Source organism: Phaenicophaeus curvirostris, chromosome 4 (genome assembly GCF_032191515.1).
Source record: "Phaenicophaeus curvirostris isolate KB17595 chromosome 4, BPBGC_Pcur_1.0, whole genome shotgun sequence".
NCBI classification, from domain to species: domain Eukaryota; kingdom Metazoa; phylum Chordata; class Aves; order Cuculiformes; family Cuculidae; genus Phaenicophaeus; species Phaenicophaeus curvirostris.
In genome coordinates, this window is record NC_091395.1 from 71,424,359 (window position 1) to 71,496,447 (window position 72,089).

The following is a 72,089-nucleotide window of genomic DNA, read 5'->3' on the forward strand; positions in this document are numbered from 1 at the left end:
TGGTTGGTATTACCTCAAGTCTCAGACCTACTCAGAGTCACACCAGAACCTCACAAAGTCAAATGTTTGTACAGAGGCTTTGTGGGGTGAAGGGCCTCTCTTCCTTGTTTGGAAACGACTACACAAATTTTAGTAAATTATCCCTAGTGTAATTTATTTGGCCAGTCCTATTGGTGGAAAGAGACAAATATCTACTGCAATACACCAGAAACTGTGGAAAAAGCTTGCTGTTTAATCTCTTGAAACTTATCTATTTAGTGATGAAAACTAGTCTCTAGTTAGTACAAGAGATTGTAATAATCTCTAATCATCTAATACTATTTTCTGTTTCCCTCAATTTTGCCTGCATTTCTCTAGATGCTAAAATCAAACATTACAGTTTTCCAAGAAAACACCTATCATATAATACACACTGCAAAGAAATTGGTTTTTTTTTCCATTCTGTTTAAATTTATTTTATCTATAAAATCTGTGGTTCAGCACTGCAAAATTCAGACATGTGAGTCCTCCTACAGTCAGCCACCTCTGCTGTCCTATATCCTCAAGGAATCCTAGTACAATCCAGGAAAATTAAATGCATAAGCTATAGAACCAAAGTGACAACAAAAGCATTATGCATTTTTTAAGCCTTTACCCTTCTTCTTTTGGAATAATTGGCCGTCTTGCAGAATGTGAACTCAAATCCAAGTCCCATATGCTTCGTAGAACTATTGCAACCTAACTTCTATCTGCATCATCTTTATTCAGCAAATCTGCACCATATTTTGCTTTGCTGCTCTCCATTATGTTACACTATCTAGCTAAGATGCTAACGGATAGGTGTAAGAGGATGATGGTTGGCAATAAGTGTAATTTTGATTGTCCAATTTGCCAGAATAGATGTGATTTTGTTGAGGCCTTCAACAAAGAAAATTGTAAATAATTTGATACTGTGAAATGATGGGATTCCTGTGATAACGGTTTGAGGTTTATGACAGGCAGGTTTACCTTCAGAAATTGCTATGCGCTCTGTGGTAGAGTTTATAGAAATATGTTATGTCATTTTATTTTATTAACATGGGGAAAAAAAGCTGATCAGTTGTTACTGTCGCCATTGTAAGCATTCTGCTAATAATCAGGGAAGATATACTTACATGCAGGCGTAATGAAATGACTGTACTTATATCAGTTTTTATAAAACTGGGATAATTATTAAAGGACAATTATTGATGTTGCTGGGGATGATCCAAAGTTTGGCAGATTGATGATTCTGAGGATTCTTTCTCAGTCGGCATCACAGTATCTCTGTTTTACTCACAAGTCATAAGCTGCTTACACAATCCAGTTTGCCAAAAGTTACTTAGTCAAGAGAAGTGTCAAAATTATTACTAAGATAAAGACATCTGCTTCTGCATTTGAACAGCAGAGAAAGCAAATGCTGATGTAGTTTTCAAAACAGTGGACATGAAAATTCGGAGGTGCAACAGAAAATAAATATGTTAAACAGAGTATTGGTAAGTATCAAAGGCTTGTTAGAAGGAGAAGTCCCTAAAAAAGAATTCCAGGCTCCCAGAAAAGGCAAAGGATCCACACCTAGTAAGGTGACAGCACTGCTCAGAATAAGAGGTTGGACAAGAGATCTCCAGAGGTGCCACCCAGCTGGTGTTTCTATGATTCTATAAAATAAATTGATCAAATATTGTTCGCAAAACATTTAGGAATAAACATTTATGCTTACCACATAGGTGTACTGAGTCAAAATTATCTCTGAAGACCATAATTTTACATTCTGTATACATCCATGTTTCTCGTTTATCTTCTATTGCGTTTCATAGAAGCACTGAATCATAGAATTATTTGGCTTTGAAAGGACCTTAAAGATCATTCCAACCTCCCTGCCATGGGCAGCAGCACTCAAGGTCCCATCCAACCTGGCCTTGAACACCTCCAGGGATGGGGCATCCACAGCTTCCCTGGGCAACCTGTTCCAGTGTTGTATCACCCTCATTGTGGAGCATTTCTTCTAGTATCTAATCTAAATCTTCTCTCCTCCAATTTTAAGCTTTTTTTTTCAGTGTTCATTGCAAAATATTTAGTCTGTTTAATGCATTTTTTTCCTTTTTTTTCTTCTAGTAATACATTTTATTCATAATTATGGACTATTTTCCAAACAACTGATAGAACAGTTTCTCAGAACACACAACTGATAATATTTTTAGTAAACTGCATTGTAAATTTGAAGAACAGGTTAGGACAGGAATTAAAATGTGATCTGGACAATGTCTTTTCTGTTGACAAAAGAAGTTACATATGATCTTTACATCTTTTACAATAATAGGTCAGATTCTGATTATCTTCTCATTGGCATAATTGTTGAATGCTTCTTTGGAATCTAATTCATATTTATACCAGTGCTTCAGAATTAAAAATCCATTCAAGCATTTCTAGCAATACAGTGCTTTCTGGCACGGTACTTCAAATTGATTTAGTTTGAGAAGTAAAAGAAGCAAATGAGCACTACAGCTTCCTGAAATATAAACCAATATAAATTTATCCTTAATTTGTAGTTAATGTAGAACATAAAGGAGAAAAATTAAAGTTGTCAGCTCTTTGTTGAGTTCACTTTTTCACTCTAATAAGTGATAAATAAAAATCCACTCTGGCACCTATTATTGTTAATGATGGAGGGAACCGAAACAGCAGTAATAATTACAAGAAATTATATAACCCACTATTTGATCAACAGAATTCTTCATTTTCAAAATAGCAGACTATAAACATATATTTAATAATTTCACTTTCTGCAATACTAGTAAAAATACTGACTTAGAAAACAATTGTTCCTACATTTCACATACCCCTGAGTTTTTCTGGGAACCAGAGTGAATAGAACATTTTATTTCAAACAGCATTTCTGGAGATGTGCAAGATTTGTTGTACACAAGAGATACTGGCCTGTGGCCAGAACCAATAACGTCTTATTTCTTGTTTCTTCCACTCAGTACTTCTTCTAAGGTCTTTTTGTGCCCTTGGGTATGTACAACAGAAAATTACTGGTTTTCTCTGCTGTCAGAGTTGGCAATTCTGTCATATGTTTCTTTCTGTGTTTTGGGTCATATTTATAGCCAAGTTATAAAACAATTACTTTACTTTTATGTGAAACACAGTGTTATTGCGGTAACCTCCCAATTTCAAAATTCTTAAATGAGAATGGCTGACTATTTGGTTCCTTCAGCATAAAGACAGAAGTATTGTTAATGAAGAAGACCCATTTGATAGGGTTTGACTTCACAACATTTATAAAACGTTGCTAAAATCTTGTAATATTACTTTTTGTGAGAAGAGTCACAAAAGACCTGAAGTTTCTTACAATAAACTCTGTGGGCTTGCATTTAATATTGTACAGTATTTTTTGTGTTTCATCCTGAGATCCTCCACAAGCACATGAGCAACTCCACGGAAGCTGCTGTCATGTGCAGAGAGCTGCATGGATCTTTTCTCAGAACTCTAAAGCAATGTAACTGTGTTTACATGACCCTGTTTCTGAATTAATAGATGCCATATCTCAGTGAATTAATTAGCTCCATGTTCACCGTGTCCATTAAAATTTAGTGTCTGCTTTTTGAGAGAGATTTGTTGGTGTTAACTCAGGGAATTCTGCACTGAGTTCCTTTGTACAGCATAGGCACATGTTCATGTAATATGTAGAAATCAGACCTATGTCCTCCTCTTTTACTAACCTTGACTTTAAAATAACATTTGTGGTATTACTTATGAAAGAGAAATCCCAAATGTGGGGAGAGCCTGTGAGATAATTAGACAAGTGAAACTATTTTGCTGTTAACTGAAGCATTAGAATAAGATCAGAAAAAACTTTTTCTTCATAATATAAAATCATAAGACAGTGCACGACATAAGGGACCTCTAGTTCAATCTCCTATTCAAAGCAGGGTCAGCTTTGATATTAGATCAGGTTTGATATTAGATCAGGTTTATCCAGTCTTGTCTTAAAGCCTCCAAGGATGGAAATTGCACTGTTTCTTGGGCCAACTTGCCCACTGCTTGACTGCTATGATGGTGAAAACGTTTTTCCTTAAATCCAGTTTGAACGTCTCTTATGACTGTCATCACTTATCCTCCCAATATTCAACACTCTTAAAAGTCTAGCTCCACCTTCTTGAAGAACTTACATGCAATGGAAGGCTGCTATGAGGTTCCCTTGAAAGCCTTCCATTCTCCAGGCTGAACAAAACTCAGTGGCTCTTCACTGAACTGACTCAGTTTTTCCTTATATGGAGGTTGAGAGGATGAAATGGTGGATACAACATTCTCAATGAGGTGTAACGGATGCTGAATGCAATACTGCTAATGCCTGAGGTCTTTATTGTATCTAAGATCTTCTTATGCTCTCAAATGATGTAAACTTTTCTTATCAGCTGTCATTAATCTGTAAAGTCCAAGTTTTTCTTTGTGTTATTAGGTCATACTTATTACCAAGCTAAGGAATTATGTCAGAATGACATAAGTAAACAGGAAAGTTGGACTGATTTTCCTATATAATTTCCATGGGAAAAGGTCAAAAATGTATCTTGGTCCCGAAACTGTTGTCCCACTCTACCGGTGGGACCACAACTCCTTATTGCAGTGATGCTCTTAAGTCTGCGTTGACTTTTCACCAGTATCTGGGGTGGGAAGAAGATACTGTGCTATCATGGTAAATAATGGAGTTTTTACTGAATTACATCTATGCCCAGACTGTCATATCTGGATTGCTTCCCAAAAAAGATTGATTCAGTTTTTACAGTACCTCATTATTCATATGAATTAAAGATGTAACTCAGTAACTGCACAGCTAACATTTAATATATTTAAGACCTTTGAAAAGTTACAAGAGGAATCAACAAAACTGACTGTGAAGCAGGAAATAATAGAAGCCGAGAATGGCCTTGGTAATGACTACTTTAGAAATGCAATTTGGTGGTCTTCTGCAGTGTTGCTGTGGAGATAAAGGACTAACATTTCTACAAGGCAAAGAGATGCTTGTTCATGTGTGTTTCTTGTTGTGTCAAACAGTCAGTCAAATGAAGGAACTGATTTGACTCTAAGCTAACTTAGAAAGATTTGCTATTAGCTGGGTCAGTTCTTCGGCTTGTCTCAGTGTTTTGTCACCTTTTACTGGTATAAAGGAGGTGAAAATAAGAAGCTGGGATGCAGAAAAGGAATGGATTCTGGGATCTTCTTGCAAATTCTTTAGGAAAAGAGAGAAGCTTGTATGCTTGCTATTGTTGCACAGTTTGGATGAAGCTAAGTTTTGGGTAGCTCATTTTTTGGTCAATGTCATAGGGGGCCTTGATTTGGTTAACTAGAGCTGGCCTACATATTAGGCTTTTCAGTACTATAAGTGACTTAAATACAGACATAGAAGAGTGCAGAAGATGACAAAAGATCTTTTTCTTGCTGATCAGTGTCGTAGTCAATAAGACTGGGATTTTTCCTTACCCTTTTCCTTATCTTGACTTGAATTCTCAGTGAACCCCGTGTTAAAAAAACCGAAACAACTGATCCACTAAACCCAACCAACAACAAATCACCCCTGCCACAGACCCAAAATCAAACACCTTTACAAAGGGGATTTCTAAACTCAAAATACAGAGTGAATTTGCAATTCCCTACTAGCGGGTCAAATCTTGATTATAGTAATCATCTAACGAAGTCCATTTGGCTTCAGATTCATCAACAGATAGAGGTGCCTGAATCAGTGCAGTTGCTTACATGAGAGCTAGGTGTCTGATCGATGGATAGCTTATCAGTATGGTTAGTTGTGGCCAGAGAGCTACTGATGAGTTATTCATTTGATCAGATATAGGTGTGGATTAAAGAATGAGCTGAACAGGTGTCTAGATTCTATATGCTGCAGTGACCAGATATCCATTATATATAGTGGCAGTTGACATATCTAGTTCATATGTATATGCTCATTTTAGTTACCTTAATTTTCATACTAAATTTTTATCCCAAAATATAGAGATTAAAGCTTCATTCACTGCAGTTTTACCATCCAATACTGGGAATGCTTTATTCTTCTATTTAAATACTTTATTTTATAAATCTTCCAAACCAACACCACAATTTCTCCATGATAAAATATTCTGCTGCTTCCCACTTTGGTACTGAATTTTACAACTTAGAGCTCAGAGGATTTTGATTGAATGTAAACCTTTTGGCATTGCTGAGTGTCCATAATCATATGTGTGTATCCATGGTAACTACAGGAGAGAAAGTATGGGTATATAATCCTTCTTAAGTAATACAATGTTATGTTTTTCTTTGTAGACAATGAGATGAGAGCTAGTTATAAGCATATTAAACAGCCTGTGAATATGAAAGTTGCACGTGTACTCCTTACCAGAAGAATGGAAATAATTTTAGTAAAATTATAATGTGTGATAAGTCTTCAGGAATATAAGTACAAAATGCCTGGAGCTTCTTTTTTGAATAAAGGTGGGCAAACTGACTTCAGATCAATGATTTTTGTTAAATTTACTTTCTATAGTATTACAGTTTAATAGAAAAGTCATAACTCATCATGCCAATCTTGCTGCTTACCAGAGAAAAAGCTAAATGTTTGACTAATCAAAACTGAATTTACACCCTTTTAATATGCTATAATCCTATGTGATAGCCTGGACATGTTCACATAAATGTTTTCATATGGTGTAAATTATTCAAGAAACTGCATGATATTGACTGTACTGCTATATTTTTAAGTAGCACTTTTCCTCCTATTTTTCTTCTTTTATTAATTATTTTTGGTTAGCAAAACTACAAAAGAATTAGATACAGTTATGACCATTATTTAAAACCCAAAGATGTCTAGACTCCTTTTTGGTTTTATATTTCCTATATATTCCTATTCCATCCTGTGCATCTTGGTAAGGCCTGCAGGAACTGTTGGGCTGTTATCTTATTGACAAGAAACAGCAGAAGTTGCACACTTCTGTGAGTTAAACACAAGGAACATTTTGGCACTGATGCTTAAGTAAAACAAGATTTGTATGCCAACTCCTTCTGGCACTTGAGGTCTATAGAAGTAGGCATGTGGATAGAAAACAGGTGCACCCTGAAGAGACACAAATTTGAAAAACAGAAGATGTTTTACTGTAAAAAAGAAAGAAAAAATAATGTCAGATTTTATATATGGGCAAAATGTTTCTGATTTTTTTTTCCGGTTTTACATGAGTTTTCAGCTGCTTTCAAACAGGAAATACAAACTGAAGAAGGAATGTGAGCATAGGTTCTGATCCCACAGTAGTTTTTTTCTTCAACTGCTGGACCACAGAAATGTGGTATCTGTCAATTCCCAGCCATGAAAGTAATCCACTGAGTGGAAATATGACAGGATTTTTTCTGGTTTGTTTTTTTTTTTCTCCTTCCCATCTATGAGATACATTTGGTTTTTTGATGTCCATCAGAATGTCAGACAGTGATTGTGTTTAGCTCAATTTCTATTTAAAGAAAGACTGGTAGTCCTCAAGTATTTTTTGACAACATTACTTGGTATTTTTTTCTCTGTTTTCCCCTCTTTCAGCCATGGGGGCCAGGAGGGTGGGGAGGAGAAAAGAGGATTTTATATATATATATATATATAAAAAATACAATTAAATAAAGATACAGTTGCTGTATTTTGTCCATCAATTTCATTATGAATCCAACAAATATGAGAATGAGGCTGTACATCCTGAAGATTTTAGTCCTTCCTGAGAAGTCTGTCATAGCAGAGTCCAGTGTAGTAATGATAAGGAAATAAAACTCCATTTTGGACCAGGATCAGAGAATAATAAGGACTATGATCCAGTTCCCCTGTAAATATTTGCAGGCTTAGAGGAAAAAATCTCTCTGTTTTTTCAAGCTGAAATGTTTCAAAGTATCTGATTCCCACACTGCTAAGGTAGGACGATAAAAGACCTAGAATCAGTTTCATTGCCTTAACTGCATATCTGATTTTGAAGAGTATGATACCCTCAAGACATGCGAATAATGGAGTTCCAGAATTATTACACGGAATTGTAGAAATGGAAAGCTTCTTGGGTGCTCAGTTTAAAGCATCACGTGCTTCTATTCCAAGGAAAGAATCAGCTATAACGTTTGTGATTTTTGATATTTGTTTGTCTACTCTGCACTTAGAAACCTCAAATGACTTCCCAAGTTAATGATTTCCAATGATTCAGTTTCTTTTATCATTTAGTAAGGTTTTCTTACAATAGCTGTGCCAAATTATGCAGGCTGCATGGATATCCAGTCCTTTTCCTGGATACATTCTTAACATGTAGTTATGGAATCAGAATGATCTAGTCTGGTGATGTGCATTTTGGCAGTAATTTTTCTTCAAAATGAGAAGGCTACTCTGATATATTAAGCAATTCTGTACTGGATCCAGAGCTGATTGCTTTGTTCTCATTTTAAATGTTGTTCTGGGAGTGTCAACAGTAGGTTTCAATATGTGCAGTTCAGTAACCGTGATGATAAACAACAAAAACTACTGAAGTTTAAAGCTACTTAGCAATAAATAAGTAAGCCTTAAGTAATTTCAACAGTGCTCCAATCTTTCGGGACTTTCATGTCGTTCTTCTAGAAGACTGCATGGAAAGATCACCCAATTCTGCTGCAAGCAGCCTCAGTTCTCTAAGGAAACTGCGAATATGGAAATTTGTGCATAGGAGGGAGTCAGCTGAATGTAATTCAAACATCATTCTTCAACAAACACTCAAAGAGCTGGTATAAAAGTGTCCTTGAAGTCTCTTTACTCTTATTCTTAGAGGAGTCTGGCTCCTGGAAAATAAATAAATTATGGAAAACATTGCATTAACATAGGATGGAGGAAGGGGCCTTGGAAATAAGGGGCATGTCCGTGTCTAGATGGCTTAACCTCCTGCAGAATTCCCCCAGTCTATCCAGATATACAGGAATTGTGGTTATGGGTGCTGAATCCATCTATGCTGAAACTTCTAATAGGTTCTATTTTGCCAGGAGAATAATCAATGGAAATTCCATTCAGGAATCCCAGTTGATTCATCACTTGACTTTTCTTGTTGATTTATCATGGGGTGGGGGAGAGAAGAGAGGGATAAGTTTCCAGTTAAAGTGCCACAAAGCTCAAACTGGTTGTTTGGTAACCCCCTCCTGGTGGACATTAGCATGGCACTTAAGCTATAGACCTGTGGTGGCCTGGCAGTTTAATCTGAACAATAACTATTTTTATGTTCCCATATGCTGTACCATATGAGATCTGTGGAAGTACTTAAGGGGCATTCTTCACAATTTCAAAAGAAGACTCTAGGAAAGGCTTTCTTCATGGTTCACTATAAACTGTGACTTTAACTTCCTTAGCCACAATAGCATCTGTTAACCTTACAGGCATGGCACAAAGCCCTTTTTCCCTTTATCTGGAAGATGGTAGGGAAAATCATTTAAAATAAATATTAAACATAATTTCTTAATTGGGAAACTCTATCATGCATAATTTTTCACAGATGATTTAAATAATTTTAGTGATGTAAGTATGTGTACTGTGCTACAGAGGAAGGATGATTTAACTGTAAAAATAAGATTTTTATTTGGGATTTTCACTCTGGAGACAGCTAAGAAAAATCTCAGAGCTTCCCAAAACCACTCTTTCCAGAGAAACCACAATGTTACAGAGCCCTTTCATCATCCAGCATACGGTACTGTAGAGCACAAAAATATACACTGTACTACTTTAAATTAATTCATGTTTGCAGGAGACAGTCTGTGTGAGTATGTGCAATTACGAAATGTAACTTTTTTCCTCTTGACTTTTTTAGCTGCCTCACCCCTTTTATTTGAACACATACATATGGTGTGTGAGAGTGAGCAAGCTCTCAGTAAATGTTTGGAAAGAGCATCTGTCAGACAATAAAACTTACAAGAAAACATGCTTCTCATTTAAAAGTGTATTCACTAGAACCGATCCAGCATTGGAATCAGTTCATTTGTATAGCTTGGAGGCATTAATAAAAGCAGAGAACTGTAAAGGCACCAGAAAATTCGAATTGTTACTAGGAATCCAAGGTATTTTTTAAAGGATTTTGTCTATTCGGAGTCACAGACTTCTGACAGGATCTTAAACCAGTTGACAGAGAGCAAACCTCTGACAGACTGTCCAAAAAGATTGAAAACGAGAAGATGGCATGCTTTATATAAACCTGGAAAGTCTAATGATTACAATAATTGTTGGACCAAAGGGACCCTCTTCAGGCATAAATAGCAAGACTCCTACTGTCTTCTCTTGCAGACCAACTCAGCTGCCAGCAAAAGCAGGTGCTCTCCACATACCAGTGCTCCAGAGGAAATATTTAGTAAGTATTCACAGCTCTTTTTGCAAATTAATGTATTATTAGCATTTTAGTTGCATTTGCATAGTTTTCTCAAAGGAAAGAAGCATTTAAAAATATGTTTTTAAGTCTGTTATTTTAAACAGTTGCTGGGGTTCAACAGTCTGATGCAATTACCTTATAAGTTTAAAACCAAAATTTGCACAACCTATGACAGTAACTTTTAAAAATATCAGTTTTTAACAACTGAGCAGCTTAAACAATCAGAAGCAATTAGAATGTATTTTTAAATGCACAGTTATGACAGCAAAGTAATTTATATAAATATGAAGTGTATTTGACTTTAAATGTTATGCCATAAAACAGCCTTTGTAGAACACAAATTTTAAATAAATCATTTCTTTTGGCAAAATAACCTGCAATTTAATCTTTAGAAGAATAAATATACCACTAATGTTTTCCACAGAAATAGTTGCTACTCTAATTAATTCAACATGTGACTGTAATAAGATTTCAAACAAAAATCAGAAACAGATTTTCTCAGAGGTTGTACTATGGACTTTTTCATTAGAAACACTTGTCCCAGGTAGAGTTACAGATTTGTAGTATATAGCATGGAAATATCAAATCCGAAAGCATTATGATATGTTTTTAGAAGCATGACAGTTTTCAACGTTCCAGACATAAGCTTTCTCTTTGGTTATAGCTTACAGTATGTTATATTTTATTAGGTAACTGTTATTTAATGTTGAGTTTAGTGACTAATATGCCTCATTTTTTTCTTTTTCTGTGGAAGGGAATGGAAAACCTGATGTTTGTCTACCACTCTTGTAAAGTTATCTGGACATTACTTGTAACAATACTAGGTTATGCCAGCAGCTTGCCTGTCGGTGATGATTCTATTTGCACAGCAGAGGAACTTGCTAAGTACAGCATAATCTTCACAGGGAAATGGAGTCAGACTGCTTTCCCTAAGCAATATCCACTTTACAGGCCCCCAGCACAGTGGTCATCACTTTTAGGTAAGTGAAGTATGTACAGTTTTAAGAACAGATAAAACTCCTGAGTGCTGTGATAGTTTTTCTTCTTAATAGTCAATTTTGAGATAACTAATGAAAAAGGAAAAAACCAGCCAAAGTTATTTAGAATGAAATTCAGAAATTGAAGTATACGCAATGCTTTCAAAAATCTACAGCTGTTTTCAATTGACTTCTGTTTTCAGTTGGCTGCAGCTGACATAAACAGTGATAAGCCAAATGTTTTAGTGCTCACTCATTTTTATACACATTTTTTTAACCTCAGAAATAAAACAGAGAAATTGAAGAAATAAGGACAATCTAACCCAGACTTTTATGTCATGCCATGTATTCACTCAAATAGGTGTTACTCATAGTTCTGACTACAGCATGTGGAAAAAAAATGAATATGCCAGCAATGGTGTACGTGATTTTGCTGAAAAGGGTGAAGCATGGGTATTAATGAAAGAAATAGAAGAAGCTGGAGAGAAAATTCAAAGTGTACATGGAATCTTCTCTGCTCCTGCCATTTCCAGTGGAACAGGGCAAACCTCCACTGAATTAGAAGTGCATCCAAGACATCCTTTAGTAAGTAAATGTACATATTACTTTTAAATGTTTATTTTATATCACTAGCACCCAAAATTAAATATTTGAGTTCTCACTTGTAGGAACTATATAATGAACAGTTACTTAAGAATATGTCACATTGCAGAGAGCACTGCACAGATTCTATAAAGTAGAAGAGCATGGTGATATTTCCTTCAAAAATTTTAAGTTAAAATTACAATAAACTGGACTGTATCATTTCAAAATAAGTGATGAAATCCCAATGGGTCATTTTGTTTCATTAGGTTTCATTCGTTGTACGAATTGTTCCAAGCCCCGACTGGTTTGTAGGTGTTGACAGCCTGAATCTATGTGAAGGAGACCACTGGGTGGAAGAAGTATCAGTAGATCTATTTCCATATGATGCTGGAACTGACAGTGGTTTCACATTTTCCTCCCCAAACTTTGCCACTATTCCACAGGACACAGTTACAGAGGTGGGTGTATCTACATAGTTTAACATGTCACTATATGTTTTCAGTCCCCCTTTTGAAAGGTAACTCTTACGACTACACAACAGACTCTTGTGAAACTTATTTCAGTATTTGAGAGTGCTGATGCTTTCTATATGGGGATTTATTACATAGCTGATAACCCTACTGCTTTTGTTTATTTTCTGTATCTTTCAACTATATTAGGTAAATGAAGATGATTCATGAATATCTGGCACACATTTGAAGTATTTTCTGTATAAAGTTGACTGGATGATTTTTAACAATTGTGAAAACACCAATAAAACACAAACATTCATAAAAGTCCTAGCATTAATAAATATGTATCTAAGTAGGAAAATTCTTAGTAGTGAATACTGATGTGCTGAGAAGCTTTCAGTAAAAAGCATTGCTGAAACCTGAAGCTGTCACATTTGAGGGAAGGGAGTTAAGGGAAAGCAGAGGCCTTTGCTTCTGCAGTGATCCCGCTTACAATCTGTTTTGCTCTCTCAATACTCTATATGCCATCTACTTTACTTTTTTTATTTAAGAGTGGTGGGGAACAGAGGATTTTGATTCAGAAGGTTTGAATGCTGTAAGCATTCAGTTGACACATTCTTTCAGGTCAGTTTTTCTAGAGCCTGTTGCTGTGCTATTGACTAATGGGAAAAGGGGCAAAGAAGCTGGAAAACAATACATTTGGCCTCCTATATCAACATTACAGAGTACCTAATATTATCATTTAATACTTTTGTATTCTTTCTTGTGATAGCATCTACTATTCCCTCTGTGTTTTCAGTACCTCCCACCACAGTCCCCTATCCTAAGGTTGGCACAACTCATTGTACTCAGTCTTGAAGTACCATAAAAATTCTGGGATTACCAGTAGTAGTTGTGTAAACTGAGGTTCATAGAAATTGGTTATGTGCATTTTACTAGTCAAAAATATTAGCATTATGTGTAAACATGATTTTACACTATCTTACTAGTATGACATAGTTTCTTTAAGGTCCCCATTTTTATTTTGCAGATTACTTCTTCCTCTCCAAGTCATCCAGCAAACTCATTCTATTACCCCAAACTCAAAATTTTGCCTCCTATCGCTCAAGTTACAATGGTGAAATTAAGGAAAAGCCAGCTGGGTCTTCCTGTACCTTATCTTAATGTTCAAGCTAAAAGCAATGAAATAATAGACACTGTCTCAGGTAAGTGATTAGTACTTTGATATGCTCAGTTCTGTTAAATCCATTCACTGAGAAAAAATATGGAAATCTGACAAGTGATGTGAATGAAATAGGTGTTCAGGCAGAATATTCTCCTGTCTGCATAGGAATGGTTTGCAGACTCACACATGGGAAATAAAACAAGCCGGTTGACATAAAAGAGAACCCCTGAAAGTCTGAGGAAAGGATTGCATTTTTGAGCTGTTGTTCAAAGGTTTTGTTCACATGTACAGTAAGAGCTACTCAGGCCTTAATATCAGCATAGATCAGTGAATTTTATGAGAAATAAACAGCACTTGATCAGGGTCAGAGTTCCCAAACTCTTTGGAGTTTTGGATTAAATGTTCATCCTTACGATTTTACATGATGATGCAGCAAAAGAACTATTATTGTTGCCTCTTCTGGGTCAGAGGGCTTGATAGTTATTGATAAAATTGATGTAACTCAGTTGATTTGGACATATAATGGAAGCATACATCCTGACAAGAAAGTAATGTTCTCTTTCTTTTTTCTTTACTTTAAAAATATGAGCCAATAACTTTGTTTAGGTAGGTAGACGTGCAAACTACTTACTCAAGGAGTAGAAAATCACACTTAAGGGTAATTTTCAAATCTCCAAATTAACAAATACATAAGCAACATAATATTTGCTCTAAGGCAAAGATAGCAATGGGACAGTGTTCAGTGAGATTTTATCTTTCCACTTTTCTGGTGGATTTTTACAAAATGTAAAAGGAAGGGCTAAGAATAAGATGACTGACATCCTAATCTAAATACTATTTGAGATACAACAGTGGGCTAAATCCTCAATGTATTCCTAGAAGAGCTGCCATGTTCCAAGAGCTTCTCCAGAAAATCTGAAGATTGCACGACTCTAGCTCTGTACTGAAGTTACCTCACAGTTACTGAAATAATACTCATTGCCTACAAGCTATTAACTTGATTTATACTTTAATAAATGTATTTCTCTGTCAACTTATACTGTTTTAATGTATTCCTATTAGTAAACAAGACATATTCAAAGTGAATATTTCATATCTCATTGTCAGTCATATGCCTTTCCCACAACATATGACAGGAAAACTTGGCTCTCTTTAGGATATAAGTGTAAACCAATAAATTTAAAGTATGATATTTCTATAATATTTTTTAATAATTTATCCCCACTTTACTGTGTGTTAGCCAGTAAGTCAATCTATCTAAATACATGTTTTAGAATTAAAAGGGCAGATCTAATTACCAGAGATCAAATTGTTACCTCATTTCCTCTAGAAACATGGGAATGAGTGATCACAGTAGAAGTGGTGAGTTCCACTGTAAACCAGACACTTACACCGGAGGTCAGGCATTTAGTATGGCACGTAAAGCTTATTTTGTGCACAGCTATTTTACCCACAAATCCTGTCATACACAGTTATCATGCAATTTCCTGTGACAAGCAATATTTTGTTTTCCTAAATAGTAGTCACCCATATTTTTATGAGTGATATTTGCAATCAAAGTACATTGAAATCCCTTTTTGTGTTAAAGAGCTTCTAGTGACAGATTATCTTTGTAAGCAAAAGGAACTGTAGTGCGCATACCAAACAATAACAAGATGATTTAATGATGAAAAAGTAAGACCATTCTTTATTTCTGAAGCAATCTGAAACAAAAGTTAAACAGAATATGATATGAACAACTATAGAGACAATATCTACCTGCAAAGAAATATAAATATGTGTAAATAAACCAGAGAAAAGCTTTGATCCTGTTGGTTTTAGTGAGCCACAGAAAGGCAAATAGGTTATAAAGCTGACAGTGTGTGTTCTGTAATGCAATCTTTCATATACAATTATTTTAAGCATAGTTTTCTTTGATAGGAATTCTATATTTTCAGTTCAGTAGATAGTATACTGTACTGCTGTTAAAACACCTAAGAAAGCTTCTAAACTGCCATAATAATAATATTAGTGTCAGTGAGCTTAGGAGCTTAAAACAGATAATTTTATTTACAAGGCAACATATGGACTTTACTAGCATCAAATATTATTTTGTATAAGAAAGATCACTATTTGATTATCATTCCTTAATCCTTTGCCAACTACGTATTTGCCTTAAGCGCAAATTTATGTAAAGTTAACTTTTTATTGTTTATCTTGCAGAAACACCACTGGACTGTGAGGTTTCACAATGGTCTTCCTGGGGTCTCTGTAGAGGTGTATGCAGAAAAACAGGGACCAAGATCAGAACTCGTTTTGTACTTCTTCAGCCTGCCAATAATGGAATGCCTTGTCCAAATCTGGATGAAGAAACAGGATGTGAACCAGAGAATTGTGTCTGAAGTAAAGAAAAGATAATAATCTAGATAATTTAAAAGTAGGATAATTTTAACTGAATCTAAATTACATGTCAGTCAACTTTTCTTATAATTTGGGTATGCTGCACTGTTTTGCTGAAAATGTATATTAGACTGTCTTTGAAAGCTGTTGTTTAATATTAAGATTTTAGGGGTTTAAGTACCTAAGGTTTAGTATGACAACAGTACTTGATCATTTACAGACCAAAAAAAACCCCAAATAAATCCTTGCTATAAATACACTGTAAGTTCTTTGGTACCCTCTAGTGGCAGAAAATAAGACATTTGGAAAGATTATACTTCACGCATGTAGAAATCTTTCAATCACAGAATCTAACCTAATAGCGTTCTTAAATACTGTAATTTGTTGATCTGCAGCTATTTATAACTGGAAATTAATTTTTTCTCTAAATTATGTTTATATAATTTATTGGCATTTTTGTTATCTTTCTAAACATGTTAATGTGCATTTCTTCAGAAACTACTTATATAAATCATAATGACTAGATGTTTGCAGTGTGGTTAAGAAAATAGTATAACTGAGTAAACTTGTCTTGAGACTTATCAATAACTGAAAATGTCTTTTTCTTTCTTTTTTCTTGAAAGTGAGAAGAATATTTGTCATGAGGACACTCAGCCAATAAAATTACTAGAAATATTCAGAAGTGTGGATACTAGTAGGAAACTTCTGAAGTTAATTAAGTGTTAGCTGAGATTTAAAAACTGTTTAGTTGTTTATGTGTGTTCCTCATGAGACAAGTCTCTCAAAGTTAACAGAGTTGACCATACATAAATTATATCGTTGTCTTTATAAATGCAGTAAATGTGTCCATGTGTCTTTAAATATTTTCTTCTATTTGTGTCATCACAAACATTTTACAGAGAAAACTTAACAATGTTTTAATATGTTCTAAAACTGAGGTACACAGAGCTATAACAAAACACAATATGTCAGAAACTCTTCCTGACTGCAAGTTTTAATGCTCAAAGAACCACTATGAGTGTTACATATGGCGTATAAAGAATTGCGGCTACCAACTATGAAAAGAATTTTTGAATAACACCGTTCAATAGATGTTTACAGTCATCCACAAAACCTTTACAGCACACTGCAATTTTACAGATACTTAGTGCAGATACTGAACAGGAGAGCTGATTTGAGAAGGTTCTTTTTGGAATATGCCAACTATCAGAAAATTTATTATGTACTTAAAGGAGCACATTGTATTCTCTAGGGCTGAAACATTTAAAAGGTTCTCTATATCTTTTTTTTCAGGTCATAAGTCTTGCAAAGACCTACAGAAATTTGAAACTTAATCACACTAGACTAAGTTGGTCCTGCAAATGCTGATAAACATGCAGTTGTTAGAGACAAGTGTAGGAATTTCTACATCTTGCATTCTTCATTTTCCCACTTTTGCTTATTTTTCAAAATTGTTTCACTTACTCTTTTTGTTATACCAATTTATTTCAGGTTCTCCTGTTTCCTTTCTATAACAGAAATAGTGTTATTACACTATCAGTTTGATAGTTTGTTATTTAGTTAATTTTGACACCTTCTGATTTTTTCTTTCTTCTTTTTATATTAATATTCACTCATTCTGTGCTTTCTTTTCTGTTAAGCTTATTTACTGTATAGTTACACAATTGCCACCATCTCAGAAAACATAAGTGTATATTGAAGTATACATTTGAATATTTTCTGAGGAAGGGAATTAATTACAAATTGATTGATCAAAGAGTGATAAACTAAACTCGATAAAAGTTTTGGGCAGAAAGCAGATGCCTGTATAAGTTATGGGTGAAGGAAAATAAATCCACAAACCACAATGTGTCCTTGGAGGAACCTTCCTGGAAGTTCTCTAAACTCTAGAATTTTGCTTCTTTGCATGTTCAGAACAACTAAAGTGCTAGGTCCAGTAAAAGAGTTATCTGCATTTGTAATTGTATACCTGAGCTGAATCTAGGATTTTAATCCTACAAGATGTGATTTGATAGTACAACAGTCCCCACGTTGACTTACACTCCTAAGGCCAAAAGTTTCCCAGAGGACACTGAAGGAGAAGTGATGAGAAGGGGAGTGGAGTAGAAAGGGAAATGAAAATGTAAAAGGTCAATACACTTCAGGAAATTCAAGTTAATGATAAATAAATTTCCTGTTTTCGAGTGTTTACTGCAGGTTCCTTCAAGAAGGATTTTCCTATCCAGCCAGTTACCTGGATAGGAAAGTTAGACTTTGCAAACACCAGGGATGGAGACATTTATCGGCAGATCTGTGGATACAGTGAGCTCTAGAAAAGTACATTCTAATGATGGAGCACATTTTTCATAATGTATCTTTATTAAATTGATAAATGACGTACACAATACCTGCGTGGATATGGCTAAGCCTTTGTGGCTTTTACTTTCAGCACAGTCTTGGATTTGTCTTAAAAAATTTGGGACAGCAAAGAAACACATAGATGTTCTTTCTTCCTTTTCCCTTACATCCAGTGTTAGCAATGGCTGGCAGCCAAGATGTAGTGGTCCTAAATACATGAGATTTAGGTAAGGAAATAAGTAAATTAATTTATGGGTTAAATTAATCTCAGAAAACACTTTGTGAGGAAACTTGGAAGTGATTTATAAAGAAAACCTTTTTAGGAAAAATGTTTTGTCGGAAGAGTCATCTTTGATGCCTTGGCAGATACTCTCACAGAATGGAAGACCCAGCTAAAGATAAATGTATCAGCAATAGAGTCACCATAGACTTGAACTGTGATCCTTCAAAATCCATGAACATCAAACTCAACTCTTATAGTGCCATAGGGTGCCTCATTACTGAGAACAATTTGTCCAGTACCTTAAGGAATTTAAGGACAGTCAGCTGTGAACACATGAAGGATCTTCCTATTATCTGCTAGTAGGTAGGGATGTCAGCTGAAGCTGTATACATAGTTATGCTTTTCTATGGTCTGTGGTTTTTCTGGAGACATCCAACACAACACCTTGGTGGTTAATGACTAGGAAAAAATACAGGGTATTTCTGCAGGTAAGTCAGGATATAGGAAGGATTGATGTGATCTATGAATCAAACTGAACAGAACTGAAAAGCCCTCTATGGTACCACAGCACAAATGTCAGTTGTGTGAACTCTAGGTGGACTAAAGGAGAGGGTAGACGTTTTATTCTACCTAATACTCCAAAATGCCTGGTATGGATGCCCAGAGTGTGTGTGAAATAAACTTACTAACTGTGGTTTGAGTTTGAGGCCCTGCTCCATTTTGCTAAGTAACTTTAACTGACCAAATCTTGTCCACTGAGAATTATGAAATGTTGCAGGCACTTGTCAAAATGGCACAAAGTCTACTGTTAGAGATTATTTTGAGGAGGGACAGTCTTGGATTCATTGAAAAATAGCTCTAATATCCTGACATATCTAATATACCAATCAAGACCTCCCTGTGGTGGAAGGGTAAGAACACAATTATATGATGAGATTCTGTATAATTTAAATTATTTCTGATGGATAAATGCTGAAGTAGTAGCAGAGTCCTAATATCACCCATAGGACTCCTAAGGATTCAGTGGCCATAAAATGCAATTTGTATCCCTACCATATACTTTGACCATGTGGAGTCAAAGAAAAAGAAATAATATTTAAGGAATCAAGGCTCCTCACCTTTATCGGTATAGGGAAGTTGTATTCTTCTAGAGGTGAACTAATACTTGTGATAGAGCTTCTGTGAAGATACTTCATGCTGTGGGAGGGAATGAACCCTTGATGAAATGATGGTGTGAGCCTGTGTCAGTGTTAGACAAAGGCATCTTTCATTGAGATAACTTTATAGACAGCATGTACAGTGAAGGGCAATAAACCAGAGCATGTGAAATAATCCTCTAAGAGCTACCATTCTGAAATTTTAGATGTTTATGTTACAGATATTGAGGATGAGTTGCTGTCTGTCCTTCTTCCTTAATGCTGGTGTAATACACGGTTTTGTGTTATGATGAGGCTAATTCTACAGCCACCAATGCTAGCAGATGCATCTCCTGCTAAAGCGAGTTCACAGAAAGGCTGCTCAGAAATAGTTAGGAAGACCAGCATAGTTTCATTTACTAATAAATAGGTGTCACCAAGTAACACTAAATATCTCATTTAGACACCCTGTCAGAAAACTGAAAGAAGAAATCAGAGGAGGTGTTGAATGGGAATGGAAAAGGGCTAGCCATGGCTCTTCAGTGCGGGCAGTGTTGAGAGTGTAACTTTTGTAGATGAGCATTTGACAGCTACACAAAACCTAAACATAAAATAAAATCCAACTGCCACCTTTTCAAGCAAAATAAATGCTCATAAAATTCTAGACAAGGAGATGGCAATTTCTCTGTCTACAGCACTGCATACCACCTGTATGGCATGTGTGTGTGCAGTAGAGGTAGTTTATATCCCATACCCTGAAGTCCAGATGAATTCAGAAGTGAACTAAGAGATTTATCAAAGGAACATTCAAGGACATGACTGAACGATTTTATCTGCAAATGCCAAGTGCTGCGGAGGAGCATGGCAGGGTTGGAGAGGTGTTGATAGCAAGCTTCTGAACAGGGAAATGAGCTCAAAGGTGGTTCCTCCCTACTGGAGGTGATTCAATAGGTGTGTCTTCCCTGCTGCAAAATGACCACATAACCTCTCACATTGAGGCCAACCTTTCAGACACACAGGCATGTTAGTGGATAGGACAAAGAACACATGAATGGTAGAAAACCGAGCAGTTTATGGAAAAACATAGCTGGTGTGGTGCTTACCATAACCTGTGAAACTGATCTCAAGTACCTGAGAGGTTCTTTCCAGTTTCATGTTCTTCCATGTGTACAAAATAAAATTTTAATCTGGGCCCTGGGAAAAAAGAAAGATTTTACAAGCTATCTTTTTCATGTTATCTCATTCTGCAGAACATAATGTAGTTATTTATAAATGTATAACCACCAGCTGCCTTTTCTCACAGTTTTTTTTTTCTCCCTCAAAAAATACACTGATAAGCAGCAAATGAGGAACAACCACAGGACTACATACAGTTGTAAATAGTTACCTTCAAAAGCAGTACAACTGGGAAACATAAAAACCATGAAAAGCCAATTAATAGGATTTCTCATGAACTTCTGGGCTTCCTTTTCACTTGCTTTATATTTTCATAGTGGAGAAAGAGAAGAGAAATGCATAATTGAAGACGTTCCCAGTGACACACTGGTAATCGGTAGGTACCTGTCAATGCTATACAATGATCTAACCTATGCAATATTAAAGACAGCCTGTAATGTAACAGGGAAATCTGTAATTGGTAAATATAGTAAAACCATGGTGACAAGAAAGAGGGCACACTGAAAATAACTCCCCACAGTAGTCACTAGTCATAATGTCCTCACATAATGTGTCTATGCATCACACAAGGAAATGTAGGCTTCCAGAGTGCTTAACTGACTAGACAAAGACTGTCTAGAGCTGTGGAATTGCTGCTTCAATGTGTGCCTCAGTACATTCTGACTGACTTATGCATTCATACCAGAACACCTATAACATGGTTTTCCCCATATGAGTGGGAAAGTTACTTTTTTGATTAATGCTGTTCTGAAAAGAGGTAATTCAAGATCTACCAAAGTTTCATTTCACCTGGCTTCTCAGAAGCACATTAAATTCATCTACAGGACTGTAAATACGAGATTGAAAGGGGATGATAAAAACTAATATATACTCAGATTTTTTATAAATAATGTGAGCAATATGAAAGACAATCATGAAAATGTAACTCAAATACAGCACATTGATGCTTTTGGAGGTCTCAGCATGCCTTCTATATGCTGATCTTGCTAGAGCATTAGCAGCAATCAGAAACTCTTACTTGTTAATCAACCATTTTTGTACTATTCTAGAACATTTTCTATTGTAGTAAAATTTTATTGCATTTCACACTGTTATAAAGTGTCCCCTAAGCAATTTGAATCATAAGCACATGAAATACATATATAATTTTATTGCATATTGTTTGTCTTTATATTTTTGCTGGAAAAGCTATAAAGATGTTTAATATCAAGCTATGTTTTATTTAACAGATTTTTATCTGTGTTTGTATTAGGGAATTACAAAGTACAACGTTGGGATATGCATAGACAAGAATTTCTTGAATCTGCTCCTGGTTTGGGAATGTTTGTAACTGTCACAACTCCTGATGCTGAGGTAAATGTGCTTACAAATGTTTCTATAGGATTTATGAGTTGACTTTTTGGCACTGGCAGGCAGCACTACCTAAAAGACCTAGATGATTTTGGGGAAAACATAAGACTGCAGTCTACCAGCTGGTTCAGTATTTTCATGCTGAGAGATATAAGCATATTGTGACTGCTAACAAAGTAAATAGAAATGACAAAGTTTGATAATTATTTGTGTGGACAATTTTTGCATTACTATCAGATTTGAAAGACCTCGTCAGTAACAGTAAGTGACAACTGAGAAAACAGGTTAGATTTAAAAACAATGAAAATTCATTAATGAAGTAAAACTGTACAGAATGCACATGAGTGGCAGAAAGGAAGGCCGATGATAAACTAAACTGCAAAAGTCAGGATTACCATGAGGCTGCATATAGACATCATATATAGCAAGTGCCTGGTCGCCATGAAGTCCTGAGCTTTTCAACAATGAGCAATTTATCCCTGTGCCTAGACAAGTTTGCAAATTTTAAATGCTCTAGAGAACATTGGGTTTTGCACATTGCAGAAATCTATAGCATTTTAGTTTTCATTACAAGTTAAATGTTTTTTTTCTCTAAATCTGTTCTGAAATTGAGATAATTGTAATGATTTTAAGAGGTTAATTGATTACTTCTTACATACAATTCACAGTACTGTTATTTGATTTTTTAATTGATATTTATAATGTACACATCCAACATATACAATAACCAATTTTCAGGTACTATTGTCAAAACTGTATGGGCCACAAGGAACATTTTCTTTTACATCCTATCTCTCTGGGGAGCATGCGATCTGTTTACAGTCTAATTCCACAAGATTTGTGGCAATTGCAGGAAGTAAACTGGTAAGTGTATTTCTTAAATATTCTTTGTTGTAGTATCAGCATTTGTATACAAACAGCAGAGTTTACAAACTAGCTTAGAAGTTGATGTGACTTCTAGCAGATAATTCACCATTTCCTAACTATTAAAGAAGACAAACCTACAATTATGAAGATGAAGAGATAAATAGACTGTTCTGATATTTAAGAAGTCCAGTTAAAGAGACAAGACTACAAATTGTGGAGTGATTTAATGTTGGTACAGTGCTTTGAATGAAAGATTCTGATCCATGAGAAGACAACTAATTGGTTAAAAAAGATAGATACTGGACACCTAAAGAAAATGTAACATTTTAATTTTTGAAAGATATTCAAAATAAGACTACATTAACATATTTGATGTTGTCTACTACCAACAAAGTTGGTCTTAATGTAAATTTTTTGGGGAAAAAAAAAGACACCAGAGGTGGTATCATGTCTTTATCTACTTCAGTAAACAATTTCATGAACAAGGTTTTGAAAATTTTATCTATAAGCCTCTCCTCAAAAGGCTGTTGAACAGGTGAGAAGAATGACTCTCTGAGGGTACTTTTTTTTCCCAGTTGACTGCCAAATAGTTGCATAACCGTCTAGAGAGAATATGTAAAGTAAGGTAGGCCAAATTTCATCCTAGATGTATGCCTTGGGGACGTGTAGTAAAGTACAGAACTGAAAATTGTTATCAATACTGAAGTGGGACTATTGCACCGGAATAAGAAGGTGTCCTTATTATGGATTGATTTATGGATACAAGTGGAAATTTAATAATAAACATTGTAAAAGCACTCAGGTTGTAATAATAAAAAAAATTGTGGAGCTCATTAAACAGAGAGTATAAAGGGGATAAAGCATTGGCTGGTCATAGCTACACACCATGAATGGAATTCAGAGGATGCACTAAGAGATTTTTATCTGATATAGATGGAAAGAAATTAATATAATTTTACATGTTGCATGCACTATGTGTAGTTCTTGTCATCTTATTTAAAAGAAGTGAATACATGCAGGGAAAGAAAACTTTAATAGCACAAATATTAAGTAGGATGGTTTGTTTAGCTGAAGAACATAGAAGTAAAAAAGGAAAATACTGCTCTTTAAAATCATATTCGCAGGAATGAAGATCACAAAAGGAAAAACATTTTTCAGTTAAATTAAATCTTTATGCAGTCTTCTGTAAGAACCAGATGCAGTGGTGGTCATCTGAACTGCCTCAAACACAATTCAATAAATTAATGGACAAAGGCTACCATAAGGTTGTGAGACAGATTTCTGGATGCTCATTTGGTTAAGTCTTCGGGAGTTGAAGGGAGATATGCTCTTCATTTGTGGCTGATATTTGAATAGACCAAATTTCTATCATGGTAATACCACACTGTAGATTTTCGGAAAATTATCTGTTTGACTAAACCTCTTCTTTTCTGTTAGGTATAAATTGGCTTCTAGGAGAACTTCTCACTGTTAGTTTTAGTAAAATTTTCATTCATACCAAAACAAGATGCATAATAGTTCAAGATACATTCTTTTCCTTTTTTTCTGTCGGTCTATTTTTTGGTGATTTGGGGCAATTTTGCTGTAGATCATACAATAACTTCTAGGATATTGGGAGATCTTACATGCCAGATAAACCAAATGTGAAGAAAGAAAAGAAAAAGATTATGTTATGGATGGTTATGCTTAAATACCTATGATAAACTGCATATAATGATTCAGCTGGTCTCCTTCCAGTCTTACATTCATTACCGTTAGTGGAGGAAACCTAGAAGTGTATCTATAGAGACCTTACTCCAGTAGTACTGAATAATATGATTTCTGCAATATTCAGAAGGAATGTGAAATACAATAAGCAGTCCTAATGTTGCTCATTTTTTTAATTAGCTTGGACAATGAACAGAAAGTATTTTCATGATGGTTTCTTCAATGCCAGCATAAAATGATGCCCAAATAGTATTGAATATTTAAAATTTGTATAATTAATTTAAAAATACATTTAAGAAACACTTTAAATATCCTATGTGATTCTAATTTTAGGACTGATTTCTGCAAGCAAATAAAAATATTTTCCTGTAAATGTCTTAAAGGGAAATTATCCATTGTTTCTTTTTTTCCTAAGGAATTTCAAAAACACAGAAGACACAGTATTGAGAATATTTTTTCTGTTTGCAGCGTATCCATTTGGACATTAGAGTTGGAGAACACTTTTTGGATGAATCTGTTGTTCAAGCCCAGGACAAAGTGAATGAAGTTAAAATTAAACTTGAACATCTAATTGAGCAAATTCATCACATATCAAGAGAACAAAACTATGAAAGAGTATGTATGTGCCCTAATGAAGATTAAGAATATTGTACATAGGCTTATTGATTTATAAAGTATTATGAGGTTTATTATTTAATTGCAGTGTTCTAATTATTTTTAACTAACTAATAGTTATCTAAACTATTTTTAACCAACTCATAAAAATCTATTGGTATTTAGACAACATAGCCTACTTTACCTTGCAAAATATTTTTAGACTGTAATATAAAAGCTAATGAATCACTGTGAACTCATGCTTATAGCAACAGGTGTTATTTTAAAGCATGAATTTCCAAATATAATTTTCTTGGTAAGAGCCAGTAACAGTAGCTGAGCAGAGCAGGTGGCAGGTATCGTTGCTGGTGATGTTGCCAGCTGTTGTTTCTATGCTGGTCTGTGTGCATAAAATTTATTGGAGTAGGTGAGGAAATTACTAAGTGCATACTTATATATCTCTGTGCAGTGAGAATTAAAGCACTCTCTCAAACAAATGAACACCATCATCCTCACTTTTCTGTATGTATGCAGGCAGTTAGACCGTGTTCGAAATACATCAACTAGTCACCTAAAAAAAGGAAGTTGATGGCAAAAAGGTTCTTTACTGCAATATGAAAGTGACTGCAAACCTAAAAAAGCTTAAGCCTGTACTATGGGAATTTATTTAGTACAATATATATTTTGTGAGCAAGGGAAAGCTCTGTTTGCCTTTCTGCTTCAGGGTACATTGCATCTGTTTCTCAGTTTCGATTTGTAAAGATGGATAAGAACTAACTTTTGTTTTTATCAACATGAAAAAATGTTTGCTCACTGCCATGCAGAAGAGGAATGTTGTCTAGTTACCCAGAGAGCAGCATGAAACGTAAGGATGCAAAAAAGTTAATTAGGCTTTTCCTTCTTTTCTTAAGGAGCGTGAAGAAAAATTTCGGAAAACAAGTGAAGAAACCAACAGCAATATTTTGTGGTGGGCTGTTACACAGACATTAATGCTCATCTCTATTGGAATCTGGCAAATCAAATCTCTCCGAGATTTCTTTATATCTAAGAAGCTTGTTTAAGCCTAAAGTAAATGCACAGTTTTGAAAATTGCACAGCATGTAACATTTGCATATAATTCTCGAGCTTCTCTCATCTTCTACTCTGGTTCTTACTCTAACTGGTTTCTCCATCTATACCACAGCCTCTAGCATCCCCTTAAAATCTTCCTTCTTGAAACTCATCATTTATCCATTTCTTTTCCTCTGCAGATGTAAAGCTAAGTCTAGAAGAAGGGCTCAATGACTAGGGCAACATTCAAGTTCAACTCAGGATTGTGACATCTAACACGGAAAACCAAAAGTAGTTTCCTCATTTTTATGAAGTTCTCTAAGCACCACAAAACTGCTTGCTCACGCCCCTCCTGCCCTCAGTGTGATAGGGGAGAAAATGGGAAGGGTAAAATTGAGAAAACTCATGGTCTGAGATAAATATATTATGATCTGAGTATAACATATTATTATTACATTAATATTAATATATCATTATTACATTAATATATCAATGAATTATTACACATTATCAACACTATTTTCAGTACAAATCCAAAATGTAGCCCCATACAAGCTATTATGAAGATATTGAACTCTATCTTAGCTTAGTAATCTTATTCTGTACTAGTATGAGCTCTTAAGGGTTACAGACTGAGTAGGACGCTAAGCTGTCAGCAGAGAAACCACTGTATCTCCATGCGGTGCTTGATTTGGTGAGAGTCTATCGAATTCAGTCTTGGTATGTATAACACCTAGCTTTTCCTCAAATGTAATTGTGCCTGTTTTCTTTTCAAGTGTTCAAAGTTTTAAGCAACAGTGGATCCTACCTTTAACATTAGGATTGGTGGTTGCAGCAATTACCATGTAAGAGAGAAACACACAATCTGTAATTACGTTTTGCTCACAGATAATCCCTAAACATTAGGCTATAGAACTGAGATCTGACCTTTCCCACAGCTGTTTATGTAAATTAGAGTCTTTATGAAGCACACTGAAGCAAACAACATTACAGGTTTCTTGGTGAGCACTGGATTTATACCTATATATTTTATTTTAAGTTATTCTGACACTAAGATCTTCCATCTATTTCCCTGTTGGAGAATTATTTTTATTTTAATTATTCATCAACCATAACATGACCGCCTAAGGAACTTACTGGTTTTTGACTTAACCATGTATTTCCATTTCACTGATTGCAACTTTCTTGAGTATATTTTTATGCCATAATTTAGTTAGTTTATATACAACTAGCAAAGTAGCTACAATATAATTTAATTACAAATCAATAGCTGTGGTTAAAACTTCTGATAGTTAGCCTGATAAAACAGCAGTAGTGTAAAGAGGAACTGGAGGCAGTTACAGCATGACTCATCTCTGCCCTTGGTTAACAGGTAAAGGGAAATTCTCGCAGAAGTTTCTAGCGGGCATTGTGATAGCAGAATATCATGGTTTGGCTTCCTCTTGTCTTTCCAGATGCCTTGCTAGCCTAAAAGGCAGTAAAAGCTGAAATACCTGTAGGCAATGTACTTTTTTTTAAAGCCACTGCTTTCTTTCTTTTCTCTATTTTCTAATCTTTTATTTTCATTAGCAAGGAAATTACATTGCCCTTTAAATTCACTTACCTTTGCATTAAAAGAATAAAAATACAGATGTGAGTATGTAAGAAGCCATGAAGTTGATAAAAATTAGAGGCAAGAAGCAATGCCCTATGAATCAAATAAATCAAAATAAAATATCATAAAGCAACTCACTGACTTTTGTCCTAAATTTACAAATTCTGAGACTTTAAAACTGTTACATGAAACGTCCAGTAAATAAGTGTTATTAAATTCACTATTAAAGAGCACTCATTTGCAACATGTCTTGTAATAACATCTTTGGTGGTGGGAAAGAAGGAAAGATGTTTTACATCCATATGGTATATGAATTCCTTGAATAAAGTCTAATAAAGGGTTAATATAAGGTTGGGGTTCAGACTTTAGCCAGTATTTAGTGTAAGGCTCCTCCTCAATGGCAAATTTATCTCACTTAGAATACACTTAAGCTTTTAAACCAAAAGGGCAGGCACCATGTCAGGATTTATAAAGGAGCTAATTATGCTCCTCGATATTAATTAGGTCTATACTCAAACCAACACCAAGTCTTGGGGCATTGACTATAGCTTGAGAGTGCTTCATACTTTACCTGCAGTAGTAGTAATATAATAATAATAATAAAATAATAACAATAATGACAATAATAATATAAGTTAAAGATTATGATGGTGATGATGATGATGATGATGATGATGATAATAATGATGTAAATTAAAGATTATGATGGTGGTGATGATGATGGGAAGCCTGATCTAATGGAATGTGTCCCAGCCCATGACAGGGGTGTTGGAACTAGATGATCTTTGATGTCCCTTCCAACCCAAACTATTCTATGATTCTATAATGATTCTATAATAATAATGATGATGATGATGATGATAACATCATCTTTGTTTTGATGAAACGTTTTCTGTTCCCTTCACGATTTTGAATTAGCTCTATAAAGCAGAGTCTCAAATCATTGCTCTTTTGGGAAGCACTTTAGGGACAAGTAGTCTTTACAGAGATAAAAGTCAGAGGTCTGTGGCTCTGTGGCTCTGTCATATTCACAGGTACAGCCTGCAGAGCAAGGAGTTATCTCCTAAAAGTTTCAGCAGGGGGAATTAGCAAGCTCTGGGTGTTATTTCTGTGTTAAAAATGAAAATAAAAATTACTTGGTTTGCACTTCATTCGCCACTGAAACAAGCAACAACAACCCTGTGCCAGTAAATGAGTAACCTCCCCAGATTCCTGCACTTGAAGACAGAAAACCCCACACTGATTTGCCCACAGGGAGATCGGGGCTAGTGGCCAGTTCAGCTGCCCACGTGTGGGGAAGGGAGGGAGGGATCTCTCAGGGAGGATCCCCTGCGTGGGCAGCGCTTTGGTGGCTAAAGGCTTGAAAAAACCCATTTTTGGGGGTGTCTGGGTCAAACCCTCCTTCCCCTGGTGGGGGAGGGGTGCGGCTGCCCAGGCCTCGTGCAGGCGGAACATGGCGGAGGGAGGCCTGTAGGCCTCGAGGAGGGTCAGCGTCTGCCCCAGCCGCCTCCTGCCCCATGGCCGTCGCAGTCTTTTGCAACAACTGCTTCTGCGAGCCCCGCAAGCCCACACCGCGGTTCTGCCTGACGAGCTGCGGTCATGTTGTCTGCGAGCTCTGCCTCCAGAAAGGTGATGGGTGCTGCAGGCAGGGCACGCGCTCACCCCGGCCGTCAGCATCTCTGACTCGCTCTGCGAAGCACAGAGGCCCGACCATCTCTTTTAGTTGGCCTACTGACAAACTTCTTCAATTCTTGTTGTTCATGTCCTTTAAAGAGTAAAAAAACCCACCTGTGGCTGCTGCAAGCTGAATCTGGGTGTGGCAATGTGGCTTTGAGAACAAGCCTGAGGTGCTGAAAAGCAGAGGCTTTAATAAAAGTTGAGGTTGGATGCTTATAATCTGTCATTGAATTTTAAAATACAAGGTGTCATGAGTTCGGATACTTAAGATCTATGATGTCATTGTAAATTATAAGATGAGTTGGAATCTTTAAGGTGCCTTCCAACACAAACTATTCTATGATTCTATAATTCTATGATTCTAAGGTTCTATGTTTCTAAGGCTCTATGATTCTAAGGTTTTATGATTCTATAATTCTATGATTCTAAGGCTCTATGATTCTAAGGTTTTATGATTCTATAATTCTATGATTCTATAATTCTAAAGGTCTATGATTCTATGCCTTTCTGTCCTGTCTAATTTTGGAAAGGCTTTGCTTTTTTTTCATTAGTGACATTGCAATCCACAAAACGTAGGATTTGTTTAGGACAAGTGTTGCTGATATTCTTAAGGCATTTTGAATGTCAATATTGTCACTGAACCATCTGAAAGTTTTCAGCAGCATTAGAAGGAGTGGAGGTGATGTTTTGAAGCTCTTGTGTGCTGTATGCAATTCCTGAGTCCCATTCTGGAGCTCCTGTGATGTGATTAAGTGAAAATCTGTAGAAAACACAGTGGAATAAGGAAGCTGCTTTTCAAAGGAGGACATAGCAGATCAACATCAATGTTTTCCCCTTTGAGGTCATGTTAAGTGACCTGGTTTTTGTAAAGGCACACAGAATAAATGGTTGTTCTGTATTTCAGAATTAAAATCTTTTCATCACAAGTTTTCACAGGGTTACTGTTGGAGAGAATGGATCATAAAATGAAGCCTCTGAGTGCAACTTGCAGGCTGCTAGAATGCAAGCAATAGCTTTCCTTTCTGCTGTTAATATTATTCGGCAGGAAAAAAGGACTGAGACATTATATTTCTTTTCTGTGAATTCAATAATAACGATAACATCAGGTTTAAAATGTATTTACTCTGTAAAGATGTTTATAAACATTGATCCTTGGGATCCTTAGAAATGAAGCAGTAGTAAATTTACCAGTTGCAAATACTGTAGTCATATGCATTTACTAAAAATATTTGTTAATATGTTTCCAAATAATTAGAGACATTTTAAAAAGTTTTTGAAACTGATGTGTTGAATTTTTTACTGGAAAAATTATTAATTCATTGAAATACAGGTTTCATATATTTTAAAGAGAACCAGACTGGTCCCCAATCTAAAAAGTTGTGTATCTGGTTGACTTTAATTCTTTAACACACTTCAGCATACATTTAATTAAACCAGGCAAGTAGTCCTATTTAATCAAAGGAACTAAAGTCACCTGCATTCACTGATGCTAATGATATTCATAAAATCATTTACATGAATGCTTATTTGCAAGAGTGAGACCTGATGACATTCACACACATTTTCACTGTGCAAATGTGCGTCATGGTTATAGAATCAAATTCATTATTTATGTTTATTTGCATTTCTTGTATAACCTTCAGTTTCCTTCCACAAGCTCCAAAAAAGGCTCAGGCATCAAATTCTGTTAAAAATGTATTCAGTATCTATTGAGTTTGATATACATTTTAAATGTGTCTTTACTTTGCAGGCAAAAAAGATGAATGTTTGATCTGTAGAACTCCTTGTCGTACATTATTCCTTTCAAAACAGGTAAATGAAGCTTTAGTATTGTTGTATTACATTAATTTGTAGTTTGCTTAACAGCTAAATTATTTACATTACAAAATACTTCCCTTATGTTTGCCAACTATGACAGGAATATTTATTGAGGATATGTTGCTAGCCTTAGATACTTAAGCTCTACAGATCTTTTAGTTTTATGGGTTTCTTCAAATAAAAACCTACAGAGACCTTTTTAGGTTTTCAGATTCTGCTGGGCTATAAATTATCCAACATTTTCAAAAAATGTGACTGGCTACTCTAACACCAGTGACTACTTTCAAAATGTGGAAAATGTTTACTGACTTTGGCATTTCTACATCAGGGAAGGTGGACTGTGATGAATTCTTCCACGTAATGGACTGAATGTAAAATCTGCGTGGCAGCTCATCAATGTTCTGTAGTGTATTTGGTTTACTTCCCTGTTGTCTCTTAAGCTTAAATATTTTCCTTATAACCATGTGATTAAGGGAGGATCTGAAATATTGTTGGGAATTCTTGTTGTTCACTGAAGAGTGGGTAGCTTTTAACTCCCCTTCTTGAGAAATCATTAGAAAGATTTAATTTTCCTTTTTCTCCCGGGAACCATCTTCTGCTTAGCTGATTTCATAAATGGGTTCTGAAAACATTTACATTATCCCAGACTGATGCCTACCTAAGAAACAAGCCTGTCTTATAGTTATAGAAAAAAAAAGCATTCAATACAGCTAACACTGTAAGATAATCATATATATCAAGTAAAGGGCAATTTGGGACTAACCCTGTAGTGGTGACCTTGAAGGAGGGCATGATTTCTCTACATATATTTAGAAATGAGTTGATGTATATCTAAATACAGAATTCTTCACCCCTCCATATTGTATATGAATAAGTAAAAAACTTACACTATATTTCATATTTGAAAACACAGAATCTTGCAGAACTGAGATGGGGTAAAGAAGACAATGCTCCCAATAAACCCAAACTACAGCAAACCAACAGTATGCAAACATAACAGAAAGGAACAAAACACACTGTAATCACGTGAAAAAAACAAAAAGCTCCTTCTAAAACTTCCGAATAAAGGTATTTTAATGAGCTTTCAATATCAGCCTGGCCTGGCTGCAAGTTGTTAATAGCTTCAGTCACAGAATAATTCAGCGTTAAATTGCAGAATTTCAACAAAACTTTATAATTTGCTTTAAAAATACTGAAGGAACTTAAAAATGCAGTTATCGGGATACTAACAAAATTATTAAATGTTTCATTAGAACCTGCCACTGCTCTGGAGGGCTGGAAGGAAGCAAATTACCATATTCTTTAAAAAAGACATTAATGATGATTGCTTAGCCTTGATTAAGAACAGATAAAATGATTGGAGTGATAATTAAAGATGCATATAAAAAAGTCATGGCTCTATAATTCAGGAACCTGAGTGGAAATATACCAGGTAACCTTTATGAGCTTGATGCTATGGAAGAATTCCCAATGAGTAGGAGGTCCTATAAATGTGTTAAAACTCCTCATTAAATTGTATATTGGGGCAATCAACATCTACGCATTAAATATTCTCATCTTTACATTAATGCAACCCTGTCGCCTTTATATATTCCTTCTATGCCTCATGATCCCCATGTGCTTTTCCCCAGAGGATGGTTAAGTGTCGTGATAAATCAGAATCTTACTGTTTATTATTTCAGAATACCATGTTAACATCTGCTACTCCTCCATGCAAGAGATAAAATATAAATGGTGTTTTACAAACCTTCAAAGAGTTTTTAAATCATCAATGAATCTGTTTGGTATTTATTTCCCTCAGACCTGATTGGTTCTTAAACCAAGGTAATTTCTTTGTTAGGACCCTAAATAGGTTTCTAGAACTTGCCTCCTGTGAATTTGTTTTAACATATTTTACTCATGCCAAATTAATCTTTATGACTACATTAAATTTTAAAGATGAAATCTTATTGTTTTATTTGTATTTTCTTTACTTAAGCACCATTGCCAGGTTAGACTGTGCAGTCTATCTGCTTTTCTCTTTCTCAGTTTGCCAATTCACTCTCTGGAAATTTGTGAACGGTCTCATTTCCTCTCAAACAAATTCAAAAGAACAGAGGAAGTTTCAAATGCAAATAATTTCCTCCTGTGAGTTTAGTAAAAATTAGTAGCTGAGGAAAGCAAGGAAATACATTTTAGTTCCCCTGGTGAGAGAAGACGAAGTACAGCTCCTCAATAACCAGGAGCGCGTTTGGCTGTGGCATGCACAATTCTACGGTAACCACACAGTGCAAGCCATTTTTGCTCAGACAAATTGCTATAGAGGGCATCAAAGTGGCTGATCATAGAATATGGGGAAAAAAAAGTTGCAAATGTCTTACAAATCCAGATTATTAATTTAGATCCTCACATAATTGTTTTTCATACATATGAGACTCAATTCCCTATTACTAGTAATAGTATATAATATGAGCACACAGTGAAAATGGGTTTGACAAATGCAGCTGTTATTTTGTCTTGGATATTTGAGTTTATGCTAGTGTTATGCTATTTTTGGAGTATGTAAAAACATTGTCTCTCAATACGTTTGTGCATTTCTAAGTGGCGCAAAGTCTAATTCTTTTTTATTTCAATGCAATATTTTTAATTTAAATGATAGCTCTTATCTTTCTAATTTCTTAGTAGCCTGAAAAACTGTTGCTTCATTCACAGGGGGCCTACTTCTTATTTCTTTCCATAATTCGCCTTTCTTTAATTTTTCTAATTTTAATCTTGTTGAGGTTCTTCAGTATTCCTGGGATTAATTTATATTTTGACTGCAACAGTGTCAGTTCTTTTTGGCTGAATTTTGAAAGATGGTTCCTTACACAGGATGCCTTTTTGCCTAGAACAGTCTTCTTGAATCATCAAAATATGCTGGGGGTTGGTTTTACTTTTTTATTCAGCTTTTGGCTAGTGAAACAAATGTATGAAACAAAACCTTCCAGTTTACAGCTTACAGGTAGATGGGCTTTCTAGCTAGATTCCTCATTTTTAAAAGCTGTTTACTGTTACAGTAGGAGATGATTGAAATATGATCAGTAGTTCTTAGTAACATACCTATTTTAACTTAGTATTATAACTGGCGTAACTATTTTGTGGTTGTATTTTGTTTATGTTTCTTATGAATAGATTAGGGATAGATGTATTCTGAATTAAAGTAACACATCTACATTGCTTTGTACATTTAGATAGACATCAAAATGTCAATATCATTCTGAAATTCACTTCATGTTTTGCATAATTTCTTTCTCTCTGTGAGTAATAAACATGTTCCTGAATTACAGTCATAGCTTAGATACTGAGCTCTTGCTCAGTATTTTCTAAAAACACAGATGGCCATTTATGAGGACACATTATGGTCTCTGATTAAAATTCTCAGTCAAAAAATACTTGAAAAATTCAACTACAATTTTAGGGCTTTTTTTCTTACATTAGACCCATTTTTCTTACATTGGATCCTTTCTGAAAGAGGAGTTTGAAACAGAATTGATTATAAGATGCATCCATGTGGCTCGGGACAGAGAGAACCAAAAAGCCCAGAAGGGGATGACCAGAAACCAGGTTGTTGGTATGAAGGCAATGACTCTTCCAGGGGATCACAATACCTTCCTTGAATGTCCTTTGGAAATTCTTATTTTCTTAGTTACACTAAGTATATGCATATGTAATATATTTAAATAAAAGCACAAAAGGTTTCCAGATGGTTAATAAAGACATTATATAAAACTGTTATTTTCAATTTCTGTGCCATCCTACTCTTGATCTATCCATTTTTTTATTTATATACAACAAACAATTAAGGAATATTTCACAAAATGCTTTATTTAAAATAGTTTGCAAATAAAAATACTAACACAGGTATACTTATTTTCTTAATAGACAAGTCCTGATATTCAATCACTCTTCATGGGAGTAGATACCTTATGCAAGAAATATTCGGAAGAAATAACACAGGTGAATCTGCCTTATACCTTTTTAACTTTATAAAATACTCAACAACTTCTTGTTTTTATTTTATAAAAACTAATTCTGGTTTTTTATTTTAGAAATGGGAAAAATATACAAGTGAAGGTTTGGAAAAGAGTGTATGTCCATTGCTATCCTTACCTCCTTAATTCCACAGTTTCAAAGTTCTTAAGATAGCATAAATTATTCATCATGGTCACCGCTTATGTTTTCAAACTCTCTCTGAGGACCACTAGTCTGGTTATTTTAATGATGTAAAACCACTTTCAGTGCTGTGTAATGAAAAATTTGATCTGCTAGAACTTTAAACATGCCCAGATACTGTGCTCTAATTATAGCAACAAAAAGTTACGCAGTGAAAACCTGAGCTGTATAAATCCCTGAGCTGAATGCATTCTCTCTATCACTCTCTTTTTTTTTTTTTTTTTGATCAAAGTGAGCAAGTTAACAAAGATCCTTGATCCCAAATAGTAGATTTTATTAAAAAGAAGAACAATCTAATTCTTAAAAAGCAAAACCAAAACCCAAACAGGTCTGTTTTGTTCAGGCAGATGCAATAAAAAAATTCAAGGTAAATTTTCTTCCTTCAGGTTTAGCTTCCAATCCAGAACTTCAGTAGCTGTCTGGGATAGATGAATACCTGTACATTTCCATTGCCTCCTCATTTTCTGCTTGTTTTCAGCTTGACTTTGGGACTTGCCCATGTTCTTGTCCCAGTTAAAGAACGTTCCTGTGGCAGTTTCATCAGTCTAGGTTGAACTTTAGCAGTACATTCTCCCTCAACGCAGTTGCAAGTTTCGTTGTGTATTCTCATCTCCCTGGGGTTGGTACTTTGATCTTGTGGTGAGCTTGCTGATCCAGCAGAAATGTAACTCAGGGAAACACCTGTGTTCCTCAGTGGTGATTATGGATTCAGTTTGCGCTACTCTGTGCTTCAAACTTCTCCAAAGCTGAGCATGATCCCTTTCCTCAGCATTCCTCCTCCTAAGATGGATTAGTGACACAAGATAAACAAGAAGCCTTCCTCCATGCTTACATACACACGTTTAAACAGCATGTACAATGATCTGCAGTTATTCTGTAAACTAAACAAATTCAGACAGCTATGCCACCAGTCACACCCAAATGCAAACTCCAATAATGTGTCAAAGAAAGGAAAAAGAGGATGCAATCTCAAAGCACTAGGGTGAGTTTCCCACAGCCTGCAATAACCCATGGGAAACATTGAACTGTAATTAAGGCATTAAGGTATATTCATAACTTCTACTAGCATCCAAATACATAAGAGCAGCTAGTGGTCTTTTAGGGCAAAGCTTTATCTAATCAATTATCCTGTCACAACAACAGATGCTTAGGAAAGCATATGAGAGCAAGTCTGGTATATAGTGACACGTCTTCAGAACAGCATCATAACTTTCAACAGTGTGCGGTGCACAGGCTGGTGCCTTCGCACGCAGAATCTTTTGGTGGATGTTTTTCGCCATGTAGCTGCCGAGTTGTTTTCTGAATATTTAGCATCTGTCACACACTATGGAGGAGAGGCCCACATGCTGTGATGACGATTTTCTTTTTCAGGTTTTGACCTGCTACCTGCTAGTTTCATTTGATACTCTTGAATCCCATTCTAGAAGAAAAAGTAACCATTCCCACGTACACAATCTGTGCTAATCATTAGCTTCAGACTGCTAATGCGTCCCTTCTTTTACCATCTTTTTTCATCCATGAAGACTCGTATTCAATGTGATCATTCTTTTAATGGAACTCTTAGATACCTCTGATTAATCTGAACTATTTCCAGACCTACATGTGTATCCATTCTGAGATCATAACAGGCTCAGAATATAGAAACATTCATTTTTTTTTAAAGCAGAATAATGATCTTCCCTATTCTATTCCTTTTTTAACCCTTTTTTAAAAAATTCTGAAATCTGATTTGGTTTTTTTGACTGGAACTTAGCACTAAATTGACTTTTTCACAGATGCAACCTTTACAGATCCAAGACCTCATTTCTAAGTATGGGAAGGCAGCTCAGAGCCATTGCTATCTGAGTGGCTCTTTCTTCCACCAGTTCTTCTAAACACAATTCTGAACCTTTGATAACCATGCAATGAGAACCTCCCAGGCTCTTCGACAGCAAATATAAAGTATCTATTTCAATTAGATACTCCAGCATGGGTTTCATATTCTCAGAGAGTTTATTCTTAGTTGTCTCTATGCCTAGATGTTTTCTGGCAGTTTTCTTACACGTTAAGAAAGATTTATTAGTAAGTGATTACCTTTTGTAATATGTTGCTCAAGCTCTTGTCTTGCCTGCCTTGTATGTTTTCACTTTTAACCTGTCACGGTTTATGATCTTCACTTGGACACAAGAAGTGCTTACACACCACCAGACAGTGTGTCAAACAATTATTTTTTAATTAACAGGTTATTTTTACAAGGCAAGTTATAATTGCCAGAAAGGCACATTACTTTTTATGTTGCCATTAATTTTATGTGTTTGCTTAGCACTAATGAATAAGAAAAAACACAGCTAAACTGTTTTCCTAACGTCTTCACCTTGTTATTGAACATAGTATTAAAATATAAATTCAGTGAACTAAATCTACCAGCTCTAGGGCAAGTTACACAAGATTAAATAAACTTTATAAGACTTTACCTGTGATGGCAGCTTAGTTTTGTTGAAGATTTTGAAGAAGACATATTAGATATTGACATAAAGAAAAATATTGCTGTGAACTAGTCCTGTATCACTTTTTTGCGGAGATTGCATATATGTAATTAAGTGAAGCTTGATATAACTTTATATATTTTTAGATTTCAGAATTTCAAGAAAAGCATCGTAAACATTTGTTAGCATACCACAGACAAAAGGTAAATCTAATTGTGAATTTCATATTTTTGTTGCTTATGTTTGCTTTGTTTTAGAAAATATATTCAACTTTCATTGGAATACTTAGAATAACTTATTGGCTAACCTTTTTCATTATATATACTGATTTTTAATGGTCAAAAATCTGTGAGGACTTTATTAATTATGGTTATTATTATTTAATAAATTATTTTAGTTATTGGGTGACTGAAATTAAATGGAGACATGAAAGAGAGGAAGCGAAGAAACCAATTCCCTGTACAAAGGACAAAGTGGAAGAGATGGGGAGGCTATTGAGTAAATTTTTAAATTCTTCATAAAATATAATCACAGAATCATAGAACAGTTTGGGTTGGAAGGGACCTTAAAGATCTAGTTCCAACCCTCCTGTGATGAGCAGGGGCACATCCCACTAGATCAGGCTGCCCAAGGCCCCATCCAACCTGGTCTTGAACACCTCCAGGGATGGGGCATCTGTATGATAATGTATGATGATGTAATGAAAAACTTTAAAAAACAGACATATTAGGTAGCTGACCTAATGTTCTTGACCTTAATGCTTTTCAATTTTGTAAGATCTTGACATTCTTTAATGGAGATATTTTTGGTTGTGTCTTAATATGAGAAATCTCTTCCCTTAAGTTTCTTACTAATAGATACTGCAAAGAACTGAATAAACTTTGAATCTGAATTGAGAAATAAGGCAACACAGCATTTGGTATTTTGTACTGTTGTGGGTATCTTTTCCAGACAAAACTTTATTAAATGCAACATAGCTTTTACATCATATACGGAAAAGACTAAGAAAAATAAAAGCACTTTTCTTGGTATTCTTTTATCCAAAATTACCAGCACACTTAACAAAAGATAACCAACCTAGGTCTACAACTGCCAAAAAATTAGCGTGTCTTTTTCAGACTGTTAAACGGGTCCATATAGTAGCTATAATCTTGCCCAAATAAATTTGGAATACCAATCATATCTAAGACTAAAACCAATAAAAAACAGCCTTTCAACTCTTTAGAATGCTAGTTGCATGAAAATGCAGTTTTATGTCACAGAAATAGATTTTGTTTAAGTCTTTGATTATCCCACAGACAGTAAAGTTGGAAGAATCTCTCAAGAAAGTAACAGAACAAATGCATCAGATACAATGGTAAGAGGTTTAGTGCAGCAACAGTAAATGAGAAATAGTCTTTGTAGTAAGAAAATAGTAAGTTTAATTTGATTCCGATGTGCATGTAATACTGTATTATGCCCTCCTATGCTGCTTGGTGCAATACAACCAAAAGAAAACCAATATAAAGGAAATTATGTATGTGGTGGGTGATCACAGTTCATATATTTTTATCTGCTGCCTACTTTTTCTTGTCTGCATCTCAAATAAATAGAATCTTGGTTATACTACATAAGGAGATCTTACTGAATTTCAGATTTTTCACAGTTCAACTAAGAGAGTTTGACCTAGGACTTCCCCTTCTATGCCCAGTAGACAAATTTCTCCTAGGTATGGTTATTGGCAAAGATATCAGGTTTACATACCTGTTGGTAATAATGTTAATATGCCAACATTTCTTTTGATACTAGATTTTTTCAACATTTTGGACACTTATGCATAAAAATTAAGGTTGTTTTTTTTTTACTCAACTGTAGTTAGTAGTTGTATTTTAACATCTGTTTTTCCATAAAGTAATTTTTGATAATGTTATCCTAAATTAATAACATTGGGCATGTAATAACTGATACAGACATTATGTTAAGGAGAAGTAGTAGTTAATAGCTTGTCAGATTGTTATTTTGCTTCATAGCAAATAGCATTATATTAAAACCAGCTATTGATGGAAAAAATGCTTTGATATTATGCTTTATTGACCAGCTAGACAAATGAACTAACCAACCCAGCTTTCAATCTATATCTGTTGTTTATTCTCTTTCCCCTTTAGCATGAAACCTCCCGAACAAACTACACAACTACCATTTTCCAGTACAAGTAGAAATCCACTTTCCAGTAAGAAGTGTTGGTTTAAGATACTAATTGTGCAGTACATATCACTGGATATAGCTATGTTCTAATATTAAATTTATTAATGACTTTAGTTCCTTCAAGAAAACAGAATGGTTATTCTTCATATTCTCTTCATCCTAGTCATCCATCTGCTTCTGAAATGTAGGTACAAGTCTGTTAATTTTCAATGAAAACCTTAACAATGACAACATACTGATATTTTATGCACAAAGCCTTTTTGTACGTAGTGAGTTTAAAATAAGTGTGTTTTCTGATGTTGTGTTTTGTTTCTGCAAACCGTGTGTTTAAAAGAACTGGAGAGGGTCTTACTTAGCCAAATGTACATAGTAACTACTTGTACAGATTGTCTTCGTACTCACTAGAAAAAAATTTAAGGTATGATGCACCTTGTTCTGAAGACTTTCTGGATGCGTGGATTGACTAAGTAGTGAGGAATTTTTCCTATTAACTATAGGGAAAAAAATAAATTACTTGTGGAGACACCTGTACGTACACTGTAATTGTCTAGAGTTAAACGGGATGAACTCCAGTAAGGCTCATTAAATTTTAAACAAATTGAATATACATCTTGCTCAAGCTAAAAGATTTCTGTATCTGTGACTGTGACTTATTTTTTATAAAAAATAGATTTCAAAATGCTCTTGTTGTAGGGGTCACATGACAAACATAAATATACATATTCTTTTTGAATTAAATACACAAATATCAATGATAATTGTAAATAACTTCTTCTGTAAATGTCTAAACCAAATCTCAGAATCAATTAACAAATTTTTGCTTACTGATAGTGGCTTTTGGAGCACGTCCTAAATAATCAATATTGTTATGCATTACGTATTATGCTTTTGCACTATTAGTCAAATTTAATGTAAGAATATAATGTAATTTTATTCATAATGGAAATTTTATTTTTGTTACAATGTCATGCTTACTTTGTCCTTTGTTGTAAGAATGGAGTCAATGGAGATTGATCGTGGACCTTCGCCAATGAGGAAAGTAAGTGGTTTCTTTGTATTTTTTTTATATGTGTTTATAAATCAAATACTGGGAAAAGAGGGATACTCTGCACTTCAAAACAATTGTTACATACACTCTGATTTCAGTTATTCTTGATGCTTAGAAGAAGTCAGATGCTCCCTAAAATTAAACCAAAAGTAAATAATCACAACATTAATTTCTGGATTTGTATTCTCCACAAGCTTATACAGGTTTTTAAAAGTCTGATGCTATAATTGACAATTTCTTGACATTAACGTGCACATATTATCTTCACATGTTGAGAAAAAGCTATGTGTGGAAGTCAATGGTCTCAAAGCAGTGTTAGAATCTGATGAATGAGTAAGGCACTGCAAGCTTTGAATGATATTTCTAAGATAAGAATGAAGGCAGGAACATTTCCCTTTATTAGTATTCTGATTAGGATAGGTAACATCAAGGAAGAGGTTCTGGTTTGAGAATGGAATCTCAGCACAGAAAATGATGTGTCTGATAATTTTCTTACCTTAATGTGACAGAGGGGACTTCTTGGAATAAAATTTAAATACATGTACTTTGTTCCCCTGTAGATCTCTAAAATATAGTAACTTAATTCTGAGGGTTTGCATTTCAGTGCTATGAACAAAAGTGGCAGTGGAGAATGCCAGAAATTTGCAGACTTAATAGACCTCAAAAATGTAACACTGTTACTTAAAACACCATAATAATTAATATGCTTATTACACTGTAATTAATACCTTGCCATTCATTTAGCCTGAGACACTGACTGGTCCAACAAGATTATCACTATTAACTCCACCGCAAGATGGACGTATGGGTGAGTAGAAATACATTTTCTAACTGGATAACATTAGTATTATGTTAAGAGGATTAATAAATTAAAATACTAAAGTATTTCATAGCTAATAATTTCATAATTAAGTTGAGATCAAGAGTTTCTTCAGAAAGATGATTTTTTTTTTCCTACCCCACCATATCACTGTAATAGGGTATAAGACATTTTACCTGCCTGTACTTCCTTTCATTCTTGGGCTGTTGCAGGCCTTGGGTATCATTCTGGTGTAAATAAGACATGAATGACTGCCTACAGAAATTAGTGCAGTCTTCTAATGGTCCACAGGTCTAGCATTCATCTGTCCTTCCCATTCTTGGTTTTACATTCAGCATGTTTCTGTAACAGCCCATTTGCTGGCAGTCTTTCACCTGGCTTCAGCCTTTAACAGAATCCATCTCTGGCCACATAAAGAACTATTAGTGCTTTGTCTTTTCACATGATCTAAACATAAACAATTGTGATAGCAATGCAATCATAGTGAAGAAGCAAAAATTGCTTTTTCTATGTTATGTCTCATTTCTATGTTCAGAAAAGCAGGCTTGCCTATAAATTTACCGATAACAAGATAGTGAGAGTTGAGGTTAACTGTTTTTTTATCGTGTCTAGATATTAAAAGATATTTAATTAGATAGTAAAATTGTATGTAGAATAGTTAAGTGTTCAGCACTTTCAGAATCAACCCATAAAGTTTTGCAGTGGGTGAAGCTGAATGACTCAAAGCATGCTTGCAAAAGTAAGGGCAAGCAGAAACAATGAATTAATGGTGCACTAAAGAAAGTTTCTTTCTCAGAGATGGATGAGGCAAGCAAAAAAAAAAATTATAGCTGAAGAACTGGAACACCTCAGTAGAGCTATCCTGATAGTCTAAAAACAGTTTAATAAATGAGAGAAGGAGAAAAAACCCAACATATATGTTTAATTTCGAAAAGATGTGCAGGAATTGAGCAACATGACATTTTCATGAGAGCTAAGCTCTTAGTAGGATTAATCTATTGAGACTAAAAACTATTTTTCATCTTTATCCTCTGCTGGAGCACTGATGAGAACTTTTGATAGCTCTCACTTTTGCTGGATCTTCTTCCAGCTGGAGGTACTAGAAAACAACTCATGCCTCATCAAATACCTTGTCTGTGATAAATTACAAAAGGACATTATTAATTTTTAGAGCTATTTTAACCCTTTCTCAAGTCACATAGTGATTTAGTTTTGTTAGCCAATCCTTTATCTTTCGTTGCCTACTGTGGTTGTGCACCATTTTTAATTGTTGAATAAACCAATCATGAATTTGTTCCAAAAAATGGAATTTAAGTATTAATCTTTTATTCCAAATTTATCTCTAAGTAAAACAGATGGTACACATTGGTCCTGTTTTAAAAAATTCAATTCTTACAGGTAGTGTATCCTACAGAAGTTCTCAGTCATCTGGAATAATGTCAAGTCAAAATAGTAGAGCAGGATCTGTAAGGTAATTGAATACACTTTCAAGATGTTACCAACCTCTATGACAGACCGAAATGTCTCCTTTGGCCTGTATTAATCTGTACATTTAAAAGGTTATATTCTGTATCTGAAGAAGTGTTACTGTGCAAGCTAACTGTCACCTGTATGAATGTGTTTGTCATTGTTGGAAGCTTCTCTTTTGAAATCACTTTCTTCAAAAATGTGCAGAGTCAATCTGAGTTTCTGTACCTGTGGACATCTACAGTCGTGGTACTTTTATACGAAGGGTAGTAGTTTTATAGGAAGGAAGAGCAATGACCTGTCTGCTTCATAATTCTTCTAAAAATCAGAGAAGACAACACAATATCTACAAAGAGCTTTATTCTGAAGCACCTGAACACCTTCATGTAGCATGTAGCAGGTGTTTAAGGTTTTTCATCTAAACATTGCAAATGTCTCAAACTGTGAGAATTATTAATATCAAGAAAATTCTTAATGTGGTTCCAGAAAATGTAAACTCTTGTTCTCTACAATCATTTAGCCAAATATTTCTTCCTAGCAGAAATTTAGAATTTATATAACAAAATACATATCTTTCTTCCATCTGTGATTCTCATATAATTTGTTTTGTCCTCCTGCTTTTTTAAATAAAAATCCCAAAGAAGTAATCTGAATATGTAGAACAAAATAATTTATAGTATTTTCCATTGAAATATTAGTGCTATGTATTTAAATGTTTTGAAATCTCTTTTACTATTAAAGTAGCCTCAAATCATATCCACGAATTATTTCATTAACAGATCCACACCTATACGACTACCACATAGTGGATGTTCACTCACATCGTCATCATCTGGATCACAAAGTAGCAGACGGGGGTCATGGGCTGATTTCAGAACCCCTCCATTGTACCCATTTACATCACCTTCCCCACAGCCATCTTCAACAAGACATCCGATCACCATCTCTGGACTTCTGCAAAGGCAACATTTAGGCAAGCGTATTTTATAAAATAAAGGCATTTAACATTTCCTGAAAGAAATTCAGCATAGCATATGCTTATTACTGATTTAGTGGATAACAGTAAGTAAGAAGTAAATTGAGGAAAACAAAAATTATATTTCTAAATCGGAAGTGGTCTATCAGCAAAATATGAAAAATTTTGATCGTCAAATGTTGATCAGTATTTCACCTTAGCCTTCCATGTAGTAGAATATCTGCTATGAAAACATGTTCCTGCTTCACCTCAGAATGATATTTTAACAGAGATTTAAATCTGATAATTTCTGCAATTGTTTTCTAGAAAAAAATACCAGTTCCAGATAATGAAAAGCATATAATAATTTGGCAAAAACTAATCTTGCAAAGAGTAGAGGAAAGAAAAAACATGAGTAGAAGTGCAGTGAACTCAGTGGGAGTTATAGCAAGACTGAGATAGTGAACTGGAGTATAATAGAGAAGAGTTGTTGAACTGACACATGGGAAAGAAGTTAAAAACTGTCTAGGAAATGAATGAATGGGAGACAGTTTGTATATGGCTGAATTGTGAGTTGTGGAAAGTGGCTGACAGCTGATATCTCCCCGTGTCCAGCAGAGAAAAAAAATAAGTACGGAAGGAAACTGCAGTATTCTGAGAGTAAGAAGTGAAGTATTAGTCACTTAGTCATTAGGAACTAGGGAATATTAATGGAATGAACTAAAAAGTGAACTCATCCTGAAAATGGGCAATGGGTAGGGAACAAGCAGATGATGAGATAAAAAAGAGGGGGGAAGATATGTTAAGAAGTAGGAAAAAAAAGGTGAGTGTATGAAAAGTTTGGGGGTAGAATATTGCATGGGGCAGAACAGAGGTTATAGAGGAAGCGCATTAAAGGATTTATGAAAAATGGAGACAAGAATTCAGATTATTAGTGTAAAAGAGGAAGCAGGATGGACCAAAGTAAAAAGACGAAAAGACAGTAGAGGCTATTTTTCCTGCAAAGCAAGAAAATCAGAAAAGAGGCACTCTGAGTGGTTATAACAAACAGACCAAGCAAGAAAGCAACGAATAAGGAAATTATGGGAAGACAATTAAAGAAGACAAAAGCATTATCTAGTCTTTTATTTTTATGTTTCATAAATATTATTATTTATTTTTTGTACTTCTCTATCATGTGCTCTGAATCATCGCAGTTTGGGAAGAGAAACCAAATTCTTTTATATAAATACAAAGGAGCATATTTAGATTCATTAAAAGATCCATACAAAAGTTCTCATCAAAATGTATGGGTTTCTTTTTAAATGTTTTGATATATTTTACTTTCTCTCTTCCTTGAGTAAGTACCCAAAATATTTTACAAGAATAGTTTTCCTTTAGTCTAACCAATTTTTTTTTCCTTTTGTACTTATATTTTTATTCTAGGATCAACTAATTTTGGAGGACGTTCAGCAGAAAGATAAGAAAATCTCTATGAAATGTTTTGGTCAATAAGAATCTGCAGAAGCCCTACACAGCCTTTGGATATCAAAGCATTTGTAATTTCTGTAAAATGTCATATTGGAATAAAAAAGCTAACTATTCAGCATGAATAATGTATTTGAAACATCACTGATCTTGCTGATTAACACCTAGAGTAGTTTTAAACAGGAGTACAAAAGCCTCTTGCTGTTTTTAGAAATTTTGTCTTAAAATATATTGTTTAAATAAACAGCATTTATTAACTAAGTGTTAAGGCAAAACATGACTACATACTCAATTACCGTTTTTTTTTTATTTGCTGTGAATACATTGAGTATTAGAGATGAGGCCAAATCCTTACGTATACAAGTAAAAGAGTGTGGTGTGACTTCTTAAAATTCCTACTGTTCTTCCTGCTGGCTTCCACAGTCATTGTGTCCCAATGATTTTCTGGTTTTTTTGGATGATAATATAGTATTCTTTCTCATTTCTGTTTTATCACGTTGCACAATCATTATCCAAGTCTGCAAAGTCACACTATTGCTTTATAATTGCTGAAAGTTGCATTCTACAGTCAAGTGAAGTATCTGGGGGTTATTAGTTATGTTTCTCCTTCCTTCCTGCCCCACCCCTATCAATGGGACAGTGGTAAGCGAAGACAGAATTTGAGGTTGATAAAGCTGCAAAGTTGTGTCTATAAATGGGACTTGTCTGAAGGTTCCCTGGAAGGAACTGTATAGGAATGATTCATATATGCTAGTTCTACAGAAGTAAAATTAATAAAAAATGCGTCCTGTCATTCAAACATGTGAACGAGTATACGCAGAGAGCTGAATGGTTTCTGGTTTGCTGCTCATCGTACTGGTTTCCACACAAATTCAGTAACAATCTTCATGGCTTTGGTAAACTTCACCTGTTCATCAAATCTAGTAGTATAATCTACTTAACAGGTACTATCTAATCTATTTGAACCTACAGTCCAATTGTGAAGGAAAAAGAATACTCATCTTCAGAGAATTTACAGCTTTGAAGTGCATTTTAAAGAGAAAACAGAATGGAATTTGTGTTAAAAGAAAAGGGACAAGACCTGTACATGCTGCGTAGAAATACCTTTGAAAGGTACCCTCTTGCTTCCCAGTTCAGGCAACACGAATATTTTTAAAACACAGGTTAATGAACTGTGAATTTTTTCAAAACTTGCATCTACGTGACTCTCATTTCATGTAAAATAATTGCTAGAAAAAATAATAAGGAAAAAAAAAATTTGAGGAATGCAATTTGCCGAATGCAATTTTCCACATGTAATGCTTTTTATGTTTTATTAAAAAAAAAAGATGAAAAAATTTAATTCAGTATTTTTTTCTTTAAGAAGAGGGGAAGGAAAAAAAAAGCATAGCTTCCTTTTCCTGCCAATAATCACGGAAGCGTTTATATTCATCTTTTAGGCATCCATCTTCACCGAATTTTTCTTGCTTTCATGTGGAATTGACATCCTTTAATCTTTCAGGAAATTTGCAGTACATTAATAATACACCAGAGGGTGCTAACTTACCTTGAAACAAATTTATTTAGTCATCCCACTCTGTCGGGTAAGTGGAGTACAATCTGTGTCATTCTGGCCTTTACAGTTTGAAATTTCTATAGAAAAGCTACAGATAGATCAAAAGAAGGGCAACAAACTGATTTAGAATCTGAAGATAAACCATTAGACAAGCATCCAAAGATGAACAACAAAGGAGAGGGACTGAATGAACTAAACTGGAAGTTAAAACTGTAACTCAGATATAGTAGTACACAAACATGAAAGAAATGAAAGCAGAGATTAGTCACACTGGTGGGGTAAACAGTAGTGATCTGAAGGAAGTAAGGTTTGATACTGGAAAACTTTTATCAGAGTACTTTGGCAACACACTGGTCTCTTGAGATAGGGTCAATGCACCATCATAGAGGCAATTCAAGACTTCAGAGTTGAGATGCCAGTGCTAAAACTGCAGTTTATACCTTTGAGAGACACAGAGACTGAACTGGCCTCAAGTTCTTTTCAGTGTTTCTGTTTGCAGCTTTCTGGCTGTAAGTCATAAGAGAACACTAATTTACCTTTTGCAGTATTCTGAGAGAGAACACGAGTATATATTTCACTACAAGACTGTTTTATGTACACACAGACAATAGCATAAGATTTTATTACAAGTCAAAATCATGCTATTCATGCAATAGGGTCACCAGTAATGCTGAAAGTATCCTTTTGTTTGCATTACCGTTGCCAACTTCAGCTTCATTTCACAGTCATCACTTGTCTTTTTCACAAGGTGACTCTTATACCGTATAAGGTAGCATCATGTCTGTTTATTGCATTGTAACACAAAGGAAGTCTGTTGCAGACAAATGCTTAGTCTGTTAGACATAATACCTGATACTTGCCAAGTAGCATTTTGTACAATTGTGCCGGTTAAAATGCGAAATTGCTACCACTTACTTTTGAACTCTCATGTTCTGGCAGTCAGGAAAGAATGCTATAACTCATCAAGATGCAGCACTCCTGGCTTATCTACGATAGTCCTATTTTACGTCTAGAATTTAACCTGCTCATGACCTGAGGAAATGCAATTTGAGGATTCTCTCCTTCTGTGGTCTCTGTGTCAAAAGTGCCAACATACTTCAGTCTGTAGACCAGCTTTGTGTGCCTTGGAGCACAGGCTGTTTCTGATGGTCAGATGTGCTGTTGTGCCAGACTGTTCTGCTAAATCTCTTCTGTACAGCTAGAAACATCAGTGTGGATGGGAGGACACTTCTTGCATCCATGCTGTGAGCATTTGGGGTTTTTTCATGTTGTTCCTTTAGGATTGCTAGGTATCCCTTCAGCTCCAGCAAGATTTGGCACTTTGCTGAAAACCATCTGCACCACTAGAGCCCCTGACTGCCACAATACATTGCATGGAAAATTGCCTCATTTGCACCAATATGCACCTTGCCCTTCATAACAAAAGGACTGGCCTGCTGAATGGCTTCCTGGAGAAGGTTAGTGATGCTTTGCCCTGAGAATCCTTTGGCTGGTGTGCCCCCTGAGCTCTGGTCAGCCTTTCTCATGATTGTATCACAGCCCTGCCCATAGCAAACAACAGTGCCCTGACTTTGCTGCCCTACAGCTATTCAGAAGCCAAAGCTTGAAGAGAGGCTGTTCTGTATTCTGGTACCTCTTGCAATACTCTACAACCAGGCACTTACCCCAGCTGTGCTGCCAAAACCTCTGCAGAAGATAACAAACCTGGCATAATCCTCTTTAATTCTGGCACTGTAGAGAATCACCGCGTGCAGGCGGTATTTTGTCCTAACAAACACAGGGCCTATCAGAGCAGCTTCCATAGCAAGATCAGGGGCTGTCTATCCCCATGTCTGGAGGAGACAACACAAAACTGAAGAGGAAATGAGTCCCACTAGACATTCCTAAAGGCTTTTTCTGGCACCTGCCTTAACCAAGCACACATTTCAACCATGTTTGACATCCTTGCCCGGCTCAGTGTTGAGCCAAACAGAAGCTGACTTTGGAGATGGTCTGAGTACATCTGTGTCTTTATGCATTTGGCTGTGCAGAATATGGTGAAAAAATATTTCAACAATCTCTGTTTCTTCTGAACTCAACTGATTTGAAACAGGCAGGACAGAACTGAGAATCACAGTGGGTGATGACAGGCAAGGTTTTGTGCAATGGTTCTAAGGAGCAGATTGGCCACTTAAGATTACCCAGACCAGTCTCAACCATGATTTTAACCTCTATTTGCAAACAGGACCCAGCCTGGGATGGGGACAACTCGCTGTGGGTTAACTGTTATGCCAGCAGTGGGAGCATTATACACTGTGGATGATGCAGGGGAGGGGAAGGAAAGCCTAGATGGGTGACAAAGGGAGGGATAAAAGGAGGAAGAATAAAAACAGACAGGAGCATCAAGGAGTATTTTCAATGTAAAAAACTTTGTTCCAGTCTTTCTCAGGTTTTCTTCTTGTGTGTACTCAGATGTTCATGACTGTTCTCCTTTCAGCTGTTGTCTATGCATCATTAGCAGTGGATTAATCCTGGAAGGGGTTTAAAGCATGGAGAGACTGGAATACGCAAAGAAGAGATAGTTGAATGACCCTGGTCAAGACTTGTGCTGTTTTGTGCTTTGTATCATTCTTCTAGGAACAGATATACAAGCCTGGATTGCCTTATTTATTTCTTCTACTGAAGCTCTGAAATGGTAATTTCCAGCTTTTCTTGTATTTATTTCACCTTCCACTAGAATCTCTTCTGTTCCTAGTAAGTGGCTATCAGGTCTTTTACAAATTATTCATCTTTTCTAACTAAGGAATAAACAGATAAAGGGATAAGAAGCAAGAAGAACAACCTTCATAATGCAGAGGACTTGCACTTTTTCAAAAGCCTAGTGTAGTTGCTGAGTCTTCTGGCAATGTTTCACAGCTTATCAATAAAGCCTGTAGAGTGCATGGGTAAAAGTAACACAGCCTAGTAATGTTACAGCACCATACATCAAATCTTCGCTGAAACATAAATAGAGAGCTCTAGTTGTGTGTGTGAAATTACCAAGTTTGCAGATTATTAGCATGAATGTAAAAAGCTTCTAGCACAGCATACGGTAGATACATTAGCACTACATTCCAGAAAGCATCATTTTCCCAAGCTATAGGTCTTACTGACATATGTGGTGGAAAGGTTAGTGCTGCCAATTGCCTGCTTCCTTCATATCGTCCAGTTTTGGTGCAAGTTTAAAGCAATATGCTTAATAGCCTTAGTCTAACATTTTGAAAAATTGCATGCTATCTATCTGTGTTGAAAGTCACATATCAATGACATTTGGTTGGCACAGTGGGTTTCCAGAAAAATGGCAAGGGAAACGTGGCACAGAGTTTTAAGAAAAAATGTATCAGAAAGTGTGAGTCTGCATGCAGTAAACTCACATTTTATTTGCTCATATATCGCTTTGTCAGGGTTTTCAGTAGTTCTTGTGGAAAATGTGTAAATTAAATATAACCCAGGTTTTATATATAGTAAGGATTTTTCCTCTAACCTAGCTGGTGCTCTCACTACCTATGCAACACACAATATGCTGGGTAGTACAATATTGTCCTCATAAAGTAATTATATTACCTCCCAGAGTAATTTCTTTGCCAAAGAGTCTATACATTTGTATTTTGCAGGACATGTATGAGGCAGGGGTGACAGTGCATATGCATTATCTGAATGACTGATACTCTGCCATAGACACACGTGAAAATGGTGGATACGTATCTTCATTTGCTTATGTAAATATTGATGCCATGCTTGTAGATTTAGAAGAAAGCTGCCTTATATTTCCAGTTCAATTCCATTTGGTAACTAGCAAGTCCCACCAGCAGCACAGCCGTAGTCTCTCTCCTTCACACCGTGAATCACCGCCAGCTAATAATATTAATAACACTAAGGCGTCAGACTGCTGAAACCTTTTTGCACACTGGACCAGACAGCAGCCTTTTGGGGTTTAGGAATAAGGAGTTCAGAGTCTCACTCTTGGACTGAAATTGGCAGCTTTTGGCAGTCTCCGCAGGAACGTGTGGATGGGGCAGAAAGTCGTCTCCTTGCTGGCTTATGGAAACCCCTTTGGAGTCCTTGCATGGTGATGCCCGCGCGTCTCCTCCCATAACACTTAGAGTGACTTTTCTACAGCCTGTGATTAATCACTGTAACACTTCAGCAGTGAAATCTGGTCCATACATCCTGTCTCTGTAAAGCAGACAAAGAGGTGACTTCATAAGTATTTTTCATATGTGCAAACATTTTAATGCACCACAGCTCGAGCCCTCTTTCTTTGGGCCAATCTTTGTTTCAAGCTACTACTCCCTCAAAACTCTTACCTCAGTTGTTGATGGTGGAGCTACAGGTATTACCACTAAATATACAAGCTATAAAATAAATGTCACAACTATATGTACACTGTACATAAACTACATGTAGATTGAAAGCTTCTCCATTGTTTGCAGTGGTTGATTCATATGCTGTTCCTTGAGAATCAGTGGAGAAAGATATAAATCAGAAAATCGGTTCCCTACCATACGCTGTTGAGGTAATTGCAGATTTTCTACACTGATTGTTAACAGGGCAACAGAGTGTTTGAGGGGAGAAAAAAGGGTTGGAGAGAAGGGAATAACTCTTGTAAGACTGTGCCTGTTAGAACTGTTAAAAGAGTAATAGTTTTGTTAAGAAGTAAAATGGAATCCCTGCCGTGCTTCATTTACTTTCCCAAAATTCATAAATGCAGCCTGTTTCCAAAAAATTAATTAGCTCTTCAATGAAAAAAAACCAACAGGGAAGTTTATGCGGAATGCTTTAGAGCTTTCTCATGATATGCTAATTGGTATTTTACTTTACGCGAATTACCATTCGACAGTCTTGAACTGTTTGAATATCCCATATGTAATGTCACATTACTGCATGCGTCACATTTAACGAGTTATTGCTATACTAGCTATATATTTTCCCCGACGTTAAGTGGTGTTTAATCCACATTCTTTATGCCCCAAGACGTTGAAAATTGTGACTATTCAGGGAATACAACCTCTTACATTTTCCTTTTAAGCAGCAATAAGCAGATCCTGGAAGAGTATATTAATACACCACAGCTAAAACCAAGTCAGTGGGCATGGGCCAGATTTTGCTGTTGAAGAGCCCAGGACCCGGTGGTGAACTAACTCCAGCAAGGACTGTCAGCAAACAGCTCATGAGCCAGTGATAACCCACTTGTGCTCCAAAAATACTGCCAAGAGGGACAGAAGTGACACATGAGCCTGACCACCTGAGCAAGAGGGAATTTTACTCTTCACTACACTTTTTGGGCAGAAGTGCCTGGAATATAACTACTTGCTGCCAACAATTACTTTTAAAATAGCGCAACAAGTCTCTTTCATACTGAAGGGAGAGAAATGATTTCTATGAAAGTTAAGTGGGGGGTGAAATAGAACTGGCCAGACTCATAATTCCTACCCACATCCCAGGTTTTGGTGTTTTAAAGAGAGATGCATGCATGTATTTTGCCACATAATTTCATAAATTAACAAACTTCTGACAATCAGATTGCTATAACTAGGAAGGTAACATACAAATGTTTCCTTGACAATGAGTAGAGGTTATATTTAAATTCTTTTCCATAAATGTGACTGTTCACATTAACTTCACAATTTATTTAGAAATGTCAGACAAGAAGTTATACTATATGGTAGTAGCGCTGTATATCATAGACTCATAGAATGGTTTGCATTGGAAGAGAACTTAAATATCATCCAGTTCCAACACACTTGCAGTGGGCAAGGACACCTCCCACTGGATCAGGTTGCTCAAAGCCTCACCAAACCTGGTCTTGAACATCTCCAGGGATGGGGCAGCCACAGATTCTCTGGGCAAACTGTACCAGTGCCTCAACACCCTCATTCTTCCTAATAAGTAATTTAAATCTCTCCTATTTCAGCTTAAACCTGTTACCCCTCACCATATCTCTACAATCCCTCTCCAGCTTTCCTGTAGGCCTCCTTTACGTCCTGGAAGGCTGCAGTCTGGAGCCTTTTCTTCACTGGACTAAACCCCAACTGTCTCAGCCTGTCTTCCTAAGGGATGTCCCCCAGCCTTCAGATCATCTTTGTGGCCTCCTCTGGACTTGCTCTAGCAGATCCATGTCCCTCCTGTGCTGAGGGCTCCAGAATTGAATGCAGTACTCCAAGTAAGGTCTTGTGGGAGCAGAGGTGGATAATCGCCTCCATCGACCTGCTGGTCACACTTCTGATGCAGCTCAGGATACGGTTGGTTCTCTGGGATGCCAGCACTGGTTCAAAGTCATTTCTTGGGATCCCAGTTACACCTCATCACGCTGTTATGGTATAAATATTTATGTGACACATGACTGTGATGTTTTTAACAAAGTTCTTGGTGACTTTCCAGCAAACATTTTGTGTAAACTGGGATGGAAGGGACAGCACTTATCAGTTCAATATTGGGAGAAAGCCACCAGTTGAATGTAGTAGTGTTCAGACACTAGAGAATCTCCATGGTCTGGTGACAGCAAAAATCCACTCGTGTGTGGCTCAGTCATATCAGAGGCACAAGAATCCACTCCACCATCCAGACTGCTTTGCTGTGAGGAGCCTGAGACATGTAATTAGCTGTGAACTCTGTCTGAACTTTTCTTTGAGCTTAGTGCTATATTGTGTAGCCTTCCTAGTGTCTAATAAGGGTGAAATCGCACTGCAGGACTAATCTAATTCAGGTAAAAACAAACAAAGCATGAGATATCTGTCTGCTGAAGGCTAGTGTATTGTTAGTTCCTGTACTTTAAGACGTGCTTGTTCATTTAACCCAAAATAGCCCTTTTTTACCTAGTACTTAGTTTAAAAACAAGCAGCAAATAATTTGCAGTTGTGATCTGCAAAAGAGCTGGGAGAAGTTAATTTAGTAGTTCCCATGCTATAAACTAGAACTAGTATGTGGTTTCCAGCAGCAGAATTGGTTTTGAGTGAAAGGAAGTGAGTTTCCCAAGGTAGATGATATTTTAAAAATTCACAGCTTTTCATATTTTTCCACTTGCCAACTAAAAAAGTGATATCATAAACACAAAACATTTTACCTGAAGTACTATAGCCTTTTGCAGAAGATCATAAACCAGGTACCCTGGCTGCCTCCTCTCCCTTCTTTTTCTTCCTGGAGAGCAGAGAGCTAAGACAGCCAGGATGTAACATAGCAAAGCTTGGCCAAAGAACGACTCCCCCAGCCCCCTTGCACCTAAGGATCGATATAAGGACAGCTTCTTGCCCAGCTTCCAAGGTGCTGATGTGCCATCTTTTCATTCTGTAGTGCTGGGTTTTCTTTCTGAGGATGTCCACATAACATAAATAGAGAAATGAATCTCACCATTTGTTTTCAGAAGCAAAGAATAACTTTATCTTGTTGCTTTTACATCCATGGACACATTGTGGGATCATGTAACAATAGTGAAACAAGACACACGAGAAATAAAAATGTAGTTTATTATTAGCATAAATAGCATTTCTGGACTAATTTTCATATCTAATCGGATGTTAAATGGTTTAGTATTTGATAGGAATGGTTGGACTCAATGATCAGATGGGTCTTTTCCAACCTGGTGATTCTATGATTCTAAATTTCTCCAATCTGCAGGCATGTTTACATGTAGCACAAAGTGCGATTTCAGAAACTGAAGTGGAACAACCAAGGAATTTACCTCATTTTCATTGCTCTTAATTTAATCCTTATATTTCTAATATTCAGTCTATCAGAATGGAACTAGTGAGAAACCACACGAAACCTTCCCAAAACCCCTTGCACAACTCAAAATAGGAATTTGTAACCTGGTGCAAATCTGAATACGGCTTGCAAACCGTGCAATAAACAGTAACAGCATTTCCTTGTGGCCGTGATAGAGATAACAGCGTTGAGCCAGTGTAAAGGCAACAAGCACTCTGAATAATGAACTGCTGAGTAAGAGCAAAGTCAGGGTTACAGTACATACCTTATGGCTATCAGCAAGCAATACAGTGAATGGAAATGGTTTCTGAAAAATGCATTCAATCAGGGAAATTGCCCCACCTGTAGCTCATTAACAGGATTAAGTCCTGATACAAAGTGACAGTATTATTTGTTTAGGCAAAAAACTCCCTCTCTTTGTAGTTTTTGGCATATCCAGCTGGCTTTAACAATATGGATTGGAGACTGCTAGTGTAGCTTTAACGTTAAATTAGCCGGGGTTAAAAGCTTGCCAAAGCCAGGCAGAAACAAAGTGTTCTTTTTCGGGAAGTTGGCACATGGGGCTGGTTTCATTTCAGTAGCACCCATGTGGTAGGTACTCCATTTCCCACATCCACAGGAGCACAGTTCCAGGTATTAAATGACTTTTTGTCACCAGAGCTGCGCCCTATTGCAGCAAGAGAGAGATCAGGCTCCCTGAGGCCAAGTGAACCATCTCAACAGCCCACAGCTTATTGGGAAATGGACCTCTGTGCTTGCTGGCGCTCGGAGCAGCTCAGCAAAAAAGGGAGAACCCAAAGATCAGCCTTTGTTTAGAGGAGGCTCATGCAGCAGAAATCTGAGTTCTGTTCTGAAGTCTAAACAAGAGATAAAAGCTCAAGCCCTCAGCTGGGAAAAATTAGTGCCGCTACTGTGAACTTCTGGAGCTGCTGCAGTTTAGTTTATTGTAAGACAGCTGAAGCGTGGTCTGCAGCGTGTAACTGATTCACTGCTGTGTCGTTCCAGCTCTGTGCAGAGGAACCAGTGCTGGAGAGGTGGCTCATGCTCCAGTGTTTGCTAAATATTGCTGGAAGTCTGGATTTAGCTTTGGAAAATAAATATCAGAGGCTGTTATAACAGTTATTACCCTGCTGTTTTAAAGTCAAGCAGGACTCGATGATCTGGTGGGTCTCTTCCAATCTGGTGGTTCTATGATTCTATGATTCTTTAGTACTTTACCTCCCTTTTTGCATCTGGAGGCCACAGTCTCTATTTACAGATGTTAGAAAGCAGAGGTTGTGTCATTGTGTTTAGGGGAATTATTTGTGTTTTCTTACACAATATCATAGCATCCAAAGTGCAGAAATGTGTTCATTATTAGTAATTATTTGCCTTCCCAAACGCAACTGCTGTGTGATTTTCCCTTGCCCCTGCTGCCACTACCATGCTATCCAAGGCCAGTGTACACTTCTTCTTGCACTGAGAAAGTAATATGGAACTAAAAGATAAAAAAAATACATTCCTCATTCTCCATAATAATTTGCTATGCAACTTTTTCAGAGCTTCATCTAATGCCTAGGCTTGGTGGGTTAGGAATAAATTTTCTTTGGATGTTACCTTTAATCTGCTCATTTGCACCTTTTTTTTTTTTTTTTTGTGCAGCAATTTCTGCAGACACAGTGGCTGCCATGCTTCTCTCCTGGGGTGTTGCAGTCCTTGTGCCTTTGGGGTCATCCAGCTCAATGATGCTTAAGGTAATCTAAGTCTGAGAACTACAATCTAATGTGTTTAAGAGAAATCGATGTTAAACTACTTAACATTCTGCAATGTCAGATCATGATATACTATTATCTTGAATAAAATGAGAAGTAAACATTGTGATTTAAAATCTGTAAACAGCTGTGAACTTTGGCATCAAGGAGGCAGAAGATGTTGGATAAGTTTGCTCAAGTAACAGCTTAGCGAAATCCTGATGATTAAGAATCAGGCACACAAGATAAAAGGAGCAGTGTTCAAAAAAGAGAATACTCATATATTCAAAACATTTCATCAAAAAGCAGAATATAATACTTGTCAAAGAGGAGGCTGAGGTAGATGTGTGAATCACGCTGTACCAAATCTTTACAAAACAAACTTATTTTGTATTGTTCTAGCTCTGAAAGCACATGGTCAGTATAGATGTATAAGGCACCAGAATCTACTGCCACTTACAGCCAGGAGAAGGCCATGGATAATGGGCTGTAATGCAATCTAAGTAGCACTGCCATGAAACCAGGGTAATTTCATTTAGATCAGAGGATTCAGTTTGTGAGGTATGGACTTATGAGTAGAGTAATTCTTAGCCATGACAGATTAGCCTGCCAATGTGCTACAGCTCTCTAGGCTTTTACAGAAATGCCATCCTCAATTACAGGTTTTGTTTTAGTCTGTGCCCTGTGATACGTATTAGATTTGTTATATGTATGAGCCACTAAAGACCGAACTTAAATCCCTAAATCCAGCATAGTCTCAGAGATCATAATATAAGATGGCCAAAACAACAAAAACATTGTACCATTAAATCAGAGGATATAGGAGAAGAGAAGTATTCTTTTGAACAAGTAAGAAGTAAGGTCATGAAAGGCTCAAGGAACTAGGAAGAATTATTCCTATTGTAGGACAATATCCATAGTTATCCAAGGAAACATCTTTCTTGTAGTCGACTGTGTTTAACAATGCTGGAGAATAGTGATTCCACACACATTTCTTCTTAGGTGTAGAAAGCAAGTAAGAAAACAGGAAAATTTCCTTCACCCTCTAGAAATGTTCTATTCCAGATCCTACAGGTGTTAAAAAGCTAACAGTTTCCTTTGCTTTGCTTATATTTATTTTGTATTAGCTCTTGTTAAGCAATGCATAGACATTGTCTGTCCATCTCATTGTGTGTGTGTACAGTCTCATACCACTAAAAAATAAATGAATATTTCCTGTTTGTAGTCTTAAATATTCCAGCAGGAAGGATGCCTGTAGTCAATTGAAGAAGATAAGGCGCTCTGTTCCTCACACGCTCATGTCTTCACTGTCTCAAAACCTGCACCTCTGCCTTGCATCTTCTTCAGCATGTTTTGAAGTGTTTTAAACTACTCTAGATTGCCTGACAAGTGTAATTTAAGAAGCTTCACAATCCTGGTCCTGACCAGAGCAGTGATCTTGGTGGACCTTGCTTTGACTTCTTTTCAATCTGTATGCCAGAGTTGCAGAGGCTTGAAAATGAGGGCAGACTAGGGGAGGGTGAAATAAGGAGGTGGGGAGTGGATTTTTATGCCTATGGTACTCCTTGCATGGGAGCTGATGTGTATTTAGTGCTCACAGAGATATACAGCCCGAGAACTGCTCCAGATTCCTGCAGTCCACTCTCAACCCCAATTACTCCATTCCTAATGTGTAGAAAGAGAGATATCATTAAATGTAAGCTGACACTTCTCAATAGTGTCTTTCTTTGGAGTGTCAAATCAATTCATAGTTTTAAGTTTTGCATAGAAGTATAAGGAAGTCATTAATGCCCACATTCATGTTTTATCATTGCAAGTGTCCAAAGGTTTTATAACTAGAAAAAAATATCTCAGGGGACCTACGGCTCACATAGAAAAGAAACCACTTGGATTTATTTAGCTACTGCATATTGGCTCAGTGAATAGAAACTTGATAGTAGCGCAGGAACGTAGTAACATCTTTTTAACTTGTTTTTATTCCACGTATTTTAACTCCATAGAGATTCAGAATACAAGCACTGTAACCCACAAGTGCATTTAGTTCTCAGCTTGTAGTGCATATGTGAAAAAAATCATTTGTCTGCTTAGCCAAAGTTCACTTGCATTCACAGCACATGGAGCCCAACTTTTCTTGTTTCCTTTTCTGGCCAAAAAAGCATTGAGTTAAACTTATATCTGGTGTAAGAGTGCTGATTTCAGTTACTTCAGCAATGAATAAGATCCATAGCTTATTTTTAGACCAGATAATGATACCAGTAAAACAATGCTGATGACAGTAAGTTTGGCTCACATTAATAGATTAAATGTGGGTAGATGCTAACAGATGGCATCGGTTGCTTTGTCGCTTCCTGGCAAAGCTGCCCTCATTAAACCAGCAATTTTGCTGAAGCTTTTGTGTCTGTGATTAAAGTTGCCAAAACTTTTAAATAGGCAGAATTTCAAAGTGACAGTTGGGAAGGTTTCCAAACGGATCTGGCATAGTACAGCCCTCCACATTATACTTGTAAAGATAGATGCTTTTGAGAATAAAGGAGATCTTTCATTTACCCAATAGGCACTTTTATAATTTCGTATGTCATCTGTTGTATTTGCAAGAATGTTTGTTTCCCTCCAAAGAAAACAGTCAGTGGGATGTAATTAAGAGTTGTTTAGTAAACACTATGCTAGATGGCTGTAATATCACTGACTCTTCTTCTCTGAGCTTTGTCAGAAACAGAACAGGGTGAAAATGTTCTCACAAATGAAAAATCACAAATGAGTGTGGGCGAGAGGGAGAGAAAAATATTTTGAGGCTTGAGTGCAACTTTCACTGAAGTAAGGCAGAGTGCTGACAATTACCAGCTTTTATTCAAACGCAATTTGTTTCTTTTGCAGTGAGAGGTGGTGCTGCTGGCAAGAAGACCAACACTGTTTTCAAGTTGAATTTATGATGTTTGCAAAAGCGTTAGTATTTATTGCCCAAAGGAAGGGTGGCATTTAGTACTACACTGGCACTCCTGCAAGATGCCTTAAGCACAGAGCTCCAGTGCAACCATGAACTTGTTTTCTTCACTGTCAAGGTGATGTTACCTTTTTTATGGCAGAGGAAGAGTTATTTTAGAGCTAGAGGATATAAAGTTGCCCAGAAATTAATTGCTGCAGAAGGTTAAGAAGATAAAACTACCTGCTAGGGGCTGCAAAATGGGTAGATATAAGGGCAGAGGAGACAAAAAGTAGTCTGACATTTATGGGTTTAGACTAAAGCTGGAAGATGCTATAATAGCAGAACATACTTTGTCTACGTGTAATTTTGAGCAAGTTGAGAAATGGGAGGGGTGTGTTTTGCTGGTAATCAGCATATTAAAGCTCAGATCTAGTGGCAGAAGGTACTGAATGAAAACTGAGATGAATTTGTCGAGTAGCAGACTTATTTGGCATTTGGAGAAATGAAACTGATCTTTAAAGGTCTCATATATACTGCAAACCTTTAATTCCTTCAGTTCCAAGAATATTACAAACAGGCCACATAGAAAACCCTGAAGTTCGATATACAGTATATGGCTTTAGGAAGGAGATTATGCTTCCACATGTGCTGGGTCCATCATAGTTAATGACATATGAGAAGCATAGTTTTAATGGGTTGACAGATTATTTATTATGGGAGCAGAACATCATAAATATGATAACCAGATCCTACCAATTTGCCAAAATACATAAGAAACACATTGATGTAATTGTGTTTGCACCGTATTCGCTTGTGTGGAATAGTTTGATTTATATTTATGGAAAATTTCCATTCAAAGTCATGCAACAATGTGTGCTTCCGTGCATGTATATACAAGGTCTTACACAGTCATGCAAAATCCTACTACAAAATATTAAAAGGATTATTTTACAATTACATATTACAAACAACTTATAAACTGGCAAATGTCTGAAATAGGTGTTTTAAGCACAGTTGTGTTTCTGTAAAATAATAAGCAATTATTGCTGCAGTAACATAAGTAGAAACTAACAACTGATGAGTAGAAACTAACATCTGATGAGAATCACTGGTTTATTAACTCCAGCCCTGGAGATATGAAGGTCAGTATGTCAGACGTAATTCTGTCCATCACATCGTTTGACCCATCTTCTAAGCAAGAAATACAGAGCAGCTCAGGATGAGGGATCTTTTAAGTGCTCTGTGGAACTTTTCTATCCTGAAAAATAAAATCAGAGAGTGATTCTAACTGTAATATGAAAGGCACCAATAATGCTGATGAAAGGTATTTTGTTACTGAAATGACACATTTTCACGACATTTTTTCACAGAAAGGGTCATTGGGCACTGGAACAGGCTGCCCAGGGAGGTGGTTGATTCACCTTCCCTGGAGGTGTTTAAGGCACGGGTGGACGAGGTGCTAAGGGGCATGGTTTAGTGTTTGATAGGAATGGTTGGACTCGATGATCCGGTGGGTCTCTTCCAACCTGGTTATTCCATGATTCTATGATTCCCGCGGCACTTTGTTTTTTCAAAAATACCAAAATAATTCATGAATGGCAAAAACATCTCCAGTTTTAAATTAGTGTAATGATCTGTCAGTAATAGATAATCTCGTGAGATCCTTGTTTTAGCTCTTTTCAGGAAGACCTTGATGGAGAAAGGGTTGGAGGAAGGAACTCAATCAAGCCATGCAAAACCTCTTTTTTCCATGAAATGAGTGATTCCTACATCTGATCACTTCCTCCTTTTGCAAAGGAAGTTGCAAATTATTTGATTTGGACAGTTAAGGAATAACTGTGGTGTCTTCTGGAAAGACCTCATTCTCTCCTCAGGAGGGATGTTACTTCTTTTCACTCCTTCCAATCAATTTGACTGGTTTACTGGAAATTTGTTGCACAGAGTGATGGCATACAGGGTGTTTTCCCCAAAGAGGAACACATTTTAATGTGATGGTATGTAATCACTCTTGTTACTCATAAATTTCTGGCTCTTTTCCATAGCTGATTTTAATGAACAGACATGACAGCTTCCCATTTTCCTCACACGAGGAATTTGCAGTATTTTCTCTCTAATGAAAGAAAGGTGGAAACTCAACCAGATTTAGAAGGTTCAGTGATCTCAGGTCTAGCTGTGATCAACTGGGTCTGGTCTCGGCCCTAGATTTCCAATCAGTTTGGCAGCTGATGCTGTTGTGGTGTCCAACTGCCCACTAAATGCTTATGGCAAGAATCACACCAGCGTGCTGCCTCCAGCACAATCTGCTTCCATATTTCAAGAAGGAGATGCAAGTGCTGGTTTTGTTTGTCAAACACCTCATGCTAACAGAGTCACAGCTCTGAACCATGTGACTCCAACTGCATGGCACCGCAGAGGGATGGGTACCACCCTGATCTTGGATCCCAGACTTGGTGATTGGTTATAGGGTGCAGATGACCTGCTCATCTTTTCATTGAGCATTCTTTAAAGTTATACACTGGATAAAACCCACAAAGAACTTTCTGAAAAGCCATAGGAGGCCATAAATAAGATATGTCTCCTTCACTGTTTGGCTTCAAAAGCCATGAAAGTACTAGGAATTGGGGAGCTGAACTGTCATCTGTGAGGTCTTCAGGGAAAGAACAACCAGGAACATGGTAGCATTTATCAAAAGTCACTGGAAACAGTAAGCCCTGTCATAACATCCAAAAACCTGAAGGATTTCTTTGAGTAGTGTTTTGTTTTGCAAATAAGCTACAAATAATAATTACAAACAAAAAACAGACCAGAAAGGAGAGAAAAAGAAGCTGAAAGACAATTTTCAGTGTTCCTTCATGCTTCCAAAACCCCCTCAGTTTAGGAACCCTGTGCTTCCTTTGATCTTTGACAGCAAATGTCCCTTGATCATTGTGGTGTTTTGTTAAGCTGCTATTTTAGATGTATAATATTCCAGTAAAATGAATGGTTCAATAATTTTCTTACATTTTCCTTCCTAGAAAATATGATGGTTTGTTTGACACAGGGACGTGGTTACCAGCAGCTATTATACACTGGTTTTATTTACTGTGTTTTGAAATGACTGACTGAGTTCAGAATAAGCCTCTGTATTCTTCTTCCTTACAATCAGAGAAATTATAAGTCTTTGCAAGTAAATTTAATATGTAAACTCTTTCTTATCTGATTTTGCCCCTCAAAAGCCATATGCCAGTTTTCCCTTAATAGGAGGTTATTTTGGTTTATCCCAGCAACAGTCTGCCTGAAGTACAGTATGGAGGCAAAAGGAACAGCTGCTGATCAGCAGCATTTCAGAGCTGTTAATAGTCAGTCACATAAGGGATGGGTTGTGTCTCTACCTTCCTTTGACAAGGTGTAACCATGGCTTGCCAAAGGAACACAAACACAGCATTGTAGTCTGCCTGAAATAAAAACATTTTTCTGATGGGGAAATAGAGCCCTTGGTAGAAAAATGAGACAGAAACAGTGGTCAACTGTACAAAAGCTTTAATCCATTATTATTCTGGTGTGACAGGGTGCCAGGTCAAAGACCCCAGTGGGATATTTGTTATTTGGAAATACCATTCCCTCAATAACTTGCTGTTCTCTGCTAAACAAGAAACAACCCCACTCTAGCACCAAAAGCCTCCTGGTTTTAATCATATCAGTAAGAGACCTGCAGATTTTTTTTTTGATACTGCTGGGCCTTTGAAGAAAAGTGGTTAAAAATATCCTAATCTTGGAGAACTACAGTGATGCAATGTCTCCTCACCCCAGAAGGTGTGAGATGTGAGCAGTGACCAATATAAGGAAGCCATGGCTGGTGTAAATGAGCTTCCACAGCGAGTGTAGCAAGTGCCAGATACACTGGTCTAGCCCAGCTGCTTTGCACTGCTGTTCCAGTGATCCTAAACCTTGTATTTTTAAGCTAACATCGCTGCTTTGTGTCACCGTAGCATTATAAAGCCACTAGTGTACACCAATTGAAAGGAAAATCCACCTCCTGAACACCTAGATACTTTATTGAGAGAAAGCCCTGCCTCAGGCAGTATTGCTCTTTATGAGGATTCCTTTCTAGGCAGATTGACTTTCATAGGAAGTGAAACATTTTTTCCAGGTTCACTTCCATTTAATTCTATGCAGGAGAGAGGGCATCCAAAGCAACTTTGCAGTAACGTGCATATTAAATACTTGTTCACACAAAAGTCCATATACATGCTGGGAGAAGCCTAAAGAGCTAAAAATGGGTGCAATCTCTCTCTAAACTGCTGGAACAGTGCAAAGGGCCTCCATGTAAATAAAAATCAGGGGATAGCTGGTGAAGTTCTGTTTCTAGACGTTCCTTCTCAGAAGAAGCCCTTGGTCTGCTGAAAGCACCAGACAGGGGAGCTTGGAAGGAAATCAAGAGGGCAAAGGAGTGAGAAGAAAAGAAACATTTTATAGATCAATATCCCTGTCAAAAGCAAATATTTTCTCCTGTTTTGCCTGGCACAGACAGTTTTGGAGGGGATATTTTTAGAATACGTTGCATGAATTTACGATTACCTGAAGAGATTTATTTTCTGCCAAAACAAAGGCATCATATTTCTCTAACCAGAATGTGGCACTTACCATGAGGAGGGCCAAATCTTGCACATAATCATTGAGGTCATATGCAAATAAAAGGCACCATACTTTGTGTAAATTCCCATTTTAGCAATTCTTGCAACATTTCTCATTTATAATATTGTAACTATTTTATGAAAGTCTCTCTGGGACTAGTCCATTAAATCATAACGCGCCTATTTTCTTTCAGCTCCTGCTGTGGAATTGCCTTCAAGGAATATTTGGAAATTTGAAAGCAATAAAAAAATAATTAAAACATTTTCAGTGATGTAGTTTGAACCCATCCTTTAAATGCAGTAATATCAGTAATATCTTGTTCATCTGAAACTGTCACGGTCCAGCACAGTAGTGATGGTGTCTGTGGGGTGGGAGACACAGGAGGAGGCCCCTGTGTTGTTGCTTCTGCTTCTTGTCCTTTAAGTGACCAGATGCTACCATGTACTGCAAAAAAAAACAAAAAAAAGGGTGTCACAGCCCTGCTGATCCTTCTATACAAACAGTGTATTTCTACACTGAACTTTTTTATGACTTCCCATTCCCTCTCCTCCTCATCTCCCCTGCCCCAGACTTCATTGAATTTCCTTTTTTTTGCCTTTTCTCTGGAAAAAAAAAATTCATCTGGCATGTTGAAAGACTCATGTGAACTGTATTGTCTCATGTATTTGTGCATGAGGAATCCAAGGAAGGGGCTGCTGCATTATAACAATATTTCTTGTATGAAGAAGAACGATATTGGACGAATGATATGCTGTAATTATGGTATGGCGTGTAACACTACTAGTATATTCTGATTCCACTGCTAAGCTAAAAGGCATTAATATTAGGTCTGTCACTGAAGACATTCATCTTGCTGTCCCTGCTAACTCTTTTCTGCATTGTTACGTTACAGAGCTTCCTACTGTTTCTCTGAGCCATCTTGTTCTGGCCATTCACTAACACCAAACAAAATAAAGTACTTCAGAAAAAACCCAACTTTTGTGTGCAATTTCAAGCAAATGATTGCCTGTTTTAAAAATGTGCCCAAAATATCTCCTTTTCTTTTTTTTTTTTTTCTTGTGCAATAATAGGGCTAGATGAGGGTGGTGAGAAGATTTTGTACGCTTGGTCTTGTATTGTGGATTTTCAGTGTCTTATAATCTACACAAAATCTTGTAAATTATTATTTTTAGCTACCTGCCGTCTCTGTTTTGTCTTTTAGATGGTGTTTCCACAATGCCCATTTCAGAAATATCTCCCCACCCATACCCGTCTGCTCTCTTGACTCTTGCCAAATTGCAGACCCTCAATTAGGCTGCACTGCTCCCCCTAAGCTGGACCTGGTTCTTTGTCCTTATCTGAATGGCAGGTCTCAGCAAATTATTTTTCATGTCATCCTGCACCACCTGCCAGCAATTCCCGTCATCACTGTTCATCCTGTTTCAATAGAGTTGACAGTAAAGAAGTTCTGGCTATCCCGCTGTAACTGATAAAAATCTTTATTTCATGGGTAAGAGTAAGAAAACTGCCAGGTGAAGTTAAACACTTCCAGAAGAGTGAAAAGAAACTCTGCTTGAATAACTTGAATGACAAATCCACTTTCTTTCAGAGACAGATAAAACAAACTTGGGAACTGGAACAGGCTGCCCAGGGAGGTGGTTGAGTCACCTTCCCTGGAGGTGTTTAAGGGATGGGTGGACGAGGTGCTAAGGGGCATGGTTTAGTGTTTGATAGGAATGGTTGGACTCGATGATCTGGTGGGTCTCTTCCAACCTGGTTATTCTGTGAGTCTATGATTCTATGATTCTATGATTCTATGATTCTATGATTCCATACTGTGCCAATGCCATCTCGAAGCAGCTCAAAAGCACCTGGCCCAGTGCAAGGCAAACCATTACTTTCCTCCCATGCTGCCAGCCCTTCTTGCACACACAGTGGTCAAAGAGCATGACAAAAGTGGTTTTAGATAGGTAATCACTACTGTCATGCTTTGTGAGCATTTGCAGCATGCTTTCCTGATGTGATCTGTGACAAGTGATGCCTCTTCTAGAAATACACCCTATATCCATTATTAGAACAGGGTAGAACAGAACAGAATATTTCAGTTTGAAGGGACCTACAATGATCATCTTAAACGGGGCCCAAGGGAAAGATGGGGAGGGGCTCTTTATCAGGGAGCGCAGGGACAGGACAAGGGGGAACAGATTTTAAGCTGAAAGGAGATTTAGCTTAGATATTAGGAAGAATTTTTTTTTACTGCGCTGATGGTGAGGTACTGGAACAGGTTGTCCAGAGAAGTCGCGGATGCCTCATCCCTGGAGGTGTTCAAGGCCAGGTTGGATGGGGCTGATCAAGTGAGAGGTGTTCCTGCCTGTGGCATGGGGGTTGGAACTGGATGATCTTTAAGGTTCCTTCCAAACCAAACCATTCTGTGATTCTGTTCTATGATTCTATCATCTAGTTCAACTGCCCGACCAATCCAGGGCTGACAAAAAGTTGAAACGTGTTAAGAGTGTTGTCCAAATGCCTGTTAAGCACTGAGGAGCTTGGAGCATACACGGTCATTTTTCGAGTTGCACCTTCTTTCTCTTTGCCTTGCTTTCCAGCCACAGTCAGCTTGGCAAAGAATTTAGGGCATCTGAGAATATGCTTATTGCCTTCCACTAAGTGCAGCCATTCTGCTCAAGGGACAAAGAACTAAAGGACAAATGTTTTCCTTGTGTGTAACTGTCATCTCCTACTGATGTGAGATTACAGATCCTTTCCAAAATGGTAATAAATCCTTGAATTCAACTGAGTTATAAGAACACCTGGACATGATAGTATTACCTGGTGCAAGCAAAAAGCCCTGAGAGCCTTGTGACATCCAGGGCATGTCCAGTGTGTTTCCAGTCATCAAATGCCAAATTTATGTTACTTACTTACTTTGTAAATGCTAATGAAGAAAAAGGACCCTCTCGTGGTGTGAGGTTCCCTTTCACTACCTTGTTATATTTGCATGCAGACACTGTCTGGCTTTAGCTTGTAACAGATACCAAATTGCATAAATGAATCTTCACTACAAAGCCCCCCTCCTACTCCTGTTTCTCAAGCATCCCTGTCCTTTACAGATGACAACCAGAACCGCTCTTTGACCAAAAGGAAAGAAAAAAGCAGTAGTTTTACAGAAGTCAGACAAAAGCACTGGCACTAAAGCAGAATGATATTTACTAACCCAAGCAATGCAAACTGATTCTGTTTGAATCAGCAGTTAAATCCTACTGGGGAGTTTAGTACAGAATTACATCCATCCTCAGTGCAGAATTTATTCTCTATGACATTGAGTTATTTTGCAGACTGATTTCTATAGAATACTTTCTTTTTTAAGCCCTACTTGGTTCTAAAAGGCTTTCCCATAAATATTAGGACTCCTAAGCAATTGCGAGACTGCTGTTGATCCTCTCTGAGGACATGTCAATGCAAATCTCTGAAGATACAGGTTGTCACTGCTCTACCTCTAAGAAGACTGGAGGATTGCTGTTTGGATTCATCTGTGGCTGCTCCTGGGGTGTTTCTGAGCACTAGCATATAGCTTTTGTTTTCTATAGGCCTGCACAATGTTAATACCAAATAAAGACAGCTCTAAACATCAGGTATATGCTTCAAGAAAGAAGACTGTCTGTTTTTCTGTCAGCTTGCTGGGATGTCTCAGTGCTCTTTCTGCCGTAAACAAGATGGCTTAAGGGGCTTGTTGAAAGGTACTATTTTCTTTTCCTATCCCAGCTAAAGTCCAGTTTAGCCTGATAATAAATGCAAATGGTATTTGAGCTTGCAGCCCATTTGAAATGAGGTTATTAGCTTCCACTTGGTCCCCAGTAACCAGGTGTTCATATTATATAGTTGTACTGCAGTGGTCTCAGTAGAATTATTAAAAATGGACAATCCCCTTTTTCCTCAGCATTGGTCCATAGGTCAAAGCACTGGCATGGGATTGGGGACTGACGAGGCTTTCTGTGCAGTTGAGTAGTTATATCTCTGGTTCCTTACATCTCCAGCTGCTGTATATAGAGGTGGATTCCTTGGCTTTAAATTAAGGTTTTGGCTGAGCAACTTCCAGTTTCCAGAATTACAAGCCACTCCAGTATTTCTCTGGAGTATCAAACTCACACGGGCTGAAATAATTAAGCCTCCACACTTTACCAGACCTTCCTGAGGAGCGCTGGGAGGAAAAGACTTACAGGAAGGTACTAACTCCTCTGTCTCCTTCACAGGACCTGCATCCATCTCCATTTTCCATTTTCCACAATGGTTTCTCCAGCCTCATACAGCTGATGCAGGTATTTTCAATAACTGTGACTAATAACAGAACAAATCCCCTGAAATTTCTTCCTTGTGGAAGGTTTTCTTCTAGAGCCAGATTCATTCTCCTAGATGTGCCTAAATCAGTTTTGGATGGTCCCTGAAATGTTTCTTTGGGCACTGCAGGCCCAAAATGTAGTAACCTCTCTAAGTGTTTGGGATTTTGAGACGGGTGCATTTTTTTTTACTTTGGCACATAAAACGGTGCCTGAACTCCAAACATTTTTTTTTATATAAATTAATCCTTTACCCAGGAAAGTGTCTCTCCTTTTATAATGATGAAAAGGCTATTTGTCCCAGTCACAATCTCATATCATTTCTATTTTGGAACAGTTTTCTGGTTTAGAATTAGAGTGTCTGATGTGTGTGCTATTTGCAATTCATTTATTATCCTATGAAAGCTATTCCTCCAGTTTATTATTATTGTTTCCTTCCCAGTTGCTCACAGATGCTCCTTTGTAAAGTGCATGGAATAGGTTTTGGCAAAACTCTGAGAGTTTCTTTAAAGTTCATTCTGCTATTTAGTATTTTTCAAAGGCACGCCAATATTCTACTGCCATTTCAGCCGTATGAGGTGATATTGATTAGTGGTGATAGGTGTAATGTTCATGCTAGTCAGATATTTAGCTCTTCCATTCCTGCATATTTAGAGAGTGACATGACCTTTCCATTTAGTTGCCTTGCAGGAGGTCTGTTCTTCTCAAAACTTCTTCCTTTGGGTAGGAAAAGAAAATTCCTTCGCATGAGCTCTTCAGCAGATGAATTTTCATGGAAGTTTTGTGTTCTCATTTAAGGCAGGAGATGGATCTTTGTCACATCTTATTTTCATGGTATTACATCCATGTTTAGGTACCTGTGTTGTTCACAAGATGTTAAGGAATACATAGTTTCTGCTTACATAAAACCGAAATTGGATCTCTGACGTGGGCCTGGTGTGCTGATTTTCTGGTATTTGAGTATCTACATACATTGCGCACAGTTATATCTCTTTAGGATCATGAACTGTGGTAAAACTTCCTTGTGAAGCAGAAGAATCCATTTATGAAGAAATCTCTAAAAAAGTTTTTGAAAAAAACCCTTTCATATATTTAATATATCCTGAAAGATCTAAGTGATTATTTCTTTAATTTATTTAAAAATGCAATCTAGCTGGCCCAAAATAATTTGGATATTTCAGCTAAACTCATCAATGAATTGCAATTGGTTAATATTTAGGGGGAATATTTTCAACATGCAAAGATTCTGATGGAGCAATTCATTTCATCCCAAAGCTGAAGTCCACATTTGCTTTGGTGAATCTCACTCTAAAACTATTCCTGCTCTTGTTCCCCACTAACTGCCTAGGAAACTTAAGCAAATAACTCAGACGTAGATATTCAGAGTGTAAATGTCTGTGGTTACAATGGAGAAGTCCCAGCTGAGACAGCCAATTGGAAAATGGGGTCCTTTTGTTCAAGAGGCTTTAATAACATAACACATCCCAGGAGCTTACACATTTTGCTGAAATAAGTCACAGGATGAGACAGATTGGGACAGATGAGGTTAAAAAAGTTAGTCAAGGTCATTTAGCAGCTTAATAGCTGGACTTAAAGCCGAGCAAAGTCAGTGCCTCATTCTCCAAACCAAATCACATCTTCTAATTATTTATGAAGTTTCTTGGTGTTGAACGAGACTGAGAGAGGGGAAAGGCAGCACACATGGTGAAGGACTGAACACAAAGGGTACAGGGTGCATGACAGCATCAAAGAGATGAATGACTTCATGGTGATCTTTTGGCCCATTTCTCATTATGGGTATTTGGAAATAACTTATTAAAAGGGACTTGAACAAGGTTGAGATGTAAACAGAGACACTGGCAGGATGTTTTGGATACAGAAGCAACAGAGAAGAAAGACAAGAAAAGGTGAAGGGAGCAGCAAACTGGACCACAGAGAAAGGAGCATAAGGAGGAGATGGTGGTAAATTTGGAAAGTAATGGTAGTATCAGGGCGTCCAAATGGATATGGCAAAGACATGAGGAGAAAAAAAAATAAAGCAATTGGTTGGTTTCCCTGTTAACAAGAGTTAAGATCCTGCAGAATCAGAGAAAACTACAACTCTAAATGGTCCTTTATACTGTCCTCAAAAGGTACAGCCCCTGCAGCTCCTGATCCTTTGGATTGTCCTCCAAACATACAGCCCCTGAAATTCCTGGAGGTTCAAAACTGGCCTTGTTACTCATGCAAGGATGTAAAGCAAATACTGTTCTTTGAAAGTTGTTCAGCTTCTGACAGGATAGTATCTCTGTACGGTCTGACTACAGCAGGTCTTGCTAAATGTTTAGATTGAGTACTTAATATATTTTATGTATAATGGAGAATTGCAAGAACATTTTCTGCAGGAGGGTTTGAAAATTTACATCTGCAAAGGAGAGTTCTGCACATTATCACTATGAGAAACACTTTTGGGGAAGGAGAGTACAGAGTGGGTGCTTGTGACGTGATTTTGAAAGTCAAGTGTAAGAACCTAAAATAACCTCTAGTAGAATTTACAGCAGAATTCTGGATTCAGACCCAGAACCCACAACTACACACATAAAAAAAGATTAATTCCTCCTACTTCTCCATGAGGCTGGCACTAGGCTTTCATCCTTCACATCCAGGAACACAGGACTGGTACAGTTTTAACACTAGTGTTGTTCTCTATAGAGAAGCAAGTAACTTAAATATATTCAAAAGTGTTAAGCAGGATGAGAAAGAAAAGCCATTTAAATTAACGAACAGATTTTTTTCAGATGATTTCAGACATTCAGATTCAGATTAAACATAGAGGAGATTAGATGGTATCAGGTGGAAAAACTCTGAAATAATGTCCTATTCAACAATAAGGGATTGGCTGACTGTGAGGATCGTGTTTGCTGAGGGTGCTCCCAATGACGGCACCTTGCTTGGATTCCAGTTTTCCCTCTATTTCACTCTGCATGAGCTGAAATGGTAAATGAGAAGGGAGAAAGCAGTGCTGACCAAAATCTAGATTAAAGGATGAACAACACTAAACTTTAAATCGGTTCTGAGCCATGAGTCCTGTCTAAATCCAAGGCTTTTTGAGAAAATAGAAGGATGTCTTGAGAGATAATATTGTAAGAGTTTTCAAAGAAGTATTTTACCCTACAGCCCACTCCTCTAAGGCAGGATC

General features: G+C 36.6%; 3 protein-coding genes across 5 annotated transcripts; all 3 read left to right on the forward strand.

Moving 5' to 3' along the window:
- Nucleotides 1-9,850: 9,850 nt before the first annotated feature.
- Nucleotides 9,851-17,383, forward strand: SPON2 (spondin 2). 3 transcript variants are annotated; one of them, XM_069856529.1, is made up of 7 exons: nt 9,854-10,355; nt 11,125-11,353; nt 11,712-11,935; nt 12,202-12,393; nt 13,418-13,592; nt 15,755-15,968; nt 16,555-16,841. In XM_069856529.1, the coding sequence occupies exons 1-6, from the start codon at nt 10,188-10,190 to the stop codon at nt 15,931-15,933; spliced, it is 1,167 nt and encodes a 388-aa protein (XP_069712630.1). In that variant the 5' UTR covers nt 9,854-10,187; the 3' UTR covers nt 15,934-15,968; nt 16,555-16,841. The 3 variants fall into 3 exon arrangements, with proteins under 3 accessions (XP_069712632.1, XP_069712630.1, XP_069712629.1); XM_069856531.1 differs by having other exon boundaries at nt 9,851-10,355; nt 11,128-11,353; nt 15,755-17,383; XM_069856528.1 differs by having other exon boundaries at nt 9,855-10,355; nt 15,755-17,379.
- A 3,497-nt stretch (nt 17,384-20,880) lies between these two features.
- LOC138720357 (transmembrane emp24 domain-containing protein 11-like) lies at nt 20,881-26,642 on the forward strand. The gene is made up of 5 exons (XM_069856544.1): nt 20,881-21,179; nt 22,056-22,156; nt 22,892-23,017; nt 25,196-25,342; nt 26,233-26,642. The coding sequence occupies exons 1-5, from the start codon at nt 21,050-21,052 to the stop codon at nt 26,380-26,382; spliced, it is 654 nt and encodes a 217-aa protein (XP_069712645.1). The 5' UTR covers nt 20,881-21,049; the 3' UTR covers nt 26,383-26,642.
- Nucleotides 26,643-29,482: 2,840 nt separating this feature from the next.
- Nucleotides 29,483-46,296, forward strand: RNF212 (ring finger protein 212). The gene is made up of 12 exons (XM_069856541.1): nt 29,483-29,594; nt 31,393-31,454; nt 35,361-35,435; nt 38,263-38,319; nt 39,415-39,473; nt 40,261-40,325; nt 40,415-40,484; nt 41,294-41,339; nt 42,093-42,156; nt 43,567-43,639; nt 44,415-44,608; nt 46,016-46,296. The coding sequence occupies exons 1-12, from the start codon at nt 29,483-29,485 to the stop codon at nt 46,051-46,053; spliced, it is 915 nt and encodes a 304-aa protein (XP_069712642.1). The 3' UTR covers nt 46,054-46,296.
- The last annotated feature ends 25,793 nt before the right edge of the window (nt 46,297-72,089 follow it).

Bases quoted from the DNA above. Each gene is read 5' to 3' on its own strand.
- LOC138720357 (XM_069856544.1), top strand. From the start codon at position 21,050: ATGAAAAGCCAATTAATAGGATTTCTCATGAACTTCTGGGCTTCCTTT. The intron at 21,180-22,055 runs GTAGGTACCTGT...TGTTTGTATTAG, and splicing joins CAGTGACACACTGGTAATCG to GGAATTACAAAGTACAACGT. The intron at 22,157-22,891 runs GTAAATGTGCTT...ACCAATTTTCAG, and splicing joins TCACAACTCCTGATGCTGAG to GTACTATTGTCAAAACTGTA.
- RNF212 (XM_069856541.1), top strand. From the start codon at position 29,483: ATGGCCGTCGCAGTCTTTTGCAACAACTGCTTCTGCGAGCCCCGCAAG. The intron at 31,455-35,360 runs GTAAATGAAGCT...TTTTCTTAATAG, and splicing joins CATTATTCCTTTCAAAACAG to ACAAGTCCTGATATTCAATC. The intron at 40,485-41,293 runs GTAGGTACAAGT...CTTTGTTGTAAG, and splicing joins CATCCATCTGCTTCTGAAAT to AATGGAGTCAATGGAGATTG.
- SPON2 (XM_069856529.1), top strand. From the start codon at position 10,188: ATGCTTTATATAAACCTGGAAAGTCTAATGATTACAATAATTGTTGGA. The intron at 11,354-11,711 runs GTAAGTGAAGTA...TCACTCAAATAG, and splicing joins ACAGTGGTCATCACTTTTAG to GTGTTACTCATAGTTCTGAC. The intron at 13,593-15,754 runs GTAAGTGATTAG...TTTATCTTGCAG, and splicing joins AATAATAGACACTGTCTCAG to AAACACCACTGGACTGTGAG.